Source organism: Myripristis murdjan, chromosome 6 (genome assembly GCF_902150065.1).
Source record: "Myripristis murdjan chromosome 6, fMyrMur1.1, whole genome shotgun sequence".
Taxonomy (NCBI): domain Eukaryota; kingdom Metazoa; phylum Chordata; class Actinopteri; order Holocentriformes; family Holocentridae; genus Myripristis; species Myripristis murdjan.
The window spans coordinates 32028486-32089433 of NC_043985.1; the positions used below are offsets into that span (position 1 = coordinate 32028486).

Sequence of the window (60948 nt, forward strand, 5' to 3'; positions counted from 1 at the left end):
CAGATTTCAAACCCAGAGAAAAAAAAAGACGGAGCCAGAGGCAGAAGCAGAGACAGAGACGGAGCCAGAGGCAGAGGCAGAGACAGATGTTCAATATGAGCAGCAAACATCACAGAGCCTGAGCCTCTGCTGGACTCAGCTCTGCTCTGCCCCCCCACTGAGGGGCTCAAAGCGCTCAGCTATGGAGAAAAAAAGACTAAAAACTATACAGTAAAATAAAAAAGGACCATGCAATAAAATCATAAATAACCAAAAAGGTAATAACCAACGAAATAATGCAATAAACTACACTGATGGCAATAATAAACTATGATGAACAGTAATAAGCATCCCACTCATAATAATAACTACAGCTACAGCTTTCAGCACCGTTATTAGCAGCATCATTTATACTATGAGTCTACTACTGCTGCTACTACTACTACTAACAGTACTACTACAGCTACTTCTTGCAGTACTAACACTCCTGCTGATGTTCCCGTCGCTGCGGTCCTACCGGGGCTCCGGCGGCTCTCTCTCTCCGCTCCGCCGGGGTGCCGCTCCGCTGGCCGGCCGGACGCTCGCTGCGCTGCGGCTCCGTGAGTCTGTGAGCTCCGCCGGATCCGGTCCGGACCTCCGCCGCTGCGCCGCCGTTCAGCCCGGAGGAGACGCCGAGTGAAGCTGCCGCGCTGAGCCGCAGCACCGGGACCGCACGCCGGAAAACGTCCACCAGGCGACTTCCGCTACAAAATAAAACCCTAAAAGTGACTTCCGCTCGGCCCGGGCGCACAGTGAGGGAGAGCGTGTATGACCATATAAGGAGTTTCCTGTCATGAGGAAAACAAGAGGGTAAACACTCATAAGTCTTTTTTTTTTTTTTTTTTTTTTTTTATCACTCTGCTTTGAACGTTTTATTTATTTATTCATTAGGCTACTGCTATAACAATAAATCGGACGTCACTGCTGTGGTCTCTGGTCATGTCAGAGTCCACATCATAAATACTTCACTTATCCTGGAGGGGAAATTAGGTCAGCTGCAGGTGCTCAGATTCTCAAGACAAGAGTATATAAATCTATAATCATGAGCTAAATTATATTATATGAAATTCTGTAATTAATTATTTATATTTAGATGAGCAAAAATCTGAAATATAGAAAAATATGTGCATTAGAAATTTGTAAAAAAAAAAAAAAAAAAAAAAAAAAAAAAGGGTTAGAAATTGAGCATATGTAACATCAGTAAGTGTTTTATCTTTGTCTTTCTTAACTAATGCGTGACAAGATGATTTCCATTTCACATCACATACCACCTACTGGAATGTGTCAAATCCCACAGACTGGTGCCCAGTGTGAAGAGAGTGAGGGGGGATTTCCACTTTAAACTGCCTGTCCTTCACTCTGCTGCTGGTGTGCAGCGCCTCACTGTGGCCAAAGAGCCGCACTGCAGCGGAAAGTGACTCCTCACACCTGCCACGCTGAGGGTCAGAGGGAGCTGGGAACTCTGGTTTTCATCAGCCTCATTTTCTGTTCACCAGTGCGTCACTCTGATCAGCCAGCACTTATTTTGTGATGCAGTGCTCTAATTTACTTACTTTCTTTCTTTTTTTTTTTTTGCAAATTCAGCCATTTTCCCTCACGCTGCCTCATGTGCAGATGACCAGAGTGACGCTTGGTGACAACTAGAGACAAACTGTGAACTTGTTCTTCTCCTCTTAATTAAAAACACATCCAGTCAGGCGCTGCATTGCATTCTGGTCCATGTGCGGCTCCCGTGGTGGAGGAATCGCTCCCTGTCCTCCTCTGAGATTTATCTCTCTCTGTATGATTGTTGAAGAAGCGCCTTTACTCTTATTATGAAGGACTGAACCCAAACAGTCACCTGTCAGCCGGCCAGTTATCGTGAAATAAAGACGCCACCACCAGCAGCTGTCAGAGGCTTTAGGGCAGATTTCCCCTTTAACAGAGCTCCTAAAAATAATTAACTAGGAGCTGGTCCTGATGCAGTTTGGCTTATTCCAGATTTATTGTTTGTTTTTATCAGTCACATATTATCATTTTTTTAAAAAAAATTTATTTATTTATCTATTTTTCTCAATTTTCTTTTTTCCTTTCTTCTTTTTCTTTTAACCTTTTGTCAGGATGATTGGATTTGAGCAGAGAACAATGATTTATTGTTTTTGAATCACACAGCCAGTATGAAGAGACAGGACCTGAAAAGCTTCTGGCTTCTTCCTATCCCTTTTGAACATGAACTATATTATTCAATTGACAATCAATAAATTTAGCTTTTATTTGCTCATATTGTTTACATATCTGTTTATTTATCCCTGTCTTTTTTTAACATGTTCAATAAAGTATAAATAAAAAAAATGCAGTATTGATCAATACGTCGACTGATTTTAAATAGAGATTTTGATTTGTACATGAATGTCTGTAAGAGTTTTGGTGTTTAGTCTTAATGTTGTTTCAGGGTTTGTTTACTTTCCCTCCCTGACAAGAATGAAATGTAGGGGAAAACACAGTCGGATATAAAATGAGTCCAAACTGAAGATGGTGAATTTCATCAGAAGACATGAGTATTATATTGGTTTAAAAGACAATACGAGTCCAGTTAAAGGTGCACAAAAATACGTTTGAATTCGTGAATCCACAGGCAAACCAAAGTTATTAGCCCATTAGCCGGCTAATGAGAGAACTTGTGAAACATGATTCGACCACATCAAAATTAATCTGCAAAACTTTTCACACTCAGATCATCCTGAGTCTCACCCTGCCGCTTCCCGTTCAAACAGTTTAATTCACAAATAAAATCCGACTTCCACTTCTGTAATTTTAGGTGCATTGAATCGATCTTGCATCTGTCCTTTGAAAAGGCAGCAGGTGACTGGCAGATGGGAACTACTCATCTATCAAACCACCACAAGTTTAAAATGATCAGTTTGTAGAAAATATATGCAAACAAAGACAACCCACATGCATAAATGTGTACTTTCTCATACAAATATTAAAACAAAAAAAAAAAAATTCTCACATTTTTTTTTTGAGAAATATCAAATGATCGGCTCGATGTTTTTGATGCTGGGAGCAGGTGATAAGTTTGTATCAAAGGTGCCTAAAGTTCAGCTTCAGTTTTATATGCAGGTGTTGTATGAACCGCTGATGTGTTTTTGTCACATACAGGATAAAAAAAAAACAGCTATTATTCATCAAGGATCACAATTTCCACTTAAACATCTACATCTAGGCCACAACCCTGAGTGAAGAGTTGAGAAGCTCCCTAACTCACTAATGACAGCTGCTCTGAGATGTCTGACCACCAGAGGGCGCTACAGCTCAAACTCCACTTTAAACACACAGACTCAGTCCCGCTCCTTGGCCATGTTGAAGTGTTGATCGGGCTGCACAGTTTTGTCCGAACTCGATCTGAGACAGGAGCACAGTAACCCAGCCCGACCCGAACCCCAGGATTTTTTTTTTTTTTTTTTTTTTTGTCTGAACCTGAACTGAGCCCCAGATTTCGCTGGTCCTCCATCGCTCGGTTACAATTACCACATGAAATAGCCGACCCAGACCTGAACTTCATATCTAAAATTTTGTCCGTACCCAGCCCAACCTGTCATGTCCCGACAGGCTTGGGTCGGGTGTCCACTCTTACTCACGAAGCCTCAAGAGGAACCTGCCATGAATTATCAACCATTCACATCAAACTAGAACTCTTCATTATAAATATTGGGCTGTGGAACAGTAATGGTGCAGTTACTGGCAAATATTTGGAATCAGATGTAGTGATCATTTTATAGCATTTAGCCTCGATGGCCTCTATTCTCTGTTCGGTAAGAACTCAGCACTGCCCCCGCTGTCCAAAACACTGAACTGCACTCTTTTGTTCTGTCTCGTAGCCAGTGGATGTGATTTGGTTTTCTCTGTCTTTAGGCTTTAATGTGAGCCCTCCTGTACATGTCACTCTGTGTGTGTGTGTGTGTGTGTGTGTTAAAATAAATGACCACTCTGCGCTCTCGTGCCGTTCCACCAGCTACAGGTTTAATATCAGATCAACAACAGTAGAAAAACAGAGCAGAGGCTACCAGACAAAAAGAAGAGTAGGAAATCCAACAGCATCCAACAGGCTCTTTAAAATAATTCCTCTGTACAGTATTTACACACACACACACACACACACACACACACGCAGGCATACACACACGCACACACATACACATACATACATACATACACACAGTACAGTACAGATACACACTGAGGAGCTCCTCTCCTCCAGCCCAGCGCAGCCTCCTGCAGGAGGAGAAGTCCATCTGTCCGTCTGTGGAGTCGCATCAGAGCTGAGAAGCTTCTGGATGTAGCGTCGGCCACAACGCTGCCCTCTGATTGGTCCAACCTCCTCTCGTTTCCGCGGCGTGTTTCCCGTGAAGCCGAGCCGCGACCAAGCGAAGGTGTGGCAACTTCCTGCAGAGTCCAGGGCTTGAGTTGCTGTCACCGGTCCTCAGAGAGGTCAGAGGTCACTGTAACTAGAGTCTGAGGGGGGGGCGGGGCAACGCGGAGGTCATGTGATGATCGAAGAAAACGAAGCGAGACAGCGTGCCATAAAACGACACAAAATAAAAAGTTTGTTTAGAGACAGGAAGTGAGTGCCATGTCCTTCGGGTTCCACAAACACAGCAGAACAGAACACGGAGCCCCGCCCCCTCCCCCTCCCCCTCCACCTGCCGCCAAAAACTCAACAACAACAGAGCTTGGCACCGCCCACCGCCAGGAGCATCTGAACGTTTCTCCAAACAGCAGGTTCACTCTGTCCCCGGTCGCTGAACCGAACCAAAGCTCCCTCCGCGGCCCGAGCACCAACGAGCCGTCGGTACCAGCCAGAACCAGCAGAACCAGCAGAACCATCAGAACCAGTAGCACCAGTAGAACCAGGCCTTCAACCCTCCTGGAGTCCCTGCGGTCCCAAGCGAGGGGACGGAACGGCAGGCCGGACGTCCAGGCAGAGAAATCAAACGTACACAAACACCATTGAACTGATGTTGAAAACAGAAAACGCTTCCTCATGTGATCCGGTCACATGACTCCGGGGAGGTTGGAGATCAGCCAATCAGGTGTGCCTGTGGGAGGGGGAGAGGACGCCGTTGGTTAATGTGCATTTACGCTGGAAATTCACTTACTGCTTTTATTCATGTTTCCATATTTTTCTCCCTTCCCTCAGTACAGTAACATGCCCTCGTGCTGCATTCACAGGCATCAGTTTATCTGAGCTCTGCTGTGCTTCCTGCCTCAGTTCTGCTGGTTTGTCCAGGTGAGAACGATGTCATTTAAACAAATAACACACACCTGTAAATGGTGTGTGCTTTGTTAGCGGTGAGAACATAATCTGAACCAAGCAGAGGACATAATCCCAAAAACAAGGGATTATGAAAAGGTGAGCACAACAAAACAAAGTGAACTGATGCTCTTATTCAGCTGTTTGTTAATGTGCTGTGTTCTCAGGGAAGTGCCTCCTGTTACATAAAGTTACAGGATGCCTCGTGTCCAATAAACAAGCTGCCTGTGAGTCACATGACGCGTTTAAAAGCCCCGGTTGGCTCGTAACCGGAAGCTAAACTACAAAACTGCATCTGGTTTTCTGGCTCTTCCACTCCGCCTCAGACCCAAACAAGAAAACTCAAAGTGTCACGGCAGCTGGGATCTGCTGGGGTCTGTTCCTGCCACTAGGTGGCAGCGCAGACTGCAGCACTGACATGAGCAGCTGTCAGCCTGTAAACCAGTGACCTCCAGCCTCCGGCGAGGTCCACCAGTCCAGCAGTGTGTGTGTGTGTGTGTGTGTGTGTGTGTGTGTGTGTGTGTCTTACCATTCTCACCTCCGTGCAGGGGGGTACATGGACGGGGCGGAGGCTTGCTGACTGGCGACGATGGCGGAGGAGGAGAGGCCTGCAGGACAGACACAATCATCAGCTCTTGTGCATCCAATAAGGTGTTTATTTGGCTCATCACATTAGAAAAATGCTGACATGTACGACTTTTGCGGCCTTTTCACATTTTTTTAATAAGCCCATTGGATTTTGGGTTTAGCACTCCACTGAGAAACATGCTGAAGCACAAACCTCCCCTCGAAAATGACTAAAGCAAATTAGCGTTCAGAAAGCCAAATGTAAAATTTAGGACATTTGAAAATCAAAACAAAGAAATAATGAGACTATTTCTGAGAAGAAAAAAAAACATATGTGATGGGATGCTGTAAATGAGAAGAATAAGAGAAAGGACAGCAGAAAAATAACTGTCAGAGGAAAATTCCACCCTCGGATCTTCTTGGACAGATTCTGGGAGATAATCTGTGACGGTGTTTCCTTGCTCAATCCATTTTCCCTCAAACAGCCAAGTCTCCTTCGACTTGAGGTGGTCATTTATTAGGTTTTCCAGAAGGCCTTTTGACAACCCTGAGAACAGGGACAGCTGCTGGTGCTAAAGAGAAATAATGATCCTAGAGTTTTCAGTCCAGAAAGTCCCTGTATGACTGTTGAATGTCTGAAAATGATGAGCACCTTCAGCCAGTTATCCACAAAAAAGGCACAAACCGACTGAGTGGAGTCAGAAATGTGAAGTACAGCGGTCCCTCGTTTATCGCGGGAGTTACGTTCTAAAAATAACCCGCAATAGGCAAAATCCGCGAAGTAGTCAGCTTTATTTTTTACAATTATTCTAGATGTTTTAAGGCTGTAAAACCCCTCACTACACACTTAATACACTTTTCTCAGACAGGGATTAACATTTTCTCACTTTTCTCTCTTGTTTAAACTCTCAAAGTTCAAACCTTCGTAGAAAAATAAGTCCAGTATTATAGAATGAACGCATTCTGTACTGTACAGGAGACACGGCACGGAGGAGATTGATTGACAATGGTCTACAGTCCCTTAGCCAATCAGGACGCAGAACACAATGCGCTGTAAAAAAAATAAATAAATAAATAAATAAAAAAAATCATGCAAAATTGCACTAAAAAAATCCGCGAAACTGCGAGGCCGCGAAAGGTGAACCGCGTTATAGCGAGGGACAGCTGTACATCACCAATTGTTGGTTTAACTGAGTTTTCAGTGGGACTTTTCCTTCAATCTGAACAGAGTTATCATAGATGCAAAGTCTCACCTGAGTTGTAGGACAGGTCATACTGTCCGGACAGCAGCGGGTACCCCAGGTGATGATGGGAAGGCAGGATGCGTTGGGAAGGCGAGGATCGTGGCCGGTCGGCCTCCCTCTCCCTGTCTCTGTCTCTGTCCCTGTCCCTGTCTCTCTCTCGGTCTCGGTCTCTCTCTCGGTCGTGGCTCTTGTCCTGGATGGAGGGCGACTTGCTCTTGTACTGGCTGGCGTGCTGCTGCAGGAGCTCCAGTGCTTTGGCCTCGCCCGGTGGCTTCACAGTGGGACTGGACCTCGACGGCTTCTCGCTCTCCTCCCCCGCCGCCGCCTTCCCTCCGTACGAGTAGGAGAAGCCGCTCGACAGGTACGAGCCTGAGGACAAACGGGCCGTCAATGTCACACACACAGCAGCATTCACTGAGCTTCAAAGCGTTCACACAGTCTGACCCAGCCTGTCAGCAGACAGAACAGCTGAGGGCAGGGTGTGTGTGTGTGTGTGTGTGTGTGTGTGTGTGTGTGTCTGTGAGGCATGTCGTGATGCCGTGTTTCCTGTGTTCATGTGTTCATGTGTCAGTGCAGCTGGCTGGTGAAAAGCTTCTCCAGCCTCCACAGCAGAGCAGCCTGTTCTTTATTCTTGTCGCCTTAAACCAGTTACAAGATGCCAGAAATTGCGAATAGGAATGAACAATTAATCCAACTATTATTGAAATCACAATATGGCCAAGTGCAATATCCAAACTGCAGGAGCTGTGATTTTTTGACAAAAGGAAAAATGTGTCAGAATATAATTTTTGTCGAGAACTGCAGTGCTTCAGAGTTTCTCTGGCCTATAAACTACGTTCTCCAGAATAAGAAAACTTGTTTTGGCATAGACTTACAATCACACCATCATCATTTTTTCAGTGCAAATGAAAAATATCGTGCAAAAAATGAGCACTGCCACTCAAACTGAGCGTCATATCACAACTGCAATATCTGTAAAAATCACAGCAGTATGATTTGATTTGACCAAATTGTTTAGCTTTAATTTCAAGTGGCTGCTGCTATCAGTTTCGATTATAGTAACTCTGATTTGTGAAGTTACAAAGCTCTTGCCAAGTTTCTTGTGAATCACCAAACGACTTGCTAAAAAAGTCATCTGCTGATGTAACTGGACAGGAGTGGAAGAACTGAAAAGAAAGTGTGGAAAAAATGTGTGGGAAATTGTGAAGCGCTCAGAAACACAAAGTGAAGTAAGACAAAAAATGCTTCGCCCACGTTCAGATCTATAAAATTCTGCCATCAACACATCATGTGGGATTAACCTCTTCTGAGGAATAAAGGTTTCATCATCATCATCATCATCATCATCATCATCATCAGGATGACGGCTGCCGCTCTTACCCGGGTAGTTCTGCATCATGACGGAGGGCATGCCTCGGTAGCCGGGGTGGCTGGGCTCGTAGCCCTGGCTGTAAGCGTAGGCTCCGTGCATGTAGGGCATGTAGCCCTGGTGCTGCGGCAGCGGGGAGGAGAACTGAACATGGGAGGTGCGCGCCTCCTTCACGGCCCCCCGCTGCTCCTCTGAGACTTGCTGAGTCCTGACCTCCACCCCCTCCTTGCCCTCCTCTTTCTGCAGGCTGTCCTTCGGCCGCGGCCTCTCCTCCTTCCCCTTCCTGTCGCGCTCTCGCTCCCTGTCCTCCTTCCACCTGTCGTCCTCCTGCGGTTTGGGGGCTTCTGGGTATTTGTTAGGGTAGACATAGGGCCACAGACGTGCATCCGGCTCCTGCAGAGGACAGATGAATTATAGACGAGTGACAGTGGTAACTCCTGGCTCAGGGCTGCAGCTCATCAGTATTCTCATTAGCTATTAATCCAGGGCTGTCAGCCTGGAGCCATGAGGGCCGAGAGGCTGCAGGTTTTCATTCCAACCATAAACTCCAACAGGTGATGTCACTGATTGGTCTCTTCTCTGTGCTTGAAGGTGAGGTCATCAGTGAAGTCACCTGGTGGAGTTCTTGGTTGGAATGAAAACCTGCAGCCTCTTGGACCATCATGGCACACTGTTTGACACATGCATATTGATCTATCGTATATTTGTTTCAAATTAATAAATCAATCATTCTTTTGATCAAAAATAATGATGAACTCTGATCAGCAGCCAAAAAACCCCAAGTACTAATTTTATAATGACATGAATGGAGAAAAGGAAGACCATCGTGGCATTTCAGTGATCTCAGTGAAGCTGGAATCAGTGACTGAAATTACAATCAGCTGATGTTTTGTTGTTCAACGAATCAATGAATCGGCTAACTTGCAAACGCTCCATCATTCAGCACAGGGAGAATGCAGTTACCTGTCTGTACCACATGGCGGCCTCCATGCTGGACGGCCTGCCTGGCTCTGCCGCCGCCGCCTTCACTTCCTCCTTGCCGTGATGTCCCGCTTCGCTCAGCTTCATCCTCAGCCCCTCAGGCTGGGGGGCGGCGGCCTTGGTGTCCTCTCCCTTCGGCATAATGACGGACTTGGCCTGTTCAGGGACGGGGCCGGGCTCTTTGGACTTGGCCTGGTTGGGCCCCGCCTTGCCGCCCAGGTCGGTCAGGCTGGGGGCCTTGGAAAGCGTCGGGGGCACCGCTGCCTTCTGTTTCCACTCCTCCTTTCCAGAGGCTTCCCTGTCCTTGGCCTCCGCCTTCTTGTCGGCCTGCCTTTGCCTCTCCTCGTACTGCTGGCGGTAGGCGGGGCTGGAGGCCAGCAGGTGGGCGTGGTAGGCCTGGTCGGAGGGGTAGGAGTAGGATGGGACATAGTACTGGTTGTAGTACAGAGGCTGCATGTACATGTTGGAGCGCTGCTGGATGACTGACGGCTGCTGAGGCCCCGGCTCCACTTTCCTCTCCTCCTGAGGCTCCACCTTCACTTTGGCCTCCTCACCCACCTCCTGCTCCTCCTCCTTCTTCACCTTCACCTGTGCTCCCTCCACATGAGGCAGCGCCGCCGCCGCCGCCGTGCCCGGGCTGGGGTTGGTGTAGCTTGGGGAGTAGTAGGAGTCGTAGGTGGGGTAGTAAGGCGAGTCCTTGCTGGGGGCCTGCGGAGGGAACAGCGCCTTTTTGGCTGCCTCGCGGGGGCCTTGATCAGGCTCCGGCTTCACTCCCTTTGCCCCCTCTGCCCTCGACTCCGCCCGTCCCTCCCCGTCCTCCCCGGCGTCGGAGATGTCAGAGTAAGCGGGGCTTCCGGTTTTGACGGACGCGTTGTCGGCCCCGTTCTGGTTGAGGTGCAGAGGGGGGGCGTGGCCGGCCTCCATCCGGCTGGACACACCGATGGACGGGCTGGGCGCGTTGTCCGAGAAGCTGTACACCTTGTCGGCCTCTGCCTTGATGCTGGCCAGCCGGCTCTGGTGAGCTTCCGTGGCGCCATTGAGTAAAGCGTCCGGTGGCTCTGAGTAGGGGCTCCTCCCCTCCTCTGGCCGGCCCCCTTTCCCCAGGGCCTTGGGGCTGTCCCCTTCCTTCCCCCCCTCCCGCTTCTTCTTCTCCTTTTTCTTCTTGTCCTTGGCAAGGGCCGGGCTGGAGGCGGGGTCAGCCAGCGGCGGTGGTTTGGGCTGGATGCTCTTCAGCTGTGGGCTCTTGGGGACGGACTGCACCACGGAGCCGAGCGCGGGGGAAGAGGCCTGCAGGGCGTACGGGGAGGCGGCGGCGGCGGGTGCGATGGGCCGGGCCGGCTTCAAGCCCTTCTGGCTCAGTTTATCGGGCTTGGCGCCGGCTACCATCTTCTTGCTCTTCCGATCATCCATCCCGTCGTTACTGGCCTCATCTGTCAGACACGCCGCCTCCTCCCCGCCATCCGTCACATCCGGTTCCGCCTCCCCAGCCTTCTTCTTCCCCTGCTTTGACACCAGTTTCCCTGACGAGGGGGACGGGCTCTGGACATCAAAGCCCCGTCCCTTGGGTGTGGCCGAGCGGGCCGGGGAGATGGCAGCGCCGTTACAGGAGGCGGGGTCAGGATGGAGGCCAGAGTCGTCGCCGTACTCGCTGTCCCCGTCCTGGTCCAATCGGACGTCGTGGTCGTTGTGGGCGCGCGCCTGGTGGTACTTCAGCCCGTTGATGTGCTTGTACTTCTTGTTGCAGTTGGGGTGGGGGCAGTCAATGAGGACGGGGGAGGGGCAGGTGCGGTCGAGCTGTGGGGGGGGCAGGGGGTCGGACTTCCCGGCGGGGAGGGTCGGAGCGCCACTGGAGTTATTTGAGTTGGTCCTCATGCGTTTGGAGGCCTTAGTGTCCTCAGAGCTGGAGGTGGGCTCCATGTCGGAGGCCGGCTTGGTCTTCCTCTTGGCGGATGACGGGCTGGCCTTGGCGTCCTCGGCGCCGCCGGTCGTCTGGCTGCCTCGCCGGCCCTTGCTGCTGCTGGCGGCGCCGCGCGTCTTGCTGCTGCCGCTCGCTTTGTTGTCCGACGAGTTGCTGTTGTCGTTGAGCGGCGTGTTGCTGCTCGGACGCATCCGCTTCCCCCGACCGCGACCGCTACGCATCTCTACGTCGCTGGTGGGAGACTCACAGAACCTGAAAACACACACAGAGTGAGCGTCGAGCAGGAGGGGCGGGAACCACGCTCAGGTCATGCAGAAGAATTTGAACCAGAAAAGTGTCTGAAGTCTCTGAACTCGAAATTTACACGCCATGACTAATTTTTGATTATAAAAATGAAAATAATGTACATATGTTTTTTTAAGAATATATTTTTGGGCATTTCTGATTTCTTAGACAGCAGAGAGAGACAGGGAAGAGAGAGGGGATGACATGCAGCAAAGGACTGGGGTCAGAATTGAACCCAGGCAGATGTGGCTAAGTTAGCCTCAGCAGTTAGCGGTACGTGGTCTACACAGCGAGCCATCCCAGTGCCGCTAAACCTAAATTTTTAGCTGAGGACCTTTAAAACAATTCTGAGTACATTATCATTAGCTAGCTGGCTTATTTACATCTTGCTCACGGATCACAGACTTGCTCAATGGATCAAGTTTTCTAGAAAGTGATTCATCATGAGGTGTGCCAGAATTAAGAAGAGAACAGCTTTAATTATAGATGCATGTGTGTGTGTGTGTGTGTGTGTGTGTGTGTGTACCGCGGTGGGGCCCAGTCATGTCTCGTGCAGTCCAGCAGGGTTCCCACATACGTCTTGTTTCTCCAGGTGACGTTGACAACCAGCATGCCTGCAGACAGACAGACAGTCAGACAGACAGACAGTCAGACAGACAGACAGACAGTCAGATGCCTGATGGGTAGCACGGAAACAAACAGCAGTAACCAGCACATCCATTAGACCCAGTAAACCCATTAAAGCAAATGCAGTCATTACGGCAGCAGGACACCAAGAACATTCTGGATCTGGCCTCTCAGCTGTTGAATGGTTTCTTCCTCCCTCTGATTACTGATTCAGTGATCAATATCTGTTGATTGAAATGAAAATTTGAGCAGGACGTCCTTCCTAACAACAGGATGTGACATCACGGCGTCCAGCAGCACAAACAGCGTCGTGTTAAACTCATTCCTGTTCTGATCAACTTACAGTGGTGTGTGATTCTGTCCAACACACTGAACCGTTTCTAATGACCTGCTGGTAATGAAATGTATAACGCAACATAAGAAATGAATATGTGAGTTAATTACCAGGTGACAACAGGGACTGAACCCACTAATCAAACTGTTCAGAGCAGAGAGAGAAAAAGCGTCTCTCTAAAATTCAAAAGCTGTTAAAAGATCACACTCGTTCTCCATGAAGAAACATAACGTGAGCATTAACAACAAAAATAAGGCTGATGAGATCAGCAGCTGGACGGCTGATTGGCTGATCACCTGATGAGAAAGCTGATCAGTCGATTTGATCAGTATCTGACGTATTATCAGGTTTATAAGAGCCAGAATAATGACTGGAGCCTCATGTAACAAAACTAAGCCACTGGGTACTGCCGCCCCACACACACACACACACACACACACACACACACACACACACACACACAGCTCTAGTCATAAACAGCTGTAAAAAGGCAGGAGGGAGGTTGGTTGTCCTCTCTGTGACATTGTGCAGCTCTGGGCTGCTCTGAGTGTGTGTGTGTGTGTGTGTGTGTGTGTGTGTGTGTGTGTGTGTGTGTGTGTGTGTGTGTGTGTGTGTGTGTGTGTGTGTGTACATGTAGGACCCAGCTGTGGTGTTAACAGCCTCCTGGTAGAGAGAGCATAGGTCCGTCATCCTCAGTTTGTCTCCTGAACAACCTGCCACAGCGTGTGTGTGTATGTGTGTGTGTGTGTGTGTGTGTGTGTGGATAGAGGCACTGATTTACTGTGACTAAGTTGCTGTGTTTGACCACTGGAGGGCGACACTGTGCTCACTGCTCTGATCTTGACTCAGTGAATCCAGCAGCAGAAAGTATTTTGTGTTTAACAAGGCGAGCGCCACGGCCTGACTCAGAGGAGCTCTGTGGCTCACACACCTGACTGACACCTGGGCTCAGCCTCCTTTTATTAAACACACTGTCGCCCCTGACATGACAACACGATCCTCCTGTTCGCTGCTCGGTCAAAAAACAGCAGCGATCTTCTGAATTTAAACATCAACCAACACTTCAACACAAAACCTGAGTGGGGTTTCTGCCGGCGTTCTGTAAGGGTCTGAACACATGGAGGATTTTTTCCCCCAACCACCACTGGAGTCCAGTCATTTTAGGGCAAAATTGGGGTCAACCTAGGACAAATTGCAAGAGAAGCAAACTCAACTGATTTTGTATCCTCAGTTTGTCCTGAGTGAGGGGAAAAAAGTCCCAAGAAATCCCATTGGTGGAAAGTTTTGAAAATCACCTATTTATGACCACATATTACCAAAAAACACTGTTTTTAACACACAGGGGTAAGGGGTTCAACATTTACTTTCAGATATCACTATAAAAATTCACAAGTTGATATACAGTGAATTAAAAGGTTACTATATATATAATAACCTTTTAATTCACTGTTTAAATATCTGTTCTGGCATTTATTCCTTATATTCCTTATTAGCGCATATCAATCAGATAATGTGTGATATGCATGTGAAACAGAATAATTCAAAGAACTTGTAATTGACTTTTTTTCTTGTCTTTATGTGTGTAATCAACTTGTGAATTTTTATAGTGATATCTGAAAGTCAAATTTTGAACCCCTTTCCCCTGTGTGTTAAAAACAGTGTTTTTGGATAATATGTGGTCATAAATAGGTGATTTTCAAAACTTTCCACCAATGGGATTTCTTGGGACTTTTTCCCCTCACTCAGGACAAACTGAGGATACAAAATCAGTTGAGTTTGCTTCTCTTGCAATTTGTCCTAGGTTTTTTCATAAAATGACTGGACTAATGCCTCATTTACATGGATCCTACAGGGATCCTACACTATGCAGTTATCCAGCAGCCGCTCTTTACAGAGGGACCGGGTGCTTTCCCAAATCCAAAACAGTTGTATGACTCTCACTAACAGATACTACAACAGTGACCACAAAGACGCGCTGTTTTACCAGTCTGGCAGAGTGCTGGGAATATCCGGTGACAGGTAGCTAGAAATGCCAGTTAACATTAACTGATACTTCAGTGTCACCTCTAAAGCAGCACTAATCTTAGCCACCTCTCCTGTGCCGTGTTTAATAATGTGGAAAGAAAGTATAATGCTGCTATTTCATAAAACTCAGCTGAAACAAGGATCCAGTGTGCAGGCTAGACTGCTTCAACCATGGGCAGATAAAGCCTCAGAGATTTTTTCTCTTCAAAAACTAACAAACAAAAAAAACAACAGAGTGTGTTGAACATCCTAAAAGGCTGAACGTTTCCATCAAAAGCAGTGTTAAGCCAAAAGCCCCCCCCCCCTTTTTTTATTTTATTTTATTATACTTATTTATCTAGCCTTTCCCATAATGGGTATTGTTATTGTTTCTTTTTTTTTTTTCTTGTGTATTGCTGCTGCTTTGTCTTGCACTTGTAGTTGTCATTTCCATGTAGTACTTTTTATTTTGTCTTTTTTTTTTTCTTCTCCTATTTTTGTTTTGTTTTGTAAGTGCATTGTAAAAATGTATAAATGTAGCAGGATGAATGATATAAGTGATGAAAGCAACTACAGACGATATGAAAACCTGCAATAAAATAGTAAAAAAAAAAAAAAAAAAAAAAAGCAGTGTTAAATGTCCTGTATTATGAATGTGTTCAATGTCCACGATATGGTGAGGGGAAATTTTTATTTTATTTTTATTTCCTTTTATGCTACTGAAATGTTTCCCACAGTCAGACATTCCTGCCGCCTGTTCCACTGCAGGTTTGAAGTTTTAGACCGCTGTTGTTTTCTCCGATGCCATAAAAACCGCGGAGACACAAACTGCTGCACAGGCCGGATGTAATCCATCACTTTAAACGAGACAATGGTTGTAATTATTCCTGCAGGAAGTTTATTGTGGTCTGGGCCTGACGTGTGCGGCGGGAAGCAGCTGTGCCCGCCTCAGACTCACCGTCCTCCGTCTCCTGCCACACGATGCCCTCCAGGTTGACGCTGGTGCCCGGCTCGCACGGGCCCAGGCACTCCGGCTCCGTCGCCAGCGCCGCGTCCGCCGTGTTCACCGCCACCGAGCGCGTGCGGACCATGATCTGCTCGCAGGGAGACGAGATGTCGCTGTTGGCGATGGGAGCCAGGAGGTGCAGAGGAGGAGGAGCGGGAGTCGAGACCGGAGACTCCATCTGCAGGAGGAGAGGACAGGAGGGGCATGGTTATGAAGAATCACATCAGAATAATCACACTTGGTTTGTTTCGACTGGAAAACATTGTATTGTTGAACACATTTCAGGAGGCACACATTTCATTTTCTCCACTACAGTAGCAGCAAATAGACCACAATGCAATGCAGCACTAAAACAGGTTGGCTGTTGCGTAAGGGTATTATGCGACTTTCACTTGTACTTCACTCGAAAAAACAACAACCTCTCACTCTCCTCTCACTATCACTCTCTCCATCTACACCCGCAGCCACAGCTGAAAGCAACAGGTTCCCACCCGTCCTCTGGGGGCTGCTGGAAGGCCCCCGGGTCACTGACTGAAGGAGAGCCAGGACAGGCAGGCCGAGGGAACGTGGGTTCACCAAAAAAAAAAAAAAGTAAAACAGAGCGCTTCATTCTGAAATAACTCCTGGAATGTGTTGAACAGATTGATGATATCTAACAGTGTAAGAGGATCTGATTGGGTGGGAGGGGGAGCGGGGCTGCGAAGCGAGGCCTGTAATTATCTGGTGGGGAGCAGCTGGGGTGGCTGCAGCTGTTGTCATGGAAACAATCCCAAAGAGCCTCCTCGCCAGGAGACGGGAGGAGGAAGAGGAGGAGGCGCAGACAGCTGATGGCCTAACACCGTCTAACAGCTGATCTGACAGAGGCGGGCAGAGGAGCAAGAGGACAGCGAGGATCGCCGGTGTGAGGTCAAAGGTCACACGGCGGAGCCACTGGAACCTCCCAGTCTGCTGCCGACAGCCTGCCAGTCAGCACGGTGGGCACACCGGGTCAATTAGGCGCTAACCGAGGCAATTACCTCGGAGCAGAAGCAATTAATTCCTGGTGGTGTCAATCGAGTTTATCTTCCTCTAAAAAGAACGCTCCTCCACCCCTCTGCTGTCTGTCTGTCTGTGGTGCATTCACTGTGTTAGCTCGGTGCGTTCGCATCGTGCTCATGGTGAAGAGTTAACGAGGGAACCGCGGCGTGCCTGAAAAGTCGGGGCTCGGTCCGGTTCCAAGTGAACCACGGTACACTGCGTCACAAACGAGAACATAATCTGACTAAACGACAGGAAGCAAAGCGCGACGCGGTGCACGGCGGGCTGAAAACGGATGTTGACACCTGAAGCTGCCAGACGGAGCTGCTGCTGCCAAAATGAGTCGGGGACAAATGTGGAGTAAAAATGAGCTGACAAGAATGAGCTCCTGCAGACACAGACTCCTGTAAGCGCATGAAAACACCCAGATCTGAGCGGCTGGGGCTCCATTCTCCGGTGTTGCTCGGCTGTTGCGACACGCTGGTGTTCAAGACTCGAGTTTCCCGAGTCCAATTTTTTTTTTTTTCTGACAGATGAACCTGTTTAACCGCGTCTTTGTGTGTTTGCATACATTTGTTTACATGTTTTGGTTCAGATAGCACAGGGCCGGATGACTGGACCACATGAACAATGTAATAAAGTGGCAAAGTCACGCCGAAATCACACCAAAGCAGCGAAAACGACCTATTTCACAGCAACATGTGAGCTCATGTGAGAGAGCAGCTAACACACACACACACACACACAGAAACAGAGAGCTCTGCAACTACACCATACAGTGACACATGCCAGGACCTACTCCCAACACACACACCTTAGCAACAGTCTCAGTCACCTGTTGCCATGGGGACACAGACTCTGCCACACCCACACACGCCCGAGCTACATCAACCAGGAAGTAGAACTGAACCTGAAATCAAAAGCACCGAATCAAAAACTCCAGACTCCTCGCCTGTCAGACAGACGGAGAGACAGGAGGAGAGACAGGAGGAGAGACAGGAGGAGAGACAGGAGGAGAGACGGGAGGAGAGACAGGAGGAGAGACGGTCTGCTGAAGTCTTACCTGGACAGACCGGTCAAAATCCAGAAACGCTTCCTCTGACATGAACTCTGAGTAACTACCGTCATGCAATGAGAGGAGGAGAGGGAGGAGGAGAAAGAGAGAGAGAGAGAGAGAGACAGAGAGCGAGCGAGCTCCCAGGAGAGCCGGTAACCTGGCCAACACCTGAGCGTGAGCAGCCGCCGCCAGCCAATGGCAGAGAGAGCAGCTCAGTAACTCATCTGAGGCCTCGGCGTCCCGGGAGGAGAGGGGAGCCGTTGTTGGGCTCAAGCTACAGACCGGGGCCTGTCAATCACAGATCGGCCTGCCAATCAGTGCGCAGACAGACAGACGCGGGAGCCAGCCGCTGGTCAGAGTCTGTGGTTTTAGACGAAGGAAACATGGATCCTGCCAAAGAGCGCTGCTGCTGCGGTGTTTCAGTGATGTTGCCTCGGCTGGATGTGACCAGAAGAGCACAAACCTCCTCTGACACCGCACAGCTGCAGCCTCCATAACACTTTCTGTTTGTTCGTTTGTCTCCCAGGTTTGATTTTTTTGCAGACGACAGCACAAGTCTGCAACAATGCAACAGCAACTCCGCAGCTGACTGGAAGTCCCAGACGGAAAACAGAACTTACCTTTCTAGCTTTGTGTCCGTGTGGATAAATGATAACTCAAACTATTCTGTGTCCGTTTCATGACGATGTATGTTTCACCTGGCTTTAAGAGGCTCAGCAGCACTGGAAACCAGTTTCTCACCCTGCAGGTTTTCTGACAGGAGATTCAGGGGAAATGGTTTTAAGTTCCCATGGAGAAGCCTGAGAGGCAGCCCAAACCAGAGCTGGCTGTGCGAGCTACCAGTTTACTGACCGGTTAAGTGGGTGTTGCCGTGGTAACAGGAGAAACCAACGCCCCCCCCCCCCTCAACTCTTACCCTCATCCTCAAAAATAAAAACACCAACATGGCCGCCTGGAATGCTGGGAAACCCCCTGAAGACGAGTCCCGACTCCCCTCACCTCGTCTTACAGGAGGGCAGGGCTTCTGCTAAACTTCGGCTATTGGCTGCTGCCGTGAGACGAGGCAGAAGAAAGAGCTGAACCACCCTCCCACCCCCCCCCCCAGCACGCACACACGCACACACACACACACACACACACATACACACACACCCCAACCTACACTCCAAACCCAGCAACACACACATACACAAACACTCTCCTCTCCATTCAGTCAGAGTGGTATTCGTTACAACAACAAGCCACATTCCTTTCAAGGTCACTCTCTTGCTGAGAGCGAGAAAGAGAATGAGAGAGAGAGGGAGAGAGAGAGAGAGAGAGAGAGAGAAGGGCAGTAAACACGAGGCAGAACTAGATCCTGATCTGCACTTCACCAAGACTCTCTTTCTTTCAACCACAGACAGACAGTTCAGCTCGTCAGTGGTCTGATTCATCTGGGCTCTGATCTGTGAAACTGTCTGCAGCTACAGAGTCTTCAGCAGACAAATCATCTGTAGTGCACGCTGCACTAAAAAGCATGAGCTCGAGCTATTTTAAAAATGATCAAATAGTTATTATTAAACAGTTTGTCCAGCAGCCTGTGTATGGCGGTGAGCCGGCAGAGCAGTGAATCACAGCTGAGCACACGACGCTGCAGAGTGTGTTTATGGTTCAAATGTGAAATATCAAACACTGAGTCCATGTCTTTACTACAACTACCTGATCGTGAAATTTGAGGATTCCTTGCTAAAGACTGGTGTTTTTCAGAATCATAATCAGAGATACTTGATTGATCCCGAGGGGAAATTTGGTCAGTTGCAGTAGCTCAAATTCTAAGAAATAGAAAAAGAATTATAGAAATATAAGCTGTAAAAAAGTATGACCAGTTTGATATTTTCACATGTAAAATGACATTTTTAAAAAAAGAACAACAAAACAATGTTATTTGTATGATTATTCAGCACAAATTAATTTAAAAAACAACCTCTATCTGCTGCACTGAACAATCCACTGACTGTGGAAACCTCCAAGTCCGTGAGGGCCACGACATCGTCATCAACACAGTGATGCCACAGAGAGATGGATGTGATCCCTTTCGGTTGTCATCACAGGACGACGTCACGGCAGGGTAGGTATAATTTTAGCCTCAGTGCAAAGGTCCGTTCGCTCAGAAACTCGAAAAAGTTCTGATCTATCACACTCATCACCACGCACAGCTGGGAGCTGTTAGTCACACTGAACACCTGGAGGAACGCCCTCAGCGCCCGGAGACACTGGAGGCCAGAGGACGCCTCAGATGAAGAGAATACACCGCTCCAACATAACGAGGCTCTCAGCCAAAACATCGAGGGACTGCACGACTGAAGCTGGAGGGCTGATGGAAGAAAAGGAGGCTCTCCATCAGGAAAATCAGACTCTCCACCTAAACAACAACACGCACAATGACAGACAGTGTGAAATCCACGATTTGCAAGGTGGCAAGCTAGCGGCCTGTGAGGAGGAGGAGAAGGCCCTCCTGAATAAAGCGGACGCCACCACCTGCAAACAGGCTGCAAAGCTCAAGGTCTGTGAGGCGGAGAAGGACGAACACAACGAAGCCCTCTGCCAGGACGAGACTCTCCACCAACAGATGGACAGACTGCGGGAAATCAAGGGTTTCCAGACTGACAAGCGAGTGGCCTCTGAGGAGGAGAGGAAAGCCCTCCTGAAAAAAGTGGAGGAGCTCAACTTGGTGATCAAAAAAACTGGACGTCACCATCCACGAACAGGCTGCCTTGCTCAAAGTCTGTCAGGCAGAGAAGGACATGCAAGCTGATGAGCTGAAGGCCTGCAGGGAGGGACAACAAGACCCTGTTTGAAAAACTGAGGGACACACACACACACACGCACACACAGACATATAAAATCACCCAATATATCTTTATAAGAGCTTGTTTCCTCCCCAATATTGATATGAGTATCAGCTTTACCATCAACCTCAATCGCCTGGCTGATTTGTCGTCTGAGCATCATTTTAGAGACGTTTGTGTCTATTCCTTCATGAACGGGCTTGGTTATGGGCTTCGTGTGACGATGCAGATCTGCATGTTGGTGACTTCACATTTAGTTTTTTTATTAGCAAGGTTTCTTAAAAAGCGCACACAAAAAAAACACAATATTAACGGTAAGGGAAAAGGAAAGGGTGGGGGACAGCTGGCCAGGTTTATTAAAATAACATCAAAAACAGAGTCTGCACACTGAATTAAAAATTGCTACTGAATTTTAATGTCAAATATGGGATCGCAACATTGATCTGATTCAACACTAAATTCAGTATGCAGACTCTACATTTTTGATGTTGTGGCCTCTGTCTGGCACCTGAATGTCTGATTGGATGTGCATGGTCTGTGTCTTTCCTTATTAAAGAAACCTTCCCTGATGAATGAGTGGCAACAAAACATCCTGAATTTAGAGCAATAACCAAATTTGATATTGCTCAAGAAGGCTATCCAATCAGTATGAGATTACAGAGAGAGAGGAAAATAAGCACAGAAAAAGTCAACTGTCATAAATTCACTACGAGCATCTTTGCCTTTATTTTCACAAACAATACTGGCTTTATGTATCCACATTTACTGTGAAGGTTTCCTTTTCATTCAAAATGGAGGTGTGACTGACTACCTGGCCAACAATCACACACTGGCTGGCCATGCAGCGTCAGGTGTGTTTCAACACACACCAGCACAGGTTTCCCCCAATCACTGAGCCTAGTTTCTTGTCTGTCAGCATATTTGTATTTTATGTTAAGTGTTCACAGCCCAAATGTCTCATAACCAGGAGGAAAGCTGGAAAATTGTGTTTTTCAGTGGAACAGACCTTTAAATTGGATTAGGCCTGTTGGAGTCTGCTGCACTGAGATTGCTTTTATCTGTTGGTGGTGGTCTGGTCTGGTTCAGATGGAGCTGTGAGGCTCCGCTGTGATGACAGATAAAAGGCTTTATTTCCACCATTCAGTTCCAGGACTGTCACGACACTGGAGTTTCTAACTTCACTACAACGCCCAGAAAAATATCGACACTCCATACCACGGGGGAAAAAATGACAACATATTAAAAGGGCATAAAAAATGGATTTCATCTGGAACTAGAAGAGAAATAAATCACTTTTCAGACACAAAGATTTTTTTCCTTGTGTTAAATTAGGCTTAAAAGGAAAGTTATTTAACTAGACTGCATTATCTTTGTAATTTAACAGAGAGGGCTTGCGTGCATCTCGCTCCAGTCACTGATGAATAGCATTTTTCCAAATGAGAGCCAACCCAGCCCAACTCAAGCAGACCTGATGGTTTTAGGGCAGCTCAAGCGAAAATATGCTGGATGATATTAAAACAAAGTTAAATAACCAAAACACATTTAATGGAAACTGCTTAATGTTTCAGTGATGTTTAAACAGGATCTTTCATCAAACTCACAAAATTCTTTTTGTAGACTGGGATGATGGTCCTTAAGGTGCTACACCAAGTTTGATGTGTTAGCCCCTTTTATCTGCACCACTTTGCAGCATGTTTTTCATATTGTCGTGTTGATATCCTGTCCATGTTCATTAACCACATATGAAGAACAATAAATAAAAAACAACCAAAACTTGTCAGGGAGCCTCTGCAGCACCTGTCGTGTTCAGCTAGTGATTTTAATTTCAGGAGAGTAAATAAAAAGCAGGAAGTTACTGACACTAACTTGAAATGACACAGAGATGAAATAGCTGGGCACTGGGCAGTGGACAGGGCAGTGTGTGTGTGTGTGTGTGTGTGTGTGTGTGTGCGCGTATGGCTGGCGGAGACGGAGTGAGAAAGGGTTTATTTTTTATTTAAAGAAAACACTGCAGTGTGTGTGTTTAAAAATTTTCTTAGCAATATTTACCTAAGTATGATACTTTCTGACAACCCTCTTTAGATCTACTGTTAAATTCACGTCACAGTGCGAGGAACAAAGACTGAGGAGTGTGTGTGTGTGCAGCCCACAGATAAACACCATGACTCAGCATTACGAGGAGCGACACAGAGAGATGTGGACTTTTGATGTCCTTTAATAAAAACAAAGGCACTTAAAAATACCACCACACACAAACCCCGTACACGAGCCACCAATCACGCCTCAAACAACCCACTGTCAAATACACACACATGTGCACACACCACACAAGCTGCAGCCCTGGACCGCAGCATTCCTTATGAGAGGATTCTGCGTACCAAATTACACACAAAAATACAAAACATGATATGAAGCATGGTAATAACAATGCATAACAACACCATCAGCAAACAGCACGGCCCACTGAGATGCACACGTTGTTTACCAGAGTGTAATAAGCATGTTTAGCCCTACGGTGAGCAGACATCAGCCCCTTCAACAGTAACACTGGGTCGAGAGAGAGAGAGAGAGAGAGAGAGAGAGAGAGAGAGAGTGAGAGAGAGAGACCTTGGAACCCCATGACACATTCTTCTCCTACCAGGAATTCTGGGAGGTGTTGGCTCAGGGCCCCCATCTGGATGTGTCCAGAGTGCCGAGTCAGGAATGTTGTTACCTCCTTTACTCATACACACACACACACACACACACACACACACACTTGTTACAGGCCGTGGCCTCCTTGCCACAGCCTGTAACAAGTGTGTAGTCAGGAGGCCTTCAGAGGACACACAGAGGAGAGCTGCTGGACCCCCTGGAAGGGCCCTGGAACGTCCCCAGAACTCATGGATCCTTCACAGATCGCTGTCTGTCTCTCAGAAAGACCCATAGTGCCTTCTCAGAAAATCATGGAATCTCCTCAAAGTAACATGGCACCTCTGAAATGTCCCACTGAACTTCTCAGAGGACCAATGGATTCTCCTAAAGGTCACATGGAACCTCCTCAGCGCCGTTCAGAGTTCCCCAAAATATCCACAGAACATCGTCAAGGATCCACAGAACCTGCTAAAGGTCCCAGGAAGCCGCCTAACAGACTCATGAATTCTTCTCAAGGTCTCGTGGAATCATGTCAAACACAGGGAGCGAGGAAGTGATACACAACTCCGGCGATGGCTGCGATGACTCGTGAACTGAGAGCCATAAATCAGCCTTCAGGAGGCCCTGCCTGTTCTCTCCCCCTCTCTCTCAGAGGAATGTCAGAAATGAACAGCAGGTTAGCTGTTATTTCTCCACAGGACGCCAAAACTCACTGGAGGACACTGGAATAACATCTGGGAAAGCGAATGGGAGAACGAGAGAGAGAGACACATAGTGAAAGAATGGAGCAAGTCTCTCTCGCTCTCTGGACGGGGGCCCAGGCTCTAATTCCTAGAATGGCTCTGGTCTAAACTTCTATACTGAGAGAGAGAGAGAGAGAGAGAGAGAGAGAGAGAGAGAGAGAGAGAGAGAGAGAGGGTGAAGGTGCAGGTCTCACAAAGTCAAATGTAACTATTTCAGATTGTTTTAATGATACCGCAAATTAATTTTAGGACCAGTGAGACCAATTTTAAAAACCAAACTGAAGCAACAAACTGGACAAAAGCCAGCGCCTGTCCCTCCAAGTTTCATCAAAACCAAGTGAACTGGTGGCGTCGCAGTTATGATCTGTTAGTGTGTGCTGCCACTCATTTTAGCCCTTTTACAAAAGGTGAGTAAAGGTGAAATCCATTAACACCTCCTCAACAACATCTTTTATCCTTAAGTGTTGTCATTTTCTCTTTTACCGAGTCCATTTTCCTCCACCTGTCTCATCCACCTCTACTTCACTTAGAGGTTCCTTGACTTCCCAGACTGCCTTTCATCAGCCACCAGAGAAGCAGTTTGAACTTGCTGCTTTCAGCTGTGGGCTCGGCAGACAGTGATGGTAGAGTGAGTTTTTCCAGCTGAGAAAAAGCGAGTTGACCCCCTCTTCACTCAAAACACAGTGCGTGTGTGTGTGTGTGTGTGTTAGAAAGTGTTGGAGGGTGAAGTCACCACCCCCTTCTCTCTCCCCTCAGTCTTTCCTGTCGCTCTGCACTGGAAACTGTCTAATAAGGAGAAGAGGCTTCACTCCTTTTCCAAAGTCTTCCTTCCTGTTTAGTCTGACTTTTCCTCCACACCTCCTCTCCCTGTGTCTGGCACTTTCCATCTATTTTCTCTCGGTGCTGCGCTGTGGTCTTGATCAGATGATATGCTGAGAGGCCAGTGAAATCAGGGTCCATCAGAAGACCAACAAGCTGTCAACCCAGGGGTTTAAAACAGATTTTTTAATGACCGCTGCCTTGGCTGATTTAACAAATGTAACTACAGTGATTTCATGCAGAAACCCGTGGAGGAAAACTGTGAGAGAGGATATTTTTGAATTCTACAATTTAAACTGGCCGTCAGCTGACAGCAGCTCGGCTTGTCTCGTGTGAGGCTGCAGTTACACTCCGGCTCGGTTATGTTTCACAAGGCGAAATGTCAAGCAAACCATAACTTATCAACCAAGGCCACATGGCAGCAGCTGTTTCCCTGGCCGGTCAAACATTAGGAGCAGGACAGGACTTTGTTCCAGGAGCAGAAACATCACCGAGTCGGGTTAATATGCAGGGCTTTGAAAAAGTACACATCCATCTTTAATGACTGTTAGCACTCAAACGAAAAGTCAATTGTTCTACTAGCTAGTCGAAAATTGCTAGACAGAAAATTTATCATTTCTATAATTGACTGTTCTCGTTATTTATCAAGTAAAAATGCCAAATAGTTCTTGATTCCAGCATCACTATGGTGCTAAAATTTACTTAATTTCTATAATCATTTCATAATAGAATTAATACTTTGCGACAGACTAAACAAGTTTTCTGAACATGACTGTGGGCTCTGCTAACTTGAGCATCTGTCAATGTTTTTGACACTTTATACACTAAATAATTAATCAATTAATCATAACATTGGTGATGAATATAAGCATTACTTGCAGCCCTCAACTGCTGTGACCCAGCTGGGAGAGGAAACGCTCCCGGGCTACGTTCACACCGCTCTCATTACAGAAAAGTGTTGCCTCAACAGTGTTCAGTGGTAATAATCTGTTTGTAAACCAGCTGAAGTATCAACAGCGCTGATGTCAGAGAGCAGGAACTGGGTTACGAGATCAGATTACGTTATTATTAGCTCACTCTCAGATGACGTTATTCTTAGTTCACTCTTGGAGAACTCTTACTTCACTCTTAGTCACTTAGTTCCTTTCTCCTGAGCTGAAGGGTGTGAATATTAACTCGGTTGTGGAAAACAGTCTGTCTGATGGAGGCTCTAATCAGTCGGATTAATTATAAATCCAAATCAGGAAACAACGGTTCCTATAGGTGGGGAATCTTGGGGAATTATGATTCTCGGGGGTCGCAATTCAACTTAATATTGACTTTCAATGTGTCACTGTGACTGCTACACACACGATTTTGATGTTACAACTAAACACAGCAATGGATGTTGCTGAAAATATTCTTTGCCAAACACAGACGCGTAAGCACTTACAAGATGTTAAAGTTTTTGTAATGTTTGACGGAAAAGACAAGGTGTGTCACTGTGTACTTCCTGTCTGTGGTACAAGGCTAACTGTGGTTTATAGTTTTCTCATATCAAGTAACCTGCACTGCACCGGATCAGACAGGAGTGAACCAGACTAACGGTGATGATGTCAACTCTGGCTCCTCGCGCTGCTGAGAGCTCTACAGCTGCATCTGAGATCCAGAGAAGTTTCTACACAGCAGACGAACCGACCCGCTTTACAGCACCGAGCCTCAGCAACACAGACGAGCTCACATAACCTCTGCTCATGGTGGCCAGCCCTCTGTCTCACTGGAAATTCCTCAAAATGGCCTCCAGGCAAACTCCTGCATCAACTGAGTAACCATGTCAGACAAACAGGAAAAATTTATTTTCCATGGTGAATACACACACACACCACTTTAGAAAGGAAAAATCCCCCACAAAACACTTCAGTGCTGTTATAAAATCAGATATCAGTGATGTGCTTTTCACTTCATGCTCTGTTTAGTAGTTTGGCGTCGGTTTCCTCTGGCCAATCGTAGACGAGGTGACATCACATGCAGATATTTCAAGCAGCTCCGGTGGAATTTGATATGAGAAAATGTTTCAGCGATCAGGTTTTGGTGTCAGTGCCTCACAATCAAACAGTGAGGTCTTCTTTTTAGAGTTGCCGTTTTGCACCAACATCTAAATGCTGCAGCATCAATGGACCTGAATGCAATGCTATGCTGGCGACGCAACATTTCAATGTGGGATCATAAATCAGCCTTTACTATGCTATCACTATCTCTCCACCTCCATGTAACACCCACAGCAATAAGTATATGCTGCCTCTCTGGTGAGCTGCTGAAAGGCGTTTTAGGAAACGAAAGAAATCACTCACCGCTGTAGACAAGGCAGGTTGAGGGAGAGTGGGTTCATTGAAAAGTAAATTACATCACCAAATAACTGCACTGTGCTGAACACTACAGATACAAGACCTTACAGGGTAAAAGGAGGTGGAGGAATTTTCTATTAAGGCCAAAAACTGATTAACTTCATCTGCAAAGACAACAGCACAAAGAATTCAGTGTCCGAGCCACGATGAGGCCGAGTTGCTGTGAATAGACAATAAAACATGTCTACTCTTTGAAAGAAACAATAATTCAGAGAAATGTCTTTCAAATCGCGCTGGGCTGAATGCGATCGTGTTGGCGGTTCACAGCATCATGAATACTCAGAACATGAGCGGAGCCGAAGGCCAAGCCGGCCTGGCAGAAGCAGAGCCGCACTGCCACCAGCCAGCTGGGTCTGAAGCGCTGCAAGCTGTCAGCGTCTCTCTGTATCTGAGAGCAGAGGTGACCAGGAGGCTGCTGCTGAAATGCGTGAGGCAGACGGAGCGCAGCGGCCAGCTGGACGGGCTGAGCGGAGTGTAAACGGTGCGACTTGGCAGCCGGCCTCCCCGCTGCTGGATAACACACAGGTCTGATGGGCTGATAGCTGCAGCCTGGAGCCCAGCACTGAGCGGGAAGCTTTGGCAGGGATGGAAACCACAATACTACGCTAATTTTGGTAATAAAAAAAAAAAAATTGGTGAGCTAGAAAGAATGGCAAGTATGGAAGAGAAACAGGCTGAAGACAGAGCAGCTCAACTGCACCAGAACAGAAACTCTGGTCTGTACTTGTATCTGGAAATCCACTTATCCACCAATCTGCATTAAAGGCCACATATAGAGCTCCTGGAAACAGTGCAGGGCTGGGAGCTGTTATTCCCTGAAAGACCACTCTTGTCTGTAACATGGAGTATGGTATCATATGATTTAAAAAAAAAAAAATATTGCGATTAATTTTACAGACATGCAGTATGAGTCATAACTGCAATAGGAATGACCATTTTTGTATTATAATTTTAACTTTCACTGAAAAAGATGTTTAAATGTTTTCTTACATCTGGAAAATTCAACTTAGGACCATCAGGCTTCATTTACCACGATGTTTTGTCACACATTTAACTTTACCAAAAATTGCACTTGGTCATGTGATTTCTATAATATTTCAATTAATTGATGATCATCAACATGAAGCTGGATGTGGCTGATGGAGATATCTGTCTTGGCGTCTGCATGTGAGCTGCAGGACAGATCCAGGGCAAGGAGCAGGAAAGCCTACAGATACATCATAATGGGTGCATTTGAGGTATTTTGAGGTACATTTGCTCCCTGCCTTTAGGTATTGTAATGAAATTGTTGTCATATCATTGTCCATGCTAAAACACAGAAAAACATTATTGATTCCTGTATAGTGATTTTTTTTTTTTGCACCTTTTCTATGGTATGTTTTCTTCTTCAGTTACAGATATCATGATGTATTGTAACTGGTAATCTTACAACATCGTATGTCACAGAATCACCTGTATTGTGATGCCACTGTGGTCCCACTCCTATTTGTGATGCAACTAAAAGAATCTGGAGTCAGTGGTACTAATCCACCCAAAGTCTGGATGAGACTGATGAGGTCTACAGGCACTAAACTAGACACGTAAACCTCGTCCACAGAGAGCTGTCAGCTGTCAGTGAGAAGCAGAGCAACACATTAATAGTGCATGAACAAAGAGCCTGGGCACAGCACACTGACCTGTGACCAGCACGGTGCTGCAGTGTCCAGGGTTTGATCCCCTGAGCAGCACACCTCTGTTTGCTCCGGCTGGATGAGTGTTTCTAACAAGAAAAAAATTAATCCTCTCAGCTCCCTCTTACCTTCTCACTGCCGACTTTCTTCAGATTTCGGCATTCGCCGCTGTCCACCTCGTCTGGTTCTGTCGTCATGGCGACAGGCTGGCCAATCCCTGCAGAGTCCAGAACAATATTCCCAAGCTGCTCGGCCGCAGCCAGCTCTGGGTTTTGTTGGCCCTCAAACGTGCAGCTGCGCGGGGCCCCCAGCGGCAGGACAGGGGCCCCGGACTCCTTCTCTGCGTTTACCACTCCTGTGGCCACTACCTCCATTTTCTCCTTCTTAGTTTTCCCTGTACCCTCCTTCTCCTTCTTTACGGCTGGGAGGGCACGGGACGGTTTGCTAGTCTTTTCAGCTCCCTTAGCAGGGGCGGAGTTGGGGTTTGGGGACGGCGGTTCCCCAGGGGCCCGACCCTGAACCTCCTTCTTGGCTCCGTCCGAGGCCGGGGCCTTAACACTGTCCTTAGAGTTTTTACTACGCTTTGATTTGGATTTGCTTTCCTTGCCCTGCGATGCAGCAGCCACAGGGCTGACAAACTTGATATTGTCTGGTAAGGCAGCCACAGCACTGGGTGGGGCGGCCATGGCCCCGCCCTCCTTACTGCCCGACATCTCCAGCTTGTCCTTCTCCAGGTCGGCGTCCAGGTCAATGATCAGATTACCGACACCGATATCCCACTCATCGCCGCTGTCGTACGTGTCCACCGCGTTGGAGTCCACACCTTTCCCGCCTGCAGGGCCGCTGCTGAGGGACATCTTAGTAGGAGCGTCCCGGAGCGCCGCAGGAGGGCCACAGGAGGGCCGTGCTCCTCCCAGCCGCAGGACGCCTCCTCAGGGCTGGACCCCGCGCCTCCTCCCTGCTCCCCACATCGCCTCCTGCACACACAAACACAGCAATACCTCAGACACATGGAAACCAGTGACACCACGCTGAAAATTCTGGAAAAAAAAACTGATTAGAACAGATGAATTGAGTCAACAGGTCGACTCATTATTCTGGTTAATAAAACAATGAGCTGCACTTTTCAGAAAGCAGATTTAGGACTTTCTAAGTTGTCTTTCATGTCACCTGAAGTTGAATTAACACAAGTAAGTAAGTAAGTAAGTAAGTAAGTAAGTAAGTAAGTAAGTAAGTAAGTAAGTAAGTAAGTAAATAAATAAATAAATAGCCATTAAGCTGGTAAACTAGCCTGCTTCTGACTGAACACATCTGATTAAAGTTATGAAACTCAATACTGGCAGAATATGATGCACGGCAGGAAATTTATAGTAAACGGACCTGAAATCAGGATGCAGACTGTACTCTAACTTTGTTTGGATTCGTCTAATATCCATTTTACACTCAGCTGAAATACCACTACCATCGGGTTCTTGGTCTCAGTGTAAACAGATTAACTGTGATTTTAGTCGTGTATACTGAACCATTCAACAGTCCTGGGTGAATATCGGCTTCAGCTCCCAGCAGCAGAGAGTACACGGGTGCTAATGTGTACCTGCAGTGGCCTAACCTCAGTGTAACTATAACCTGTTTAACATGATTAATTACTAAGTATGCATGATGTTGGATTTTTTGCCGAAATCCTATATACCGATATTTTCCAGCTCTTTTGGCAGATTGCTGATGCCGATATGGATATATGAAAATATTTTTTCCACCTAAAGCCTGCAGTGGAATTATTAACATATTATTATACATGCTGTTATCTTGATGGCCCACTGACAGATACAGACATAAAATACAATGCTTTTTAAAATGAACACGTTCAATGGCCAAAATAAGAGAACTACTTCACCTTAGGTTATGTAGATTTATTTTTATTAGAGATTTTTTCTGCCGATATCCCACATGCTGATATTCATTTTAAAAGCCTTTATTGGCTGATACTGATCATGTACTGATATTACCATGCATCCATATAAATTAACCATAAATCACCATCTTCTGGGCTGCATTGTGACTTCTGTTAATAGCGTTATTGTACTGAGAGACCGCCGGGAATTTCAAGAACAGATTCTTCAGACTTCCAGACGTCTGAAGGACGTGCAGACCCCCGGAGTGAAAGTGTCTGGGAAGATCAGAGGGCGTGTCTCCAGCCACCAGCAGCTCTGTTCCCATGTGACAGCCTGGTTGAGTGGATGGATGAGGTTTACTGGTACTAGCATAAAGGCTGTATTGACGAGGGATCACAGCCATTCACCGTTCCGCCTCTCACAGCAGCAGTATCCTTGCTTTAAAGCCTCTTTTGGGCCACTTATCATATGAATGGAGCGTCGCGACCTCTGACCTCCTCTGACAATACTGGGCTGACGACAGAGTCACGGGAGAGGAAAAGAGAGGTGGGAGGGCGCTGATGCTAATTAAACACATGGCTAATGTTGTATGGAGCCAGGGGACGACTCAGGGACTGCAGCTTATGATCATTTTTATTAATGATTATTTTTTTTTCCCATGAATCGATTGATCATTGACTGTAAAGTTTCAAAAATAATGTCAAATGCTCATGGAAAGTCAACAGAGCCCAAAGTGATGTCTTCAAATTGCTTCTTTAGTTTGACAAAGAGCCAAAAATCCATCTATCAGTGTGTCACACCAATGAAAACCATGCAGACTCCCCTTTAACCCTGACCCCCAACCATAAAATGTTGTACTTGTACACAGTATTACACTATGACAGCACCATGCAGTTTTTGCCAGTAGAGTTTAATTGGTCTTGACTTTGATAGTACAGCTTGACATTATTACTTCCACCTCATCCTTCATGGTTTGAAAATCCCTAAAGTTGATCCCGTATAATTATTTTGTCAACCAACGACTTCAGCGACCTGCTCAGTGTTAACGTGTCACGGATTCGAGTTGAACGGAGCAATGGAGATGGAGGCTTTTCATGCCCAACAGCTCCACACACCAACTGTCTGAATTATGTACTCGCAACAGATAAAAACCAACTTAATAAAACTGACAGCTAGCTGGCCTGCTCAGAATGAAAATGCCACGTCTGGTACACCGGTGTGAACGGGAAAAAAGCAGATCTGCATGCAGAGTAGGGGCAGGCGATATAGACTTAAAATGATACCACAATATTTCATGGTAGTTTGCAGTAACGATATTCAAGACGATGACTGTGTGTGTGTGTGGGCAATTGAAAGTGCTGGTTACATGGTGATGGTGACCACAGGGGGTGGGAGTGATGTGAACAATGACACTAATGGGAAACCCTGAATGAGCTGAATTATGCTTTGGCAGCCGTTGATACAGCCGGGCGGTGTGGAAAACACTGAGCTCCACTGGTCACAGAACACTGTAGGCTGTGTGGTAGGGTATGCAAATGTGTCGACGTGTCATCACGCTGCCATATTGTTTTTTGTGTACAAATTTATACCAGTATTATCATAAACGATATGATAAGACACCGCCCTAATGTAAAGGGTCAGGCAGAAGGCAAAAACTCAAAAATTCTCTCCATGAGGGGAAGCCTGGTGACACCTGATGTTCAAGCAGAGAGGGAAGCTGCAGCTGTATCTTTCAATAAAGGACAACCATCTGATCTAATTTTGTGCCATCAGTCATTCAGTCAGATTCGGGGCCACTCAGACACAGGACTTCATGCAAATGCTTTGAACTCCTTGTATTTCAATGGAACAAATTGCTGGTCTCACTGTCAGTGCAGGGAAATACAGTGCAACGTGGCTGGGTTCGTTCAGCAGAAAAAAGCTGAAAATAGTTCAACTTTTGAAGAGAAGCAGTGCGGAAAACACAATGGACTGCCAATCAGTGACAAAATCATGCAACCCAGTGGTGGACAGCCACAACCCGTCTCTCCTGTACTGTCTTGCAGTGCGCCTGGCATCCTCAGGGCGCTTTGTGTTTTTCTGTGTGAACAGCCACTTACTTGTCATGTTTTCCCACTATCAGCTCTGGTTTCCAGCTGTGAACAGGATTATCTCAGCAGGCAGCCGTGACTTTGGCAACCTGACCGTTGACCCCATGTGGCTAGAGTGTTACCCAACGGCCCGATCGCTCAGCCCAGCCAATCGCTAATCAAACCTTCCTCTGTATGCATGCGATTGGCCGAGTAGCCAGATGGCCAGACAGGAAGAAGGCTGCACTAATCCTGCTGTTAATAACAAGGATTCTGATGCTTTGGTGAAACACACACACCAAACACACAAGCATCCTCCTCCTTCAAGTCAATCAGCTGACAGCTACAGGAAGTCTCCAGGAAATAATCCCTCAAAAACACTTTACTACATCCATGGCTTTTTACTTAGCAAGGCTTGGTAATCCGGGACAGCAGAAGCAACACTAAACTCCGCAGGAGCACAGTTCAAGCTACCCTTGACACCGCAAAGTTTTAAAGACAATGGTTCAACGTTACAAATTTGCTAAGTGGGGCAAATGTGGACTAGACACAGAGGTAAACAGAGTGCGGTGGAGTTCACAAGCTGAGCCTCCAGTATCCAGACTAGCGAGGTAATTCCTAAGCTTCTTGTGTTAAAATGACTGAGTGGATTAGCTGGTGGCGTCCGGGCCGCAGTGCTGTTCTCAGATCAGACTTTCTGCTCAACTGCCTCTAATGCCACACTTAATTAAAGCCGGAGTAGTGGCAGGATTTCCTCCGGCCGCCCATTTATCTGAGTGCTCTGCTGCACCATCGGCCACAAACAGCCTCTTTATATGGAAATGAGCCCGAGACGCTCCGAGCGGGACGAAGCCGTGCGGGAAGAGGACCGACAACAAGAAGGATCATCTGAGATGCTCTGTCCACACACTGCAGCGCTAGCAGGCATCCCATGATGCCAGTGGGCTATAAACTACATGTCCGGGGCAGGGCGAGTCCTCGCCCAGTTGTTAACATGTTGTCACTGCTGCCGGTGATCTACAGCAGGACAGCAGGAGGGGGGGGGGGCTGCCAGGCCCCCTCAGCATGGGACAAACACGCTGCTAGTGGACACATTCTGTGTGAACTGATGCTAAACTGGCTGTGTGAACAAGGCCTGAACAGTCAAATCATGAACTACATGGTTAACAGCATACAAGTTCACTCATTTTTTTTTCAACTGAGATTCATTTTATTCCATGCTATAGTTTGTTCATCTTTTGTTTGTGATGATAAAAAAGTTGTACAAAATTTCTAAAAGTTGTGCAGAGCAGCCATAAATAAATGTGCCCTAAGAGAAGATAAAAGTAGGCGTGACACTTGTTCTACATAGGAATGTTACGTTATCAATACCATGTATGTAACAAGTGCTGCACCTGCTTTGTTTCTCTGATGATGCATGTTTTTGTCAGCAGCACATTTTCTCTTGCTGTTTGAAGCAGAACTTTTAATTTATTTGGTAAATTAATAAAATAAATCTTCATTTTTTTATCGAAAATGTTATCACACAAAAACTGTAAAGCAGATGGCAGGTCTGCATTCAACATAAGTCAAAAACAGAAAGACAGTTTTCTTAATTTAAAGGAATACACCAATGTTTTTAAGAGAAGTTAGATGGTGGAACTGTAACTGGTACTGGACGGTTTTGGAAGATCTGGCACAAATTCAGTTCTCCTAAAACAACCCTCATCAGAAACACAGTCATTAAGAAGCTCCTTACTCACTGAGTAACGTGGTTTACTGCTGCTAACACACAGCTTCGTTTGGTGCTGCTGTGACTTGATCTGGATCTGTTTTACCATTAACTTGTTACTCTCACTATTATACATCTATTTTAATCAACTGTTTTATTGTTTCATCTTTTGTCTTTTATCTCCTTTGTTTTGAAAAGTGCTATATGCCAGATAAGTAAAAATTAGCCCATCATTAAAGCAACTACTACAGCACTTTGTTGTTTATCTGTTCCCTTTATCCTTTTGTGAAGCACTTTGACAGTTTGTTTTAAAGGGGGCTCTGTAAATCAATTTATTATTGTATTAGTATTATTGCTGTTGTTAATACTGCTAGGGGATCTAGTGCCAAATCATTACTGTTACCAGTACTCCTCCTCCTAGATTAGTGGTAGCAGTTATGTGGTGCTGGCGTCGGGTGCTGATGCATAAAAGCTACGACTGTTACCTGGATAATTTATGCCCAGACTGCCGTCATCATTTGGTTAGCAAAGTCACTTCACAGTACCACACTTTCCAGCAAGACTTACTCTGCCAAATGCTCAGTTCATCACTGACAGTCTTTTTGCTGCTGCTGACTGTCCTGTAACAGCCTGGCAGGAGAAACCTCTACAGAGAGAATATTTCAGCCAATCTGACTCCACTGAAGCTCCAGAGACACAGCCTACCCGGTAGCATTTAGATAAGGCGGCAGGAGAATGATGCTGCCTGTCTAATGTGGTGTAGATCTATGACAGTGAAGCCCGATGGGTCAGGAACTCTCTGCTCTGTCTGCACTGAGTGACAGAGGGGGGAGAGAGAGAGAGAGAGAGAGAGAGAGAGAGAGAGAGAGAGAGAGAGAGAGAGAGGGAGCGGTCTGAAGAGTCAGCTGAAGGAGAAAAAACAAGGACATGAAACAGCACCGAGAAAGAGAGTAAGGAAGAGACAAGAGGAGAGGTGGAGGAAAGGGAGCAGCGAGCAGAGTGGACTCCCTCCTCTGCCAGCTGAGGTGCTGATCAAACTTTCTGCTGTCTCTGGTTTTCATCCCAGCTCAGTTTCCTCCTGCAGTAAAACTGACTTCAGACCAGACCCGGACTGCCATCTGAGTTTTGTTGATTTTGAGCCACTTGTTTCCTGTGGAGAAAACTGAGGCATCGCTTAAAAGCCGCTGAGGCCAAAGGTCAAATGATTTGAACTGTGACCCAGCAGGCCACCAGTGACCTCTGAGCGCTCTTCGGTCTGGTTCCTGCTGATGCCCGAGTTGGTGCAGAAAAAAAGTTGGAGGAGAAACTCATGTAGTGTGTCCAAGACTTCATTTGATAAATCAATAAAACATGTATCAATTCACTAAATTCAGACTACTTTTCTGTTATTTACTTGACCAGTTGTTTCAGCCTTCAGCCTAAGACACATAAAACTAGAAAGTCTGTAGGTGGCACAAGATTGATCCTCAAGAGTTTCAAGGTTCAATCTTGTGTCCTCCATCCTTGCAGCTGCAGACTTTACTAGAGCTCTGGCCAATGACGTTGTGTAGTCAGAGTTTCACGTCAAAAATGTTTCCAATTGCTGTGTCAAAATAAAACAGTGATACTATAGTGATACTGAACTGACAGACTATTAATCTTAATATTAATCTGATTGTATGACCCAAAATATGACTACATGGCAAACTAAATAAAAATGTTTGTTCGACATTATGACAGATGAGCAAAGTGCAACTATGACACTTATTTTGGTAAATCGGAAGTGGGAACACATTATACCTGGTACATTACACCTTTCACTGGGACGTCCTTCAAATTAGGTGTATTGTTATTTGGTCTACCAGCCAGCCCTAAAAATATTTGCATTGTAAATGTCCCAGTTATGTTTGACTGGTTTGCATCTCCAGTTTTGAAGTTCCAGATGGCAGACTTTAACTTGAATCTGCTTACAAAGATCAGTAGAGTGAAATAAAAAAGATCGTAGAGTGATCAAACACCTTGTAGTGGATACGAATGTAGATCCAGTTGTTACACTGAATGCCAGCCTGGAGCATCCCTAACCCAGTGGATGGTATATCCCATAATCCACCAGCCACTGTCACACTCGTTCAGCAGCCTGACAGATGTTTACAGTAGGCCTCCAAATACTGTCTGGTTACCTTGAGAGTAGACTGGAACAGATTTTCCTCTGTTTAAATTTTTTTACAACTGCCAAATACTAATGCTGCCAAACACTTTTAGCCTCACTCACACTGAAACAGGCATGAAAGACAGCAGGAGGAGACTGGAGGCTGCACAAGGCCATGAGAAGAAGCAAAGTGAGAAGATAATGAAGAACTGCAGCACAAGATGAGAGATGACAAGATTAGTGTGTGCACCGTATTCATATAGTGCCTTTATAGCTTTAGACACTGATAACTGTGTGGTTATTATCTATACGAGCTAAACCTAAAAGGAGACAACGAGGAGGAACTAAAACATGACATGATAAGAATATCTCACTATGTCATTACCATATCTCATTACAGTATCACAGCAGCGGGAGGGGGTGGGGGGCTGTTACACGTAGCAGACCTATTCTTTCTGGAAAATGAGAGTTCAAATTTGGCTTGGCTACATTCATGCAAGAGTCCACCTAAGAGGCTGCGCTTCCACAGAGTGACAAGCAAAATGTTTTTATCAGGTAGATTGAGCTCTGCATATGAAAAACTTTTGTTTTCATGTTTCCCAATCAGTCAACTTTGGCACTGTGCAAAAACTCTTAGGCGCTGCGTCTAAGTCACTGGTCAAGTAAAGAGGAGCAGAGAGGGAAAGCAGCTCAACTGATTTCATTTATATGAAATAAGCATTTATAACTAATTGATAAATGAAATGAACTATTATGACCTCTACAATAATCAAAGCTTAATGGAACTTTCCAACTAGAGACCTGGGGAATTCAGAGGACGTCTGGCTTTCTTAACTACTGTATTTCACCAATTAATCGCCCGGCCGCAAATAGCCGCCTGGTTCTTAGAAACGCCTGGGGTCTGCACCCATTTTGCATATTAAACACCCGCCCGAATAACCGCCGGGGCGATTATTTGCATTATATTGAGGTAACCCAAAATAAGGCTACTCACCTTATTTTTGCAGAAGTAAACACTTAGCCGCACAATAACTGTGCGGCACTTCCGTTTTCTGTAAAAATAAGAGAGCTAGCTAACGTTAGAAAAAAAAGGGTGTACCATAATCTTAAATTGACCGACTGTAAATATGTTGGACAGTAACTGTCATCACAATAATGGCCTGGTGCAGGTCTGTGCAAAAATAAATAAAGGCCTGCAGCGAATAGCCGCCTGGTTCTTTTAAACGCCCGGGGTCCAAGTTGATTTTGCGTATTAAACGCCCGGGTGATTAAATGGGGAAATACGGTATATTGAGTTTCTGCAGTTTTCCAGAATTTAATTCATCAACTAATCTGTAAAATAGTCAATAGATCAACAGTCAAATAGTCGTTATTGGCAGCCCTGATCTCATTACAGATTTCTATACTGCTGATCCAAAACATCTGTAAGACCTCTGAAAATGTAAGACTCAAAGGCAACGTGTAACTCTATTTGAGACCTTTTATGATCTTGAGTTGCGATAATTCATTTTATAGAACTGAAGACAATCTTTGTGCATCCCTGTGTTTTCTCACTGAATCTGTATTTCCTGATCAGAGAGAGAGTGTTTCTGTGAAGGACGAGTGGATTCCTTCTATAATTTGTCTTGTTTCCTTCTTGGCTGGCTGTCTGTCTTTCCCACCATGTAAATCAAGAATAGAAATACTGACGGTGAGTGGACATTCCATTCTCAGTTTATCAGTATCTAGTTCAGTCCGAGTCTGGTTTATCAGATAAGCATCTCAAAACTATCCCCTATCATTCTTCCATTTACAGGCAATGGAGGCATTAATAATGAAGCTACACGCCAAGGTGAGATCAAAATGAATTTTCTAGTGCTGAAATGATTAGTCGATACATCAAATGACCAAGTTAAACTGCCTGCAGCCGCAAACGTGAGCGCATTGAGTCCCTCAGCTAATCAGATTAAGAGCATGAAAGTCAGGCGGGAGCAAAGCAGCACCATGTATTTTTGTTCATGGACAGGCTGGAAAGTGACGTGTTGAGTTGCAATAAAGCGCTGAAGGGACAGGTCAACACTGTGGAGGATCCAGTGGCTCACATGAACGGTTACTGAGCAATTCATTAGTTGATGTTATTTTGACAATATAAAGAGCAGTTACTAAAAGACTTTGCAGATGAATCAATCAATCCATCAATAAATAGATGAATTTTAACTTCTTAATTAATGCTGTGATTTGATACCAAAAACCTCTGACATTTGGAGAATTCTGCAACCACTGCATTTTTCTACAATGGGATGAGAATCACCAGAGGCCCCACGATACGATCACAACACTTAAGTCACTTTATGATGGCATTGTGACAAATGTGTGTCATTTTGCAATACGCTGAGTATTGCAGTCACATGTATTGCAATTTATTGCCTTTCATAACTTCTTTCAACTGCAAATTATGTCCCCAAGGGAAAATGTTGTCAACATCTGTCTTATCTATTAAGATTAAGTTTTCACTCTGTTCACAGTTCACTTCAGTCATTTTTAATGCAGCAAAATGGGACAGACTAACCAACTCTGTCATAAAAATCTGTCATAAATGTTGCATCGATTCTTGGCAATACAATATTGATACTGGTGTCTGTGTATCAATACAATATTGCCACACAAAATATCACGATACTAGGCTGTACTGATCAGCCTTCCATCAGAAACTCCCCCTTATCGTCAATATACCAAGGAAAACTATATCCTCTGAATGACCTAGGGCTCCAGTTTTTGGTTGTAAAGTTTCTTGAAGCTGTGATTATCCTAGAGGTCACAACATGTTATTTCCTTTATTGTTTAGTCAATTAATCTAAAACATTAATTTTTCATAGTGAAAATACAAATATACTGAGCCACTTTCCCACACTGCTCCTCTTCACTTGATCAAGGGGAAAAGTTTTCAATATGCAGTGCTCAAGCTAAAAAGAGATCCACCAGATAAAACATTTTGCCTGTCAGTCTGTGGATGCACAGCCTCCTGGGTGGACCAAGTCAAATACAAACTCACACTTTCCAAAAAGAATAGGTTTGCTATGTGTAACAGGCTGCTGGGCCTGCAGCAGTCTTACATAAGGCTGGATGCACATCAGTTCAGTTGAAATGATGTTCTCTGTGTCTGAGGAGGATGCCAGATAATCTGTAAGTAAGGCTTAGGTTCCAAAAGAGCAAATTTTTCCTTTAATCAAGTTAAATTTAAGTCATGTACGCCCTTTTCTGTGCTGAAGAGTGAAATGGGAGACCATAGTTTTATGAGTAAGACAAAGGTGAAAATGAGAACTGTAAGCCTCTCACAATAGGTTAAAATCAATATGTATAACTGTATTCAAAACCATGCAAGACCTTGAGTTTAGATAGTATGATCTAACACACTTGAAGACTTTTATCAAGAGCTGCAAATGGCCTGTAACAACAGGCAGCAAACTGCTTTTCTATCAGGAAGCACTGAGCAAACAGAGCTACAGCAAGCAGAGACAGGCCGACTGATTCTGTCTCTCTTGCTGTTAGCAAAGCCACTTGACATTACAGAGGACTCTCCATCTCACAGATCCACTGCTCTGCCTGCTCTCTGTGGTTTGGACTGAAAGCCAGCCGCCTGTCAGCATCTCTCTCCATCACACAGACTGCAGAGGAAGCTCTACAGCACTGACACTTTAGAAACAGCTGATCGCAGGGATGGCAAAACATATTGAAATTCAATATACTGCAGTGCAAAAATGTAATGATATGCATGTGGGGGAGGGGGGGTCAAAAAATTGAACTGCGGCATGAGCTACATTTTATTCTGCTGTAGTAATCGCAAATAAGACAGCTTGTCTATCATAATTTAAATAGCTGTCCATCCAAATTATATTATTTGCACTTTGCAATGACAACATTTCTAACTGTTTACATTATGGCAAGCCAGTGTAATAAATAGACATATTTATGGCTCATAAGGAAATATAATTATGCATAGTCATGCTCTGCTGTCACTGAACTTTTATTTATTACATCGTATCGTAGCTCTATTGAATCACAAAGCCCAATTTGTCCAAACTCAAACATTCAGCAATTTATCATAACATATGAACTTGGATAAAAAAATAAGCCATCAAGGAAATCTGTGTGGTAATCTGCTAGTTTACCATTTTCATGGTATATGACACACACACACACACACACACACACACACACACACACACACAATTTGGATTTTGGCAGGTTGCATGTAGTCGCACCTGATTAAAGAAAGTAAGATAACACTGCACTGCCTGTAGTTCTACGTTTATCTAAATATTATACAACGAGGGCTGAAACAATTCTCATATTTAGTTAAATGTAAAATGTATCAGTTAATAGTTTGATAACTGAATAATTATCATTATTTATCAAGTAAACATAACAGAATATTGCTGGGTGCAACCTCACAAATGCTGTGGATTGCTTTCTTTTCTTCATTTTATATTATGAAATTAATACTTTGGGACTTTTTTTGGCTGCTGGTCAGACTAAGGAGGCAATCTGATGACATCACTTTGGGCTCAGCTAAGCTGTTACATTTGGCACTATTTTTTAATGATTTATAGACCAGAAAAAACAACAATAAGTCAATACATTAATCAATAACAAAATAATTGTCATCTGCAGCCTGTTATACATTTCCACCCTCCATCCCCATCAGGTGACAGAGGGTGGAAACATCATCCAGCACAGTGAAATGGGCGTCCATTTAGTCAGTCAACAATCATTAGATAGAGTATATATACTGTCCTCCAAAGACTAATTTCTGGTAATAATACAACAGCGTGCACATAGAAAACACAGTAGGCCATAACATATTGCAGAAACACAGAGTCAACTCCCAAACAGCTGTGTTGGTCCAGCCTGGCCTTTGAAGGCAGTGACTGAACCAGGCTCAAAACTGCCTGAATACAGGCCATTAATCAATGACAACCCTCCTGACACAGAAGGTGCTACCTGCTTGGACATCATATCCACTAACGACCAACAAAAATCTGCTCAAAATATCTCATGACAGCACCGACAGTCACCCCTTCAGCATCATCACGATATCGACAGAGTTAACCAGTCAAAGATGTTGTGATATTTGATTTTGTCCTCACTGTCTGCCTCGACTCTCTAGGCCTACTCTGCAGCTATGCAATTGTCATTTTTACTGACTTATTAGTAATGAGTAGACTTATATTCTAGGTTCCTGCCATTCATCGTACTGTGCAATGATACTCTCAGTAGGTGGTAGCCTGATGTTGATTTAGAGTTTTCAATTTCTCATGCACTGGGATCATATGGTGTAAATGTTAATCTGTTTTCCAGGGATGCATGATATTGGATTTTTTGCTATTTTTGATATTTTCCAACTCTTTTGACAGCCAATGCAGATACTAAAATATATGCACATATTTTTTCCACCTAATTGCAGAGAACATCAAGCCTCTCCTGTGGTGGAATTAACATATTATTATGTCTGCCTTTATCATGATGGTGCACTGGCAGATACACACATAAAATAGTGCTTTTCATAATGCACACATTCACTGGGCAAAACAAAACTACTTTAACTTTGGTTGTGTAAACCCATGCCATATTTATGTTTTATACAAACAATTTATTTCGAACAAAACTGCAAGATTCACCTTACTGAAACAAGCGCTCCCTTAGAAAATCCTGACTGCAGCCACAACCAGGGCAAATTTGAACTATTTCACATATTTGCATGTCATACCGATACCGACATTTTCATTTTAAAGCACTTCATACAGTGGTCAAGAGGAGTGTAACGATCCATTGAATGACTGTTCAATGATCCAACAGGATCAATGCAAAGTGCAACCATCCGTCATCATCGCCATCTTTCAGATCACGCCACCTTCATTTGAAATTCTCCCGGAACGCTTATGTCGCCGTTTCCACCTCAGCACACCTGAAACTGTGGTAGTACCTGCTAGCTAGTGCTGTGCTGATACTGACAAGCATCAAAGATAAAAATGAGGAGGAGGACATTTGCTTCCCTCTTGGAAACCATTCAGCTGTGTGGAAATACTTTGGATTCAGGAGAAAAGGCGGGTCGACTGACAAAACACATGCTGTATGCAGGCGACGCCGTTACGAGATAAGATACTCAGGAAACAAGACGAACCTCGGCGGGAACCTGAAAAGCAAACACGGCGTTGACCGTCACGCTGCAGGTAAAGTTAGCACGCCAGCTGCCGCCTCCTCACGGCTTCCACCAGCTTTTTTCCACAAAAACTGAATCACAATTCATTTGCAATCATTTGCAAAGCTTATTTTTTTTTTGGTTTATTAAAAATAATGTCATGTTTTTCATTTAAATGTCTGACAAAGTTCAGTAATCAACCTGTCAAATCATATTTTAGTTGTTTAGTGAGTTAATATAAGGTAAAGTGAGTAATTGTGTTAATGAGAATATGGTATCATCTGCTATTGATCGCAGGCCCCTGAATCAAATCAAATCGAAAGTGTATCACAGCAGACTTTGTAATATCTGCAAATATTGTATTGTTGTACAAAGAAACGATATAATATCGTATTGTGATGAATCTTTACACCCCTGGTGGTCAGGAGAGGCAGCATCCAAACTCCTGGAGGTCAGCACGGCCAAGGCCTTCATCTCTCTCTATCTCACCCGGCGTTCCAAATCGCATACTTACACTTTTTACTTTTAGTATGTACTGCAGCTGCCCTTACAAAGTATGTAGTTTAGTATGAAATTTGCATGCATATGCATCCTATTGGGACACACTACATGCATCGTCCCTGAAGTCCGACCCTCTCGCTGACTTCCGCCGCCGTCCGTAGCGCCACATTTGGATGTTGTTGTCAAAATGCCGGTGCTGTTTCATACTGCGCTGTCATATTTCTGATCTTCTGTCTTCCTGTCGTTTCTGCTGTCACTGAGTGAGTTTTGTGCGATGTGTGTGTTTTGTTGTCGTCCGTATGTGGGCGTGGCTTGTACGCACAACTCAGTCAGTGCGACGTAACGTCCGCTGCGCAAAGGATTGTGGGTCAGAATGGCCAGAGCAGCATGCTGAAATCCATACTGCGAAATCTGACCGGATGTAGTAGAACATCCTGGTACAATTGGCATACTGCATCTGACGCACTATGTATTGGGACACACTAAATCTTTTTTTCCCTACTAAATAGTATGGTAGTATGAGTATTGGAACGCAGGGTCAGTCTCTCTCTGGCTCACGCTCACACGCACACGCACACGCACACGCGCACACACACACACACACACCTATCTTGCTACAACTAGAGTCTGTATTACTACAAATAATTTGTTACCACTGCTTCTACTGCATTTTTTAGATGTTTGCCATTTACCTTGTGGCTTTTCAGTGCCATCCTCCTCAGTCTAAATATTACAATAATATAGTGGAGGGGCACCATCAGTTCTAACTATGTAAAATCAGGCTTTGATTTCCGTTTTAATTTTATGTCCCACAGCTGGTGGAAGCTGCTGGCTTGATCTGTATGTGATTAAAAGGAGGTGGATCGTAATGCAACCACAGACAATGTTAGCTACTGGTTGAAGTATTTATTTTATATCACCTCAACAAGCCAACAACGCACATACCTAAAACACAATAAATCATCTCAACACAGCCACAGCAGGGTTTATGCTAGACTTTTTATTTTGGTGATATTCCTGAAGTCTGACCAGACATAAGTATCTGACGTGTGTTTTGTAGCGTTACAGATATAAAACTTACATTTGAAGCATCTTTAGATAAGTAGTAGCAATTCGTTTTCAGTTGCATGAGAGATGAATTACATACAATTACATTTTGGAGACAAATTAAATGAAAAATAAATAAATAAATAAATAAATAAATAAATAGAACAGTAACTACTTTAGCCAATGTGGCACTTTCTTCAATGTGCTTGTGGAGATTTGAGGAGGAGTTTTTGAAGAGGAGATAGTTTTCGTGGACACAGCAAGCACTGAGTTATGTAATTTGTCTTTTTCAGATTTTGGCAAAACCCTGTGTCCAGGTGTGGCCACTGGCCAGGAATTTGTGCTGAAAACGGTTGAACTTGCAGGTTAGAAAGGAGAGAAAGTAGAATGAGGATTCTACTCTCTCCTTTCTACACTGTTGGCATCTTGGCATTTGCTGTAAGGTGTTTCTTCTATCACTGCATTTAGAGCAGATAAGAGACTTGAAACAAGGGTATAAATGGCAAATAAAAACATGAAATGTACTCAGTTATGACTATCTTTTCCCCCACAATTGCGCTAGTAATGCCTGCTGAAGGTCTATTAAAAAAAAAAAAAAAATCACTCTAGAAGCTGGACGCAGCAGCAGGGAAAAGGTGCAGGCACTTACTGCACATTTCCTCCTCTCCTGGTCAGGGGGACGAAATTTTGCTTTGACCTGGAAATAAGCAATTTCAGTGGTAGCTATCCTTGTTAAGTTGTTACTGGTGTTCGAATCAGACATGACCGAGAACTACAGCTACAGCTAGACAAACAAAAAGAAACATTTAGACTTTAGGAAAGCTGAGGATATGCTGCATTCAGGTATCCTTGGGTAGTATTGTTTGGTATTGTACAACTGCAGCACGCCTAGCCTCCACATCCATGCTTAAGATTCATTTTCTCGCAATACTGTGGCCTGATGGAGAGACAAGTGAAGCCCTGCAGCCCACTGGAGTAAACACTGTGATTGATAGTGGCGAAAAACAGTTGCCTCTTCAGTTGCGATGCCCAACTTTGGCCAATGTTTGACTAATGTGAACAGCTTCCAGAGCAGACCACTAACTCAGATCTGTCGCTGCCGGCAGGGTTTGGTTTTTGACATGCAGTCACGACAGAGTCCAGTGGCTCCACAACTAAGAACCAGCTTATGAACTGACTCAGTTCATCAATTCAGGATCCTGATTTACAGCTATCACAAGGCCAGGAGAGAAGGATAAACTCTGCTACCCTTATAAATCTGTCAGAGTCAAATGAGGACATCTCTGCCTCTGGCTCCTTTCCTTCTCCACAGTCCTCACTATTCTCTCTGCGTTTACTGATACTGCAGCAAATGTCACAGAAAAAATAAAACATCAACTCTGGTATAAATGGACCTGGAGGATGTTTTCCATCAGGCGTAACAGGCCGAATTCATGGAACAGAATTCACTGATTTACATTCTCACATTTTTTTTCCACATAGTGTGGTGAGAATTAATGTTTTCCTCAGACATTGCCTGTCTAACTAGTTCACGTCAAAACAGACTCCCAACAGAAAATTAGTTTACAAGATCTCCTGTGGCACAAAGACATCATAGCCAGCAGTATTCAACTTACTCAACAAACATGACCAAATCAATACCACACACTGAAGACGGCCTGCCACAAAGCCACTTGTACCAGGTGTACAACAACAGGACCAGGAGACTGATTCTCATGGTTCAGGGGAACAAATAAAACAAAAAGAGTCTGCCATGCACAGAGGCCACTTTACACAGGATTCACCAAGAGCCTGCACTTACAAAGAGATTTAATGTGAAGACAAACATGCTTTCCCCTCGCACTTCATTTCCTCTTTTGTTTTCATTCATACATCTGAACCCCTGTGTTGTTTCTAAGTGAAAGGACTGCCTGTCACTATAATAGCAGCACAATGTCGCATTAAACCCCGGTAATACACACATTTACAGCAGGTGAAGTGATTATCACACACACCGATTGAGTAACTTAATTCCATTTACACAGTTTCACTCACTCTGGCTTGGACTCTGTCTTTCCCCCCCAGCACCTCAGTCTAATAACTCGCTGCAGGCCTGCAACCACTGGCTAGCGTTATGCAACCATGCTAACCTTGTAATATCTACAACCCATTATCCACATTAATGTGAGTCTCCTCCTGGTTGACACTGACCGAAATTGTGTATGAAATATAACGCAAAGCAACGCATTAAACTGGACTTGACGATGCTGTTCAAACAAAATCCATCGCTATATCATCATGTATCGCTAGTTAGCATTTAGCAAGCGATATGGATATTTGGATGGCTGATTGTTTTTGGTTATTTGGGTTAAGAGTAGTGGTTAAAAATGCAACAATGATAACTTGCGTGGCTAAAGTTAAAACAATGGTAATGACAATTATAAGTTAACGTTTTACATGATCGTTGTAAACATGGCTCGGTCCCGCGGAGCTAACGCTAGCTGAGTTAGTGGGATTGAGTTAGCTGAGGCTGGCTGGCCTTGGATCCCAGTGTCATTTACATAACCTTAATAATAACGTCTTATTCAACTTCTAACCGGTTAATATTGGCGACAAACACCTTCTGTAACATTATCTGTAGGGTATAGTTTTTAAAAAATGTGAGGTTATTAAGCACTGCCTTGAGAGCGACACCGAGGCCCGCCGTGGCCCGCTACCCGGCTAACGACATCCATTATCGGACACTGTTTTACCAGCCTCGGTCAGATTTCAGCATACTCCGTCCAGTTTTCATAAAAGCCAGTGATTTGGTCAGAACGCACACACAAACTAAGAAGTGATTGGCATCAAAATAACTAAGAAAACACACACCTATCGATGGTCTCGGTGACATATCGCCACGCAAATCCTTCGTGTGATCTGCCACCACCATCGATGCAGTGCTTTCAACCTGCACGTCAAACCCCTGGGTCCATTATCGGACAGCAGCTGGCTTTCTCGGTTTTGTTTTGGTCTTTCCCCGAGAAATGGTTCCCGTTTTCAACTCAACTCTTTAATGCCTGGTAGATATTGATCTGGACTGGAGCAGTGATATCTACAACACCTGTGCAGGTTAACGCTGTGAGCTTGGGAAACACAAGGAGCCGTATTGTGCTGGCTGCAGCAAGTCGCCAAACGTTCACCTCTGAATCGGAGAGCGTAAACTCAGAAACCTGTTTGTGTTTTAAAGACTTGTGAACATGTGTGTGTTGCTTACTGAGTGACTGGAGGCTCTACCGGTCAAATTCTGCAGAAAAGGGGGAAGAAGCGGGTCAGACGGGGACGTGTCCGATAATGGACGCATGTACCTTAGCCCCCCGGTCTCTCTAGACAAAGACGGCAGTTAGCCTGGCAAGCTAACCCGGGATAGCTACCAGGCTATCCCGCGTTTCAAAAAAGTGGATCAAAATCCCACCAACACAGCCGATTTCAACGTGCCTACTCACCCCGTTTGGAAACCCTATCCGACCAATGTTCATGTACACTCCATAGGGCACGATAATCCCGGTGAAAGCAGTTTTTTAAAAAGCTCCCAAACTGGTGGATTGAACGGGCAGAGCAGTCAACGTGCTCCCAGTTCACTGGAGCGCAGCCATCACACGGTCACATCCCCGAGAAAACTGGAAAACAGCGGGAAACACCGACATCTGAGTCCGTTTTCAGGCCCGGACGAAAAACAAAGCGGATCCCCGGTATTCCATGACAGGATGCGATATTCCAGGAGTTCCCAGATCAGCGTTATTCCTGTTTACAGACACACAGACTGGGAAACACCAACAGACAGACAGACAGTACACTGACTGGATCTAAATGGCTGTTAGATGCAATGCAACCGAAAACCCGGAGAGCTGGATGCCTGGTGTCACTGGACTGGAGACCGCACACCGGACTGCTCCCGCTGGCCCGCTCCCACCGGACTGGATCCACTGGAGCGGAGTCACCGGGCTCCCCGGACCGGGATCACTGGATTCAACGGACTGGATTCGGCGGAGATAGTGGACTCACTGAACCGGACAGGTCTGACTGGACTGGACTGGACTAGACTGGATTGCAGTGGACTGAACTGGACTGGACTGGACTGGACTAGACTGGATTGCAGTGGACTGAACTGGACTGGACTGGACTGGTACCACCTGGCATGATTAGATTGGCCCGGATTGTGTTACAATAGTTTTGTAAATTCCATTAATTTTTACTGGATTTCATTTTTGTTTTGTTTTGTTTTGTTTTGTTTTGTTTTCAGTTTAGTTTCAGTTAGTTTCGTACAACGGAACATTAGGGCCATTGTGTGTGTTGGGGGGAATTACCAAGCCAGGGGAGGGTGTTGGGTAAAATTTCAAGAAAACAATGTGGTAAATTTACAAGAAAAAAAAAAGTCATGATCTTATGAGGGGGAAAAAAATATTTGTGACTTGAATCTCGGAAACTCTGATTTTTTTTTTTTTTTTCTCTGAATATTACCCCTCTCTCCCCCGGCTCCATAATTTCTTTTTCCCTAGAAGGACAGTAATGTTCTAAATTCTAGTTTCATATTCGGTTAACTCATTTTTTTTTCACACCTTATTTCAGTTTTTAGTTCAGTTTTAGTTAACGAAAATAACCTTGTGCTGCAGTTGACCGGACTCAACTGCTCTTACTGGAACGGACGCAGTTGTCAGCTCGAGTTAACAAACTTACTCATTCCTGTTGTTGTAGTTGAACCGCGCAGCCTGAGACTGAGTCAAGACCAGAACGAAATGAGTCCCTCTGAAAATCATAACTCTGTGCTGCGTACTGTGTGACAAATCAGATAACACGGGGCGCAGAGAAATCAAACCAAGGGAAACAGTGGGCTAAAACACAACCAATCATCATATCAGTCAGTCACTGGTTTCAGTGGGGAAACTGATGACTTATTCTGGCTCAAAGAAATCATAATACACTGATTTTCACACACACCCACAAATCAGAATGGTGCACTACCTCATTTCCACACACTCAGTGGAATGAGGTGTGAACTTGTGGCATTTAGCTGTGTGGGTGTGTGTTGCAGACACAGTGATAGTGATGACAGACAGAGTTTTTCCAGTTGAGATAAAAAAAAAAAAAGAAACTAAATGATGGGCCCCTTACTCTAGTAAAAGTGACATCAGCTTCACCGTGAAAAACATGCTTCATTTTTTTTTTTTTCTCGCTCAGCTTGGATGTGCAGTGAAGAAGACCTGGCAGCGCTGCAGGCTGTGTAGGAGCTTCCTCACCCACATAATGGCATTTGCTCCTCCAAGGGAACGTAATAGATCCTCCAAGTTTGACCCATAAATTCCTTCCCCGTCCTGAGACCGAGCTCCGCCAGAACCGCGCTCCTCCAACGTGAGTGAAGAGGATCTGGCTCGGCTAATAACACAATCTTGAGCAGCGTCCCGAAGCTGAAAAATCTAAAGGTTTTGAAAGATGCGCAAAATGTTTAGGATCCATTATCCTGCTCTCTAGCTTGCTGCGTGGTGGAAATACTTTGGACTGGTTCAGACTGACCTCCAAAATCTGTTTTTTTTTTTTGTTCCTATCCAGATTCTATCCAGATTGTATCCAGATTGATTTTAGAAAGTCTGGACAGCTAAAAACCGCATGGAGTGCGATTTTTGCAAACCAGATCCAAACCACATTCAGAGAAGTGACTTCACTGCAGTCTCCCCTGTGTTATTACACAATATTTCACATCTTTCTGTTTCTTTCCCTGCTCCCTAATGACGCTGAAAACTCTCTGCCATAACATCCCATCAAATCCTGGAGCAGTTTGTCAGTTTTGTTCAGTCCAGGACAGGAAATGTCTACTTCAAAATAAAACCCGGCACATTTTGACTTGATTTGACTTTTCTGGTCAAACAACCACCTACACACCTCTCTCTCTCTCTCTCTCTCTCTCTCTCTCTCTCTCTCTCTCTCCTCACACACACACATTCATTAAATGCATGGATTTGAAGCGGGTTACCACAGCAACAACAATATGATAATGTTGGTTTTTGATGAGTACCATTCTCCTTGTCTTGCTCCTTATACCTTCTTTGCACACACACACACACACACACACACACACTTTCATGCACGCATGCACACACACACACACAAAACAGCATCGGCAGCAGTGTGTGTTGACAGAGAGAGCAGAAAGCGCTAACACACTAATCACACACCTACGACTCAAAAGGTGTTTTGTGTGTGTGTGTGTGTGTGTGTCCCTCTGATTTCACTTTTAATCAGTGCACAGTGCAGAGGGGTAGAGAGCCACATTTACATTTTTATTTGAATCCTCTCTCTCTCTCTCGTGTGATTATCTGAAGGACTCTCGCCCGGTTCATTACACAGACGCTGGACGCCTTCAGGAGCGAGCGCCACTGGAGGAGCCGCTGGAGGAGTGAAGGAGGAATGAATGAGGGAGTAATGAGGGAATAACAAACAAGCGATGAAGGAATAATGAAGGAGTAATGAATAAAGGTGATGGCCCGACTCCATGACCAATCAGCCGAGCCGAATCAAGCAGCTTTTTTCCTGTTTGCTCCTGGCAGTCTAAAACAGAAACATGCAAATTCTCATATACATGTTTCTTATGTAATTATCCTCCATATACACAGACATTAAATAGTCTTTTGCAAATAAACTGCAGTAAAAAGCAGTAGCCACACGAGTGCACATCCCTGTCAATGTTATATCTGACTTGATGTGAACCGTTTTTAAAATTCAAAATAATTATTATTATCCAGATAACCTTGTCGGTGTAGTAATTAAAGCCTGTATGAATGATGCTACCATGGGAGTCTATCAGGGAAATGTCAGGGTGGTAACTCAGTAATGGGGTCAGTATGACAGTATGAAAGCAGGCCATTAAGGCCAGATCAGATGGGATCAGATCAGATGGGATTGATCACATCAGGTCAGATCAGATCAGAGAGTTTTTGCCCGGTGAGACGCGTAAACAAACACTGACACGGCGGATCAATGGCTCTGATTACTGCGCTAACGGGCTCGGCTGGCCCGCTCTGCTGGGAGCTGGCAGCCACCGAGGATAAAAGCATGTCAGCGATTAAGAAAGAAAAAACTCTGCCATTGACATTGGAGCCGTTTAGACAACCCTGATGTGTCCTTTCTCTCTCTCTCTCTCTCTCTCTCTCTCTCTCTCTCTCTCTCTCTCTCTGTCAGCTCTCCTGTCTCTCCACAGAGCAGTCTAATAAGCAGACTTCAAAATAAATGGATTCCCCACGGCGTTTCATCACAGCAGGAGAACATACACCCACTCAGTAGCAAAACATGCTCAGTTAATCCCGCACACACACACACACATGCACACACACGCACGCGCACACACACGCAGCTGAAATCAAAGGACATGCTGTTCTGAATGCTGTGTAGAGCAGCATATTGAAACATTTCTTTGAAATCTGCCCCTGGCCTCCAGTCTCATCTTTATTCAGAGGAAAAGCTGAGTATAACTAAACGTTTACTGTCACTTATATGTGTGTGTGTGTGTGTGTGTGTGTGTGTGTGTGTGTGTGTTGTTAGTCTGCAGTGACAAACTGTTTGAAGAGGTTTTTACAGTGGATTCCATTTATCGGTATGGCATTATAATCTGTACTTTCTTTATATAGACTCATGTGCAGCAACATAAGCCTGTTACAAGCAACTAATGGAAAAGCAGGTCGAAGGTCAAAGGTGACAACACCAACATGACAGCCATTTTGAATGCTTGACATGAGGGAGAGGGGAACGTATGTGGGTTCCCATGCCCTGTGTTCCCATGCCCTGTGTTCCCTGTGTGATATTAAAGTGGTATAATGTATAATGAGTGTAATACATCCACCAAGTCTGGCTCGTCAACTCCTTCAGCATCACAAGAACGAGAGCATCACCGGGAGAGTACCGCTGCAAAATGAACGAAGTCGACAGACCAGAGAAGAACATGATATTGAGCGGCAACACAAAGCTGAAAAACTGTTTTGAGGGATGAACAGCGACACACGTTTGTTTCAGTTTCACTTTCAGCACGCTGCTGTCCAAAATGGTTGAACTAGATTCAAGATTCAAGATTCAAGATTCAAGATTCAAGATTTTTATTTGTCACATGCATGAATGTACGTGTACAGCAGCAGTGAAATGTGGTGGAAACTACTCAGCACTGTGCAATAAAATAAGAATAAAATAAAGATAAAAATAATTAAAAAAAAAAAAAAGATAAGATAGAAAGTATATATACACTATATATACACTTACATAGATAGATAGATAGATAGATAGATAGATAGATGTACTTTATCGATCCCAAATTGGAAGAGAAATATATATCTTTAGAAAAATTAAAAACAGCAAGAAACAAAACAAATAAAGTGGATCAATACAAAGAATATATATAAAAAAAGAAAAAACCTTTACATACCCTTTAAGAGAAATAAAAGCTAAAATATATCTATAGAATATCTATAGACTGTTTACCTTTGACTCTTTGCATAGACTGTATGTATAATGAAATATATCTGCAAAATAGCTATTGAAAAGAATATATAGAATAGATGTGTACCCATTATGTGCAATTTTAAGTATAATTTCCTGATGTACTGCGTGGCAGACTCTAAGACTTGGTTCAGTTGATGAACCAGACTTGGTGGATGTATTACATTTGCACAGACCAACAAAAATCCAAACTATCACTGTAATGTGATTTTTTCCCCCCCATTTTCAAACACCATTTTGGATCATCTGTCAATAGAGATTACAGAGAGGATGTGCAAAAGGAAATCGGCTCTTTGCAAGATAAAAACACACTCCAAGATGAAAATGGAAGATGACAAATGATACAGATATGGTTGTGTTTTTTTTTTTTTGGACTTGTACGTGTTGCTATTGTTAATTCATCCAAGTTTTACTCCTGCACTGAAAACACAAAGACCACCCTATCACCAAAAATCATGAAAACAAGACTCTGACAGCTCATAACTTGTGGGATTTCCTATTCTGCAGAGAAGGAGGCTGCTGCGTTTTTCCCTTCAGCGCACAACACGAGGACACTTCCTCACCCAAATGATATTGACTCTGAAAATGCGGACGTCCCACCAAAATGATATGTTTTCTGAAATGTGACTGAGGAAACTGAGGCTACAACCAGCCGTGAAATAGATGACTGAGGTTTGGGTTTCATACCGGCCATTCTCGCCAAGAAACACAATACCGTGCAGAGAGAGAGGCCTGGCTCGCTGCTCGCTTCTCTCCTTCAGTTTAACTGGACCTGACGGCTTAATAAGAGGAGAAAGTTGTTTGTCTGTGAGCTTGTCTGTCGTCATTATTTCCCCCTCTGGCCTGTGTAGTCTCCATGGGGAGAGCTGGAAGAAACAGACTTTCTTGTCAGATTAATGTATTTCTATGAAATGGAAAGTTGCATTATTTTGAGGTTAACGTACACACCAAACATCTGCATCTGATGTTTTACTTTGAAGCGCTGTTTTACTGTATCTTTTATAGTTTGAGCTTTCCCTTTATTATTTTTTGTTTCTGTCTTTATCTTTTCATGTTTTATGACTGTTGAAAATATTACCATGCCAAATACAGTTATTTGAATTTGATTAAATTGAATAAAGGGTAAGAGGGAGAGAGCGGACATAAAAACATTGTCAAGTGTATTGTTTATAGCCTTTAATTTTGTATGTTTTTGTTCATACCATTCACTCTCTCTCTCTTTGAAAGACAGACAGGAGACTGAAGTCAAAGTGGATGGCGCCCTCTGAAGGTCGGCCCCGGTGCAGCAGGACAGTCAGCTCACACACACACAGTCTTATTTCATGAGTCTGGTAGGTTGAAAATGATTACATGACAAATGCCCACTTAATTATTTAATTTAAAGCAAATAATTCAAGTGTAGAGCAGCCATGTAAGCTGGCCAAGATACAAACTGCAGCAATATACTTATATGGAGTGCAATGGTATTCGGAAATAAATAGTTAAATCAATAAAAGCATAAAAACACATTTGACCTGTTCCCTGATATGCCAGAATTCGTTAACCTGAGTCTAATTTATGTAGAATTAAAAATTAAATATTATTATCTGATAATGATATCTAAGTAAATGAATATAAATAAATAAAACTGCTAATGAAAATATATAGAAGGTCTCAGGCAATAGATAGATAGATAGATAGATAGATAGATAGACTGATTGGCTGACAGCTGATACTGACAGCTTGACCAACTTCTGTGTGTGTGTGTGTGTGTGTGTGTGTGTGTGTGTGTGTGTGCGGACTCCTCCTCCCCCCTCCTCAGTGAGGTTAAACAGATCAGCTCAGTAATAATTAATAGGAACTTTATCTGGTTGCAAGATAAGACATAGAAGGGGTAACTCTCCATAGCAACAACCCCCAGGCCAGCACACACACACACACACACACACACACACACACACCTCCTGCTGGCTCATACCTTGTGTGAGCAGCAGTGTGTTTGCTGTCAGAGCGGCAGCATGCATCGGTCCTACCAGCCGATGAAACCTGTGACCAACCGCTACCTGCAGCGGCGATGGGACCAGAGCAGCTACGAAGACCACAGGAGGAAGGTAGGAGGATGGAGGATGGAGGATGGAGGTCACAGAGCTGGTGATGAAGGGTTAGTGAAGGATCTGAGAATTGGTCAAAGATTGAAAGACTGGTGAAGGATGGATGGGATGGAGATGAAGGGTTGGTGAGGTGTCAGTGGTTTGGAGGTGAGGGTTATCGAAGGACTGGGTATGGACTCAGGCTGGCTGATGAGGTGAGTATCAGTGAGTTGGTGATTGAGAGAGTAAGGGATTAGAGGGTTGGAGGTAAAGAGTTTGTGATGGATTGAAGGTGTGGAGATGCTGGGCTGGTTGATGAAGCATCTGGAAGCCGTTGATGGCGGGCTGGTGAAGGACTTGCTAAGGGATCACTGGTGGCAGGTTGAGGGTTGGTGAGCAAACCAAAGGCTGGTGAAGAGGGTGGAGAGATGTCAGAGGGCTGGACATGAAGGTTTGACTAATGAGGCACCAGTGGGCTGGTGATGGAGGGCTGGTGATTAAGAGTTTGTGAGGGATTGAAGGGTTGGAGATGCAGGGCTGGCTGATGAAGCATCTGGAGGCTGTTGACAGAGGGCTGGTGAAGGACTGAGGCATTGGTGAAGGATCGCTGGGTTGGAGGTTCAGGCTTGGTGAAGTTGGCAAAGAAGATGGAGCAATGTCAGAAGGCTGGATGTGAAGGTTTGACTAATGAGGTATCAGTGGGCGGGTGATGGAAGGCTGGTGAAGGATCACTGAGCTGGAGACAGGGGGTTGATGAGGAATTGAAGAATGGGTAAAAGGTTGCTGGATTACAGACTGGGGATTGGCGATGGACTACATGGAATCGTGGAGAGTTGGACATAAAGGCAGGTATCTGTGGACTGGTGATGGACATTGAGGTATCACTGGGTTTGTGACAGAGAACTGATGAAGGACCAGGTGGGTTGGTGAAGGACTGAAGGGCTCGTGAAGGATCACGGGGTTTTTGAAGGATCACAGGATTAGAGATGGAGGCTTGGTGAAGAATCTAGGAGTTGGACATAGAAGGCTGACAAATGATTGATGGGTAGGAGATGAAGAAATGTTGGAGAAGTCGATGTGGAGGGTATCTTGGTGGTATCAGTGGGTCAGTGATAGAGCGTTGGCGAAGGATCGTTGAGTTGGAAACGAAGGGTTGTTGTGGCATCGAAGGGCGGGTTAAGAGTTGCTGGATTGTAGATGGATTGATGAGTTGGAGATGGAGGAATGTTGGAGGACTGGATGTGAGTGGCTGTTTAACGAGGTTTCAGAGGGTTGGTGAGGGACCGCTGGGCTGGAGATGGAGGGGCTGTGATGGACTGGTGATAGAAAATTGAGGAAGCATCAATAGAGAATGCATGCGATTTCTGAAAACTATAGATCAGATGCTCCTTGTCCGAATACTGAGATGGTCAGCCTGTTGAACTGCGATATAACAGCTACATGTCCTCTTTTAGTGGTTGTTCAACTGCAACCAAATGTTCCAGAGTTCACCTTAGATGCTCCTTCATATTTATTGATTCATTTCAGTCTAAATGCCATACATGTCGCTACGACTAAAACTAACTTCCCCATTGGAATTGGTTGCATGTACTGTTGGTGATCTAGGAATTTAAGTTGCACTTGTTCTAAGTTTGTTGTCTCACACAGATGTTTAGAGTGTAAATATTAACTGTAGGTTCAGTGGGTTGAGTGTTTTCTAGTGTTTTCCAGGATCAGGTTAGGCCACATCCACAGTTTTGTTTTTAGATAGCTGTCATTTCCTCTCCAGGTGAACTTTGCCCAGCCCATAGTGGACACCAGGGGCATGAAGACACCAGCTCACGTCCAGCTCAAACTCAAGAAGCTGCAGGTCAGTAGACACACACTACCTACCTACCCACACACACACACACCATTTCAAACCCCACCACCAGCTGTAGCTCCAACAGTAAGCATGATGAGCCAATCAGTAACAAGATGCATTATCTGTCAGGGTTAAATTAAAATTTGGTAGTATAGCAGTTGTGGCATTTCAAAGTTGCCGTTTCCCACATTTAATTTAGCACTTGAAAGTTTTTTGTTTTTTTTTTAAAGCTACAGCAGAGCGAAAAGTATCATCTCTCCCGGGTTCGTCAAAGCCACACCATTCGTGTCTGAGATATCACATTTCAGTGTAAAATTTGCACCTTTGGTTGTAGTGCCCTCATTACACCAGTCAGAGTAATGTGTGAGGACAGCTAGATGTGTAGCAAATTTCCTGTCAGCTTGATTTAACAGTGTAGGAGTTAGAGGCTTTCAAAGTTAGAAATGTTGAACTTTAGTGATGGTGCCTTCATCAGGGCAACAGTGATATTTTACACCTTCCAAACACTGACAAGATGCATCACCACCACGGCGTCTTGTCAAATATACATTTATTTGTGTGAAATTGCATGAAAGTAAAGCAGAGTGTTGATTTAAAAAAAAAAAAAAAAAAAAGAGCATGAACTTTCCTCCTGATTTTTAAAAAGTGCTCAGCGTCTGTTGAACTCTTGGTTTCCATGATTCAGCTGCAGGATGAGCGTCTGTCCATCATCGACAGAGACAACCGCTTCCTCGCCTCCAAACTGGCTGAGATCGCTCGCTCTCCAGGCCTGGTGGACCACAGGAACCCGTACCAGCAGAGGAGGTGGGACGCTGCTGTTCGCCAGTCAGCTGTCTGATGGTGAACAGCAACACTGGCACACATGGCTGCTGCTGCTGCTGCTGCATTCGTTCATTTGGCAAATGAATGAATCACAAATACAAAAATTCTGCACTCATGATAAAGAGAGAGTCTTCACATTAAAATATGATGTCAAGTCATTTCTTAAATTATGTTACATCTTTACGTTACCTTGTTTCAGGTGGTACTTTATGTCAGGTCATCACGTTTTGTCATGTAATGTCACTGTATTTCATGTCACTTTACATCTCGTCATTTCCTGTCATGTCTGTTGCCTGTTTTTGTGAGATTGTGAGACAGGAGACAGCCACCATCTTGCCACTAGTATTTATTCACCGCATTTTTAACATCAATACGGATGCAGTGACTTTAAGCCAGATAAGCGAGTCAAGCTAGTTAGCAGGGAAGCGATCAAACGGAAGTGCGGCACAAAAAAAAAAACAAAAAAAAAAACCATGACAGTTCGACCAGATTTTGGTCTCGATGATCTGTCCTGTCCCATATTCACAAACCTACGCTGTGTCTCATGGCTTCAAGTCCTCGGGTTGGTGTTGTTTCTGTGTTGCCATGGAGACCTGCACCGAGGGTTTGTGTGTCGTCACAGCAACAGCGGGGTCCCGACTCCTCAAGCCTTCAGCCGTTGCCACAACTTTGTCAGCTCGCCGCGTTGGCCCTTTGAATCATTGATGTGACCTGTCCGGCTCTGTTATGGTGTTGAATTATTGATGGGTGGATGTGATGGTGCTGACGGCCCGTCGTCACCGGGCCTCAGTCGACTGTCATGCACGGCGTCCTAACCAGCGGCAGGCAAACACAGGAACCGGAGGAACAAGTGTAGACGCAGAAACCGACTGATCTGCTCCTCCTTTTCTAACCTCTTGGATCACTCTGAGCTCAAAGGGATATTCATTCCATCTATAGTCGGCGTGTTATGAGCTCTGACCCTTGACCTCCTTACTCTTCTTAAAGGAATACTCCAAAGTTTTGGGCAAAATACGCCTTTCTCCAACTTCCCCAGACTGAGACATCATCGATATCATTTTCACATCTGTACGTCCAGTGGTTTGGTTCACCCTCGGAGTCGCTGTAAGGTTTATGACTCCAGGTTATGACACCAGGCTAATGACTCCCATAGACTTCAAGTCTTTATGCTAAGCTAACACGAAATGCTACCCATAGGAGCCAAACCACTGGACGTACAGAGGTCATTTGTTTTGGAGTGTCTCTTTAAGTCAAGCATCAAGTTATTTGTGGGCTATTTAGAATTTTTCATAATTTTCTTAATTTAATTATGCATAAATATGATACATGAGCACATATATGGAAAACATAATCTTCAAATCTACGTTTGCTTTGTGAAATCATGTCTGATGTGCAGCTATTCTGAGTCCCATTAAGGTGCAATTCACTTTACCCACAGGAAGGAATGAAGTCTTAATAAAGTGGATGTATATGTATGCATATATGTACTGCATGGAGGTTAGATATATTTTTCAGACTCTTTTCAACTCTCGTTTCTGTTTTGCCTCATCAGCCTGAATTCTGACAAGAGGAGGGAGGAGTTTCTACTGGTCAGCCGTCAGAATCAGGCCATTTTCCAGCGAATCACAGCCCGCCAGTCAGACTACCGCCACCAGCTCTGGTTGGACGACTGGGAGAGGACGGAGCGGCGGCGGAACGACATCGCCCGATTCCCCCGAGGCCTCCCCAGGAAGCAGGTGAGTCTACACAGCAAAGTATGAATGTGTGTGTTTAAAATGTGAGGTTTAGGGTGTTATACAGACACACCATGACAAGCTGTCTCAGCTAGCTCTCTGTTTGTAGCTACGACAGCGTATCAGGGCCATTGAAAGGGAAAAAAAATAATGGAGCCATCAAATTATACTTGTTAATTGTTGTGTTCTGAAAGCTAATCATATCCCAGGCCAGTAGGAGGCGCTATGCAACTGCTGTTATACAGACAGAGAAGAAAAAGAGAGGAAGCGTCGCTGTGAGTTGTGATATTATTCTCTGTCCAGTGCCTCTTTTCCAAATGCTTCAATACAAATAGAGACCAGCAGACGTGGTGATCTGAGCCCAGAATCACAATCTTCAGAGACGTTGCCGTGACTTGGGCCGATTCAGAAGAAAACCATATTGTGATTCTGGGCTAAAATCAGCAGGATTTCCTTGTTCCTGAATCCCAAAGTAGAATCTGATGAGGTGATCAGCTGCAGGCCCGAGACACGGCGAGCAGCAGCAGAGGCAGCCCATGTGGAGCCTTGGCCAAAAAAGAAGAATGACTTTTCTGAGTTTTTTCTCGGCTCTGTAATTTCTTTTCTCCCTACCATGGCCCTAATTCTTTGCCATAGCAGCCTGTGTGTGTTCTATGTGACTGAGAACGTGGAGCTGGTCTTGTGTTTGTGCCTGCAGAAGTCGGAGAGGAAGGTGAAGTTTGCATCTGCAGAGAGCAACGAGCAGCCGGAGACCAGCAGCAGCACTGACAGCACCGACAGAGAGACATGAAACACACACACACACACACACACACACAAAGATACAGATGAAAGTGCTCTGCTGCTCGCTTGTATTCTCCACCAGATGGCATTAAACACAAGGCTTTGAATCGCAAGTGGCCTCACGTCTGTTTCCAAGTTTCTGGTCTGTTAATTAAAGCTGTGTCTGGGTGAAAAATGAGAAAGACAGAGAAGATTAATGACAATAATTACACCAGGGGAAAAAAAAAACTGTTGAACTGAGCCACAGTTATAAATGAGAATAGTTTTATCCCATGAGCTTATTTGGTTTCTATTATCAGAAACTCCTCAATAAGCAAATCCAGGAAATGTGAGGGAATTAGATGCAGACGTGCTGACACACACACACACACACACACACACACACACACACACACAGGACGCAGGACGGCTCACCTCTCATATAAAGTCCATACAAGTCATAAAATGGAGGGAATAAATAATTGTATCCTCTGACATGCACGTTCAATATTCAGTGTGTGCATTACAAAACTATCCAATTTAACGAGTCACTTGACGAGTTTTACGACCTTGTTTTCTGTGAGGCGAGGGACGCGGTGAGGTCATGTCACTTGTGTTCTATTGTGTCTCATCTGGTTTTTGGGGAATTTTATTTCATCAAGTGGCAGGATCTTAAAATAAAGGCGGATCACACAGCTTGCGTCAACATTAAGTCATTTGCACATTTGTCGAAATGAGATGATTTGCTTTGGACTCGAGTGAAATGAACTCACCTACTTTCACTGACCTACATATGAAGGCTTTCATTTCAAAAAGTGTCTGGTTTGCTTCTTGTAAGGAGGAACTGTTGGCTGATGTTTAGCGCTCAGATGACTCCGTCCTCTGAAACGATGCAGGGC

General features: G+C 44.9%; 3 protein-coding genes across 4 annotated transcripts in view; 1 reads left to right on the forward strand and 2 right to left on the reverse strand.

Annotated features, from left to right (window-relative positions):
• The window catches only part of gramd2ab (GRAM domain containing 2Ab), a 30036-nt gene extending 29357 nt beyond the window's left edge, over positions 1-679 (reverse strand). Inside the window, exon 1 of the mRNA XM_030052974.1 lies at positions 463-679. The gene's annotated coding sequence lies outside the window, so the exon portion shown is untranslated. The remainder of the gene's footprint in view (positions 1-462) is intronic.
• A 3319-nt stretch (positions 680-3998) lies between these two features.
• znf609a (zinc finger protein 609a) lies at positions 3999-48164 on the reverse strand. Of its 2 annotated transcripts, none has more exons than XM_030053611.1 (9): positions 47789-48164; positions 28927-29775; positions 15599-15824; positions 12202-12289; positions 9455-11642; positions 8503-8884; positions 7132-7491; positions 5850-5919; positions 3999-5096 (listed from the first exon to the last, which is right to left on the reverse strand). In XM_030053611.1, the coding sequence occupies exons 2-9, from the start codon at positions 29653-29655 to the stop codon at positions 5087-5089; spliced, it is 4053 nt and encodes a 1350-aa protein (XP_029909471.1). In that variant the 5' UTR covers positions 29656-29775; positions 47789-48164; the 3' UTR covers positions 3999-5086. The 2 variants fall into 2 exon arrangements, with proteins under 2 accessions (XP_029909471.1, XP_029909472.1); XM_030053612.1 differs by having other exon boundaries at positions 5841-5919.
• A 6653-nt stretch (positions 48165-54817) lies between these two features.
• On the forward strand, positions 54818-60113 carry LOC115360150 (uncharacterized protein CFAP97D2). The gene is made up of 5 exons (XM_030052823.1): positions 54818-54910; positions 56658-56738; positions 57418-57536; positions 59107-59290; positions 59985-60113. The coding sequence occupies exons 1-5, from the start codon at positions 54818-54820 to the stop codon at positions 60075-60077; spliced, it is 570 nt and encodes a 189-aa protein (XP_029908683.1). The 3' UTR covers positions 60078-60113.
• The last annotated feature ends 835 nt before the right edge of the window (positions 60114-60948 follow it).

Bases quoted from the DNA above. Each gene is read 5' to 3' on its own strand.
- znf609a (XM_030053611.1), bottom strand. From the start codon at position 29,655: ATGTCCCTCAGCAGCGGCCCTGCAGGCGGGAAAGGTGTGGACTCCAAC. The intron at 12,290-15,598 runs GTGAGTCTGAGG...GTCTGTCTGCAG, and splicing joins GTGGCAGGAGACGGAGGACG to GCATGCTGGTTGTCAACGTC. The intron at 5,920-7,131 runs GTGAGACTTTGC...TCTGTCCTGCAG, and splicing joins TGACCTGTCCTACAACTCAG to GCCTCTCCTCCTCCGCCATC.
- LOC115360150 (XM_030052823.1), top strand. From the start codon at position 54,818: ATGCATCGGTCCTACCAGCCGATGAAACCTGTGACCAACCGCTACCTG. The intron at 54,911-56,657 runs GTAGGAGGATGG...TTTCCTCTCCAG, and splicing joins ACGAAGACCACAGGAGGAAG to GTGAACTTTGCCCAGCCCAT. The intron at 57,537-59,106 runs GTGGGACGCTGC...TTGCCTCATCAG, and splicing joins AACCCGTACCAGCAGAGGAG to CCTGAATTCTGACAAGAGGA.